We start from the raw sequence: 60,948 nt of genomic DNA, 5'->3' as shown, positions 1-60,948 counted from the left end.
GTTACCTTAGGGGCTCAGTGAGCTGGGACTCAGACTTCTGAGGAGGGACCCTAGCACCTCTGAGGGAGCACGATGAGTCTGTTCTGGAAGTACCAGCAGTAGGTGGAGGATGGTACTAACTACTGTGCTGGGGGAAGTGGGGAAAGGGTCACTGATGGGGTGACAGTGCTGGGAAGAGCAGACACTCCTCTCTTCTCGTCCATCAGGCTCCCTATAGGAACTGTGTGAGCAAAACCTCACATGGAGCCAGCTGCCAAAGGAGAAATGTAGTTTTCAGAGTCCCAGCCTCAAAGTCAAAGGCAGAATGTAGAAAAATTTAGAGCTGAGACAGTAACCTGAAGACCAGTGCATTCATTTCATATTTATGTTGTATATTTATTTTCTATTTATTCGTATAAATACAAATTCGTAGGTGTTCAATATATGTGTGCTGGAAAATGGTGCTCCTGCAATAGCAACTTTATAGTCTGTCTTTGGGGCAAGAATTCAGGGAGATTTACCTAGTTGACAAATCAGTATTTGCTAAGAAGAGTAAGAGATGTGATGGTGAGAGAGAAAATATGAGGTGGCAAAGGGAACAATGGGTCTGTTTTCCATGTGATTGATCAATAACAGAACTCTTACAGTAGTGTGATTTATGCAGTGTGAGCCTGGCCCAGTTTTGGACTTTATAAATGAGTTTTTATTGTGCAAGTGCTTAACTCTAAAATAAGAGATTCTTGGGACTTCCCTGGCAGTCCAGTGGTCAAGACTCTGCGCTTCTACTGCAAGGGGTGCAGGTTAGATCCCTGGTCAGGGCACTAAGATCCCACATGCCATGTGGCATGGCCAAAAAAAAAAAAAGAAAAGAAAAGAGATTCTTACCAAAAGGAAGCCCTTCTCTGGCCTGAGGAAGGAGGCTCCAGCAAAGTTTGTGATGTTGGGCACCTGTTGTAGGCAGAATTCTGAACACGTTCCCCCAGATTCCTGTCCCTGGTTATTCAATCAAATACTAACCTAGATACTGCTGTGAAGGGATTTTGCAGATGTAATTAAGATTATGATAGGGAAATTATCTTGGTTTATCTAGGTGAGCCCAATCCAATCAAATGAGCTCTTAAAAGTAGAGAAATTTCCCTGCTAGAGTCAGAGAAATGTGGCAGAAGATGAAGGTGGTTGGCGAGGTGAGGCAGATGGGGGACACCAGAGAGATTCTAAGTGTGAGCAGGGCTTGATCCATTGTTGCTGGCTTTGAGTAGGGAGGTAAGGGGCCATGAGTCAAGGAATGTGGGCAGCCTTTAGAACCTGAGAATGACCCCCAGCTGATAGCCAGCGAGGAAACAGAGACGACAGTCCTACAACTGCAAGGAACTGAATTCAACTAACAATCTGAAAGAGCTTGGAAGTGGATTCATCCCTAGGGCCTCAAGAAGGAACACAGCCCTGTAGACACCTGTATTTTGATGTTGTGAAAGCAGAGAATCAGCTGAGCCAAGCTGTGCTTGGATTTCTATGAAATAATAAGTGGGTGTTTTTTTCAGCCACTAAATTTGTGGTAATTTGTTACAGCAAGGAATAGAGAATAAATACAGCACCCAAACAGTGCTCCAGGGAAATCTCTGTTTTTGTTGTTTTTTTCCTGATGGCTCCTGTGACTCTTTCCAATTATCTAATCATTTTTTCCTAAGAGGGGGGTCCATCAAGTCCTTACAGAAATGGAATCTGGAAGCTGCTGCTGGTGGCTGTCCTGAGCTATCTGAATTGCTATGGTGGCCCGACAGAACAGGAGCACTTTGGAGACCCTCCCTCCACTGCCCTGTGGATCAGTTCAGAGAGAACCCAGCTGCTTTCTCTGTGTATTGTCAATAATAATCAACAGGCAGTCAGCCTGTCACAACAAAGAGGAATTATAAAGATGGGAATGGATAACTGATATAAATGTTGAAGTCAGAGTTGGGTTGATTCAAAGAATTTGAATTCTTTTTTCCCTTAATCATGTTAAGTTTCCATGTCTCAGGGGAAGCCTCAGTTTTATTGGCCATCAAGATGGAGAGGTAGTATGATCAAATTGCAGATGTAATTGTTAAGGTAAATTAAACTGTCAGGAGCTCAAATGAGGCTTCTCTGTTGATTAGAGCTCAGTTCACTCAAAAAGCAGAATATGGCTTGTGATCCTGTCCAGATAATGGGCATAGCCCCTGTGGAAGAAGAATTAGCTTTCACTATGTTTTTAAAAAAACTTCTTTGGAAGAGAGGCTGGGTGGCTGGCTGGATCTCTTTCTTTTGACTCATGGTTCAGAGGGAAACTGTGATTACAGAGTGTATCTGGTCTTGGACAACAGCTGTTTCATGAAGTGACTTCAGAGATCAGGACACCAAGGGGTTAGATGAGCTGTCAGGAATTTCATACCACAGAAATGGAAAGCTCTTATTGTTTTCTTTATTTCTTATTGCTAAATTCCATTACACATTGGTCACAACTCTCGGGGCACAGCATTTTAAGGTTTTATTGTGCTCTCCTAGTTGTTAGCCAACTGATCTTTGGCCCCAAGCCTTCTTGTTCCTCATAAGTTAGTGTTTGCCTAGGACAGGTTCTGTAACTGTCCAATGCAACTTTTTTTTTGGCTGCACGGCTTGCGGGATCCTAGTTCCCCTACCAGGGATTGAACCTGTGCCCCCTGCGGTGGAAGTGCTGAGGGGCTGAGTCCTAACCACTGGACCACCAGGGAATTCCTCCAATGCAGCTTTTAAAGTTCTTTTACTTCACTTTTTTTGGTTATTTTTATGTACAGCAGTGCTTATCACCTGTTTCTCTCATAGACCATATTTGAATTTATGGCACTGTGCCAAAGGAAATGTTGCTTCATCTCCTTGCCTGTTAGTAAGAACTCCTCATTTCTATAATGCTGTTAACCTTTCAAAGTGTGCTTCATGTATTTTCGTTGTATGAGATGGTTCTATAATGTGACATTCCCTGTAAGGCGCTTAAGGTAGGTTCAGGCTCCATTTTGAAAGGGGTGCTGCTTATTTGGTCATCCTTCTCTGGGCTCAGACACTTGACTTTGTGCAAGCTGGGATCTCTCAGGTCCAGTACATCTCTTTAAAAATACACGAGGGGTAATCCAAAAATGGGCAGAAGACCTAAATAGACATTTCTCCAAAGAAGACATACAGATTGCCAACAAATACATGAAAGAATGCTCAACATCACTACTCGTTAGAGAAATGCCAGTCAAAACTACAATGATGTATCACCTCACACCAATCAGAATGGCCATCATCAAAAAATCTACAAACAATAAATGCTGGAGAGGGTGTGGAGAAAAGGGAACCCTCTTGCACTGTTGGTGGGAATGTAAATTGATACAGCCACTATGGAGAACAGTATGGAGATTCCTTAAAAAACTAAAAATAGAACTACCATACAACCCAGAAATCCCACTACTGGGCGTATACCCTGAGAAAACCATAATTCAAAAAGAGTCATGAACCACAATGTTCATTGCAGCACTATTTACAATAGCCAGGATGTGGAAGCAACCTAAGTGTCCATCGACAGATGAATGGATAAACGAGAGGTGACACATATATACAATGGAATATTACTCAGCCATAAAAAGAAATGAAATTGAGTTATTTGTCATGAGGTGGATGGACCTAGAGTCTGTCATACAGAGTGAAGTAAGTCAGAAAGAGAAAAACAAATACCCTATGCTAACACATATATATGGAATCTAAAAAAAAAAAAAAGGTTCTTAAGAACCTAGGGGCAGGACAGGAATAAAGACGCAGACGTGGAGAATGGGCTTGAGGACACGGGGAGGGGGAAGGGTAAGCTGGGGCGAAGTGAGAGAGTGGCATGGACTTACACTATACTATAAGTATACTTACACTTATACTGCCAAATGTAAAATAGATGACTAGTGGGAAGCAGCCACATAGCACAGGGAGATCAGCTCGGTGCTTCGTGACCACCTAGAGGGGTGGGATAGGGAGGGTGGGAGGGAGGGAGATGCAAGAGGGAGGGGATATGGGGATATATGTATATGTATAGCTGATTCACTCTGTTATAAAGCAGAAACTAACACACCATTGTAAAGCAATTATACTCCAATAAAGATGTTAAAAATACACGAGGGGTTCTTTCAGATTGGAACTTTATACAAAAGCTAAAAGACTTTGTTGAGAATGACTTTATGGAGAGAACTGATATTTTAAAAAAATAAGCTGTAATCCATATGGGAGCTAAGAAATTCTTATCCCTTAAGGTCAGATGAAGTTTGGTTCAAAACTATCTATCCTCTTTCCAATTCCTAGTTTCTTTTTTCATCACAGGCACCTTTGGTTCTGGCTTTCTATCCCCGCAGGACTCCTATTCTCTTCTTTGGGTCTGATGCTAGTCTTTTTCCTCTGACCTTGATGTGGCATTCAGATGATTTCCTTACCTTACATACACACACACACACGCACACACAAACACATACACATATGTCACCTATACAATCCACTCATCTAAGGTCTTTGCATGTGGTGGCCTTTACTGAAAGCTTGGGGAGATGAGGAGAGGGTTTGGTTGACAACAATGAAAACAACGTCAAACTGTGAATTAGACATTTAGTTCTTAAAAGGCATTTAGTCCTCTAGCATCTTTGGCATGTTATTCAGCCATACTTCTCTTCTATCTTGCTTGCCCACCTTTTGTTTTTCTTCTCTTTTTACTAGTTCCTGTTTACTTCTAATGCAGAACAGCTTATTGGTCATGCTTGTTTCTTTGTCTCCTTGGCTTATGTCAGTTGTATTGGCATTTGGGGCTGGATATGGTACTCCCCCCTTATCCTCGGGGAATACGTTCCAAGACCCCAGTGGATGCCTGAAACCATGGATAATACTGAACACTATACATATGTTTTTTCCTATATATACCTCCTGTGATAAAGTTTAATTTATAAGTTAGGACAGTAAGAGATTAACAGCAAGAACATAATGAAGTAGAACAATTATAAAAATATACTATGATAAAAGTTATGTGACTATGATCTTTCTCTCTCTCTCTTATAATATCTTATTGTACAAATTTAATGCATTTTCCATTCTTAACTAAGCACTTACCATACACTGTGGCTGTAACTTTTCTAGTTTGAGGTGCTATAGCAAAGCTAGCAAGAATTTCTTTTCTCTTCACAATTTCATGGATAGAAGATTTGTTCTTACTGTGGATTGTAGCAATCTCTGCATATAATTTTTTTCCTTTCCTTATTAAGTAGAGAACTTTCACCTTTTCACTTAAAAGAAGCACTTTACAGCTTCTCTTTGGCAGATCCAAATTGCCACCATTTACTACTCTTGTGCTTTGGGGCCATCGTTAAGTAACTTGAGGGTTACTTAAACACAAGCGCTGCAATATGGAGACAGTAGATCTGAAAACCCAGAGGGCTACTAAGTGAATAATGGGCAAGATGTGTTGGACAAAGGGATGATTCATGTCTGAGGCAGAATGGAGAAGGATGACTCGAGATTTCATCGCGCTACTCAGAAAGAACAGCGAGAAATTAAAAACTTATGAATTATTTATTTCTGGAGTTTTCTATTTAATATTTCTGAACCACAGTTGACTGCAGGTAATTGAAATGTGAAAAGTAAAACTGTGGATAAGGAGGGGCTACTGTTACAGGGGTCGTTCTATGCATTGTAGGATGTTCAGTGGTATCCCTGACCTCTACTCACCAGATGCCAGTAACACTGCCCACCACTCCCTCCCGCTAAAATGTCTCTAGATGTTGGCAAATGCCCTGGGAGGAAATCTACCCCATCTAGAACCATAGCCCATACCCTCCAGTTTCATCTTTCGCCTCAATGCCTTGTTCTAAACAAAAGCTCTTCCTGCCCCTGAAAGTAATTCTAGGAACAGTTATTAAGATACCTTTCTTCATCTTCCTGCTTAAGTAATACTTGTTGATGAACACTGTGTGCCAGGCACTGTGCTAAGCATTTTATATACATTGTATCATGTGCTACATGCAGTTATCAAAAGTTACGTCAAGCATATACAAATACACTGTAGTTGTATGTATTATACACACATGCATATATTTATATGTACACATACGTGTATCTAAACCAAGTGTTCAGGAATTGTCTGGCCTTATGGAAACACTCCTTCTCGTGATACAGTGGTTTAAGTGGCTTAGATACGCCTCTTCCCAAGTACTGCGGGGGTCTGCCAGTACTCTCCTTGATTCCTCTGAGGGTTCCTGAGGCAGAGCTTGTATCTCCCGAGCCAGTTCCCTGTGTGACCTGCTTCTCTGTGGTCACCTACTCTAATCAATATGCCTCATTCCTGCAGTCACTGCCCTCTCTGCTTTTCTCCAGGCTGGACACTACTCCCCACCCCTCTTTGTAATTTCTGAAAGCAAAATCAACACAATGCTGTTTGCATTGTAAACTGTAGACTTTTTTTTTTGAGGGTCTGGGGATAATGGAAAAGAGACACTGCCCCAGGAAGACTAGAGAACAACTTAAAATTGAATGTTAATATCACTGATTTTTTAATATCCCTCGAACATTCTTTTGGCTGGGAATTTCTCACTGGTTGCCTTTATCCTCAGTCCTGGGTGTTCTGCCACGTTACCAGCCTCTCATTTTTCATCCTTCTCCTTTTTTCCTGCATGCCAGCCCCAACCCGTAAGTCACCTATTATCCTGAGCATTCTGTGTCAGTTCCTGTCACCTGTTGGTCCACATTGGGCATACTGAATTGGTTTCTTCTTTGTATCAGAGTTCATATTCTAACTGTAGGCAATAATGGCTTATTCAGTCTTTGATTGCCCTACATTAGAAGTTAAAATACAGCATCTCCATCCCCTGTGTTTCTCTTCCGCTAGACATTTTTTCCTATAGGATCCCTTCCACTGCAGGAATCCAGCTTGGAGATGCTGCAGCTGGAGGAGGTGGGCTTGGAAGTGTATGCCTGCAAAGAGTTTCTCGATGGTATAGTTTAGCCACAGCTGCAGGACTACAAGGCAGAGGTTGAAGGAGTCTTATAAGTCCCTTTGGTTTTTGGTGGGCAGAGAACAGCATTGAAAAGTCTTTCTTCATAAGTCAAAAAGCAGTTATTCTGTTATTATTTTCCTGTCACCACATCCACTATTCTGGCAGAGGTAGGAGAGTATTTGCTCCTTAAATGTTCATGCTCATTCACAACCTTGGGTAATAAATGAAACAAATCCTAGTATCACAACTTTATAAAACAAGAGGAGAGGCAACAGAACAAAAAATATCTTGCAATATTTATCATTTTAAGATTCCCTCTTCCTCTACACTCGCCTAGCTTTTTCCTCAATGAGCTACATTTTAACTTCACTTATAGTTAATTATTTACAGTTTATAGATGAGAAAACTGACTCCTAGGACAATTAAGTGATTTCACTAAAAGGAGGTGATAGAATAAAAAAAAATTTTATAAAGTGTGCATTTCTGTTATTATTCTTAATATCCCGTGAGATTTAAGGAAGACCATTGACAATTAGATTAAATTAGATATAGGTTTAATAAGCATTTAATTCAGCACCGGTGACAAACCATGTACTTGGAAATGCTTATCAAAGGATGAATGAATTCTGTCATGCGAGCGATTCTCACGGTACCTTAAAGAGGTAGTATTTTTTCTAGATGTGAAAAGCAAAGCTTAGAGAGAAGTGACTTGCCCAAGATAGCACAGCTAGGAATTAGCAGAACCAGGACTCAAATGCAAATGTTGACTTCAAAGCCCATTACTCCTTGATGTAACTCCTTAATATAACTTAATGTAGCTTAATATATCTTCTTAATATAACTCCTTAATATATCGATACATCTGTTAATTAAGGAGGTGCGTGCCTCACAGACATTTGTTAAGAGGATTTCACTAAGTAAATAAGGCTGTTGTAAAGACAGAGCCCACTTACCTGTGTTCCTGGTAACCCACACCTGTCTAATGTATTGTAGATGGGATTTTGGAAATGAACATGACCTCCATGAGAACCTGCATAATCATAGTCTAAAGACTGAATAACTTCTTTGGTAGCCAGCCTCCAAGATGGCCCCAGAGACCCCTGCCTCCTGGAATTCACACCCTGTGTAGTCCCCTACCCGATGTACCAGGTCTGTGTGGACAATAGCATATGGCAGAAGTGATAGTATTCTGTGATGGTGGCCAAGCAGACTAAGACATACATCCTTTTCAAAAAGAGGTGATTAAAAAAACACTACAGCTTCTGTCTTATGCACTCTCTTTCAGGGCCCAAACTGGGGGAGATCCATGAGTGCCTCCTTCAGTTCTCACCTAGCCTCCTCCCTTGCCTCACTCTAGCCCCTGCCCCCCTCCCCTTCTCGCTCAGGTCTCTGGGTTGTGGGGGAAGTTGGTTGCCATGTTGTGAACAGGACTGTGTGGCTGGGAACAAAGGCCTCAGGTCAATAGCCAATGATGAACTGAGGCCTGGCGAAACTATGAGAGTGAGCTTGGAAGTGGATTCTTCAGCTCCAGTTGGGCCTAGAGATGACTGAACCCCCTATGACAGTTTGACCACAATCTTGTGAAACTCCTTGAGCCAGAACCACTCCGCTAAGCTGCATTCAGATTCCTGGCAAAGCAGTTTAACAATTCAGCTCTCCTTAGCCCTTCTCAACTCGCCATGGGATCCATCTTTGTACATGAAATGGCTTGACTACTCACCCCTCCTTTCTTTTTTTTACCAGGATACCCTGTCCTTAAAGGCCAGTGTGATTTTAAATAATAGCTTTCCTCCTTTATCCTGATTTAATAGGAATTTGTTTGTGACCACCCCAAATGTAGAGAGGCAAAGCACCTGTTACCTAAGTTTTCACATTTGTTCTGTGAATGAAACATCAAATCTCGCACAGTCCCTTCCGACACAATAGGCAGGTGTGATGGTTAATTTTATGCCTAAACTTGACTGGGTCACAGGGATGCCCAGATAGCTGGTAAAACATTATTTCTGGGTGTGTCAGTGAGGGTGAGATTAGTATTTAAATTGGTGGACTGAATAGAAAATATATCCTCACCAATGTGAGTGGGCATCATCCAATCCACTGAGGGCCTAAATAGAACAAAAAGGCAGAGAGAGGGGGAATTTGTTTTCTCTGCTTGAGCTGAGACATCCATCACCTGCTCTCGATATCGGCTCTCCTGGTTCTGAGGCCTTCAGACTTGAACTGGGACTTAGACTGTTAGCTCTCGTGGTTCTTGAATTTGGAATGGAACTACACTACTTGCTTGCCTGGGCCTCTGGCTTGCAAAAGGCAGATCATGGGACTTCTCAGCCTCCACAGTTATATGAGCCAACCACTCATAATAATAAATCTCTTCCTGTGTATCTCTATATATGCTACTTGTTCTTTTCTCTGGAGAACCCTGACTAATACAGCGGGTTTGTGAGGAGGTTAATGGCGATGGGTGTGCTATGGTATTTGATGAGGTGTGGCACCAGCACTCCTGTAGCAGCAGCATGGGGAGAGCTTGGGATGAGCAGACCAGGCCCTGATTTCAATCCTGACTCTGCTTTCAGCTAGCTTTGTGACTTTGATCAAGTCCTGCTACCTTTCTGCCTCATTTCTCATCTGTAGTAGAGAAATGAGATTATTACCAGGATAGACTGAGATAATAAATGGGACCATGCATTGAAAAGTACGAAGGGTAATACAAATGCTATACAGTATTAATCAGGGTTCTGGTTATTATGACTGTGTTAAATAATCCATCACATGATAGATAGTTTTAAGTGGGAACAAGGGATCTTGCTCCCCAACACAAGTAGATTTGCTTTACAAAGTAGAAATGATTCATCATCATCAGGTTAGATGATGATGGATGTGCCCATTGATTTACTCATTCATTTATTCAACAAGTATTTACTGTGTGCCTACTGTGTACTAGGCACTGTTTTAGGCTCTTGGGACACCTAAGTAAACACAATGGACAAAGACCACTGCCCACATGGAGCCATTCCTGATGGGTGACGGGCTACGGGTTGTAGCCTCTCTTGCCCAAGATGGCTGTGCTTGGAGCCCAGGAAGAATGCCTGAAAACTGCAGTGAGCAGTCCGAGGTCTGTCCTCTGAATTCAAATAGGCACTGTAGTAGAAGAGAATGCTGTGGTGGAAAGCCAAGGGATTCAGGACAAAGGAGAGACAGTGAGTGAGGGGTCCAAGGGTACCTAAGGAAGGCAAGATCCAGAGGATCTTCTGAGCCTACTGTAGTTTCTGTGATTACGGTAGGATTTTGGGCAAATCAAGGACCCTAGAGGAGGAGAGGGTCCTGGTAAAGGAAAGAAAGGAGGAATGAATAGTCAAAGCCCCTTGATGTACAAAGGTGGACCTGATAGTGAGTTGAGGGGTAGGGCTAGTAAAAGCAGAATTGCTCTGCATCAGAGAATAAGAAGAAACAGGAGGGTTTTTTTTTGAGGGGGTGCAGATCAAATTAGCTGGAGTGGGAGGATCCCCAAGGGGAGACAGATATGAGACTGAATGGTGGGCTTGGGCCACACTGTAGAGAGTCTTTTACCTGGGTAAGGATTTGGAACGTAATTCTTTATGCTACTGCATATAGTATTATATGATTATAGATGATTTTAGAGTAGAGGAATGATATAATCTGAGCAGATCCCTCTGGCAGCAGGCTGTTGAATTGACTGGAGAGGGAAGAGGTACAAGAGGTTATATCAGAAGGAAAGGAGTTGACAATCCCCTCTCTCTTCAGAGCAACATGGGTTTCCCATCCTATAATGGGAAGCAGTCCTCAATCCTGGTTGAACTTTAGACTCCCCTGGAAAATGCTTAAAAATTTACTGATTCTTAGGACACACCCCAGACTCAATCAGAATCTCTGAGCTCATTTTCTGGACATCAGTCTTTTATTTTAAACACCTCTAAGTGATTTGATGTGTAGGAAGGGTTCCAATGTTATATGGAAATGGAAAAAGTGAGCCAAATTCTCATGTTTTATTGCCATCTCTTCATAAACATTTAAAAGGGAAAGATATCATCACTGCAGTCTTGACAAGTAAGATTTAATCCTTAACTAGATTGTAGTGGATCCTCTCAGAACTGAAGAAAATGGTTGATAGAAGCATAAGGTGGCACTTGGTGCTGGTCATTCAGTTCATGAGGGTGTAGACTGGAGCATGTGGTCAAGTGTGAAAGCTTGGCAGCTGGATCTTTCTGCTTGGTCCATTTCCCAGCCAGGTTAAACCCTTGTTCAAACTTACTGTGTTTCTGATTATAAATTGCTTAATCTCACTTTGCCTCATTATATTCCTGGCACATGATAAATATTCAATTAATGTTCTTTTTTCTTTTTTTTTAAATTTATAATTTACACATTTTAAGATTTATTGATTGATTGATTGATTGATTGCTATGTTGGGTCTTCGTTTCGGTGCTAGGGCTTTCTCTAGTTGTGGCAAGTGGGGGCCACTCCTCATCGCGGTGCACGGGCCTCTCACCATCGCGGCCTCTCTTGTTGCGCAGCACAGGCTCCAGACGCGCAGGCTCAGCAGTTGTGGCTCACGGGCCCAGTTGCTCCGCGGCACGTGGGATCCTCCCAGACCAGGGCTCGAACCCGTATCCCCTGCATTAGCAGGCAGACTCCCAACCACTGCGCCACCAGGGAAGCCCCAATGTTAGTTCTTATTGTTAGTGATCCTGAAGAACTTCAGCACAAACCCAAATATTAAGATGCTGTTTTAGATATGCTTCTTTGGGTCACTTCTGATTAGCTTTCTCGTTAGTTAGGCTCATGATAGATGATGGGTGACCAGCAAAGATCCAACTGATTCATAAGATAGTTCCAAATCTTGTCTGTAGATTTTCCTGGAGGTCTCAGTTTTCATCAGAACTTTGGAGATCATCTCAGTGCATCAGAAGGATGCCAATGCACAAAAGGAAAAATGTTCTGTAATATAATAAAAGCCATCTTCAAATGGTTCCAAAGTCTCAGATCTGTAAGATATAAACATTTCTTAGAGAGTTACAGATGACTATCAGGGTGAATTGCTGGGCAGATTTTCAAAAATACTCTTTGAAATCAACTATACTTCAATTAAAAAAATAGAATTAGTATGGAAATTGATCTTTGCCAAAAATTTTCCAAAAAAAAAGTGACTCTTTGATGTCTTATAATCTGAGTTAAAGGGATTGAATTCCATTGGCCATTCTTCTCTTGCTTAGCCCACAGGGGCATCCAAGGATCTTTCATAGGGTAGCAATGGGAGTCCCATAGCTTAGCAGCACACCTATCTTATCTGTACCCCACCAGCTTCCAGCTGGGCTTTAGGTAAGCTCTTTTTTCTTCTAAGCACATGGTGCTTTGATGAGAGAAGGGACCACCATCATTGGTACTCACTTCTTCTCAGCAAATAGTTTTTGCTGTTTTGACCTGTTGAACTTGGGGTTCTATGCCTTGGTACTGGATTACCTCCTTTGAAGCCTTTGATTTGATTGGTTGGCTTATCTCCAGGATATGACTAGATTTGTTCTCTTTCACCCTAGTGTCTAATGAAATTAGAAGGTTCTTTTCTGGTTCCCAAGAAGGAGATGCAAATCTCAATGCAGGTTAGAATGGACTGGATTTGGAGTAACATCCTGGGACAACCCTGGGAGTGTGAGGTAGAGAGAATTTCCTTCTCTTGAGTGGCTAGACTGTGAGCCTCTGGAAGGCAGAGCCTGTAATTTACAGGCCATGTATTTCCCTCAGTGCCTGGTATGGCTGCTTGCATTTGGCAAATGCTCAATAGGTACGTATTGCCTCAAAAAACTGTGTTTGGTCTGGATTATGACCTGCTGCCAGGTGCATCAGTGAAGACCAGGGGCTATTTCTCAGGACACCTGCTTCTGAGCCAGAGGTAGGAATCTTTGAGGGATGAGCCAGTCATCAAAGAGGAAGCTCAATCTAAACCCCTGTTCAAAGGTTTCCATGTTAGGTAAGAATAGTAGAAGAGGGCCAAATAAGAGACATGATCTTCCCATTAGTGCTTTTGGTCCAGAAAGACCCAAAAGTTGTCGCCCTGCCTGCCTCTTGCAATCAGACCAGACTATATTTTTGACAGCTGGGATATGTAAGGAGTGGTTGCACCTGTTTACATTGGGGACTACTTTGCCTTAATTTACGAGTTTGCCTGTGTACTAAATCATGAAAGCTTTTTGCTTGCTTTTCAATGAAAACATTTGACTTCCTTCCAAATGGAAGCACATAATGAGTAGACACATTGCTCTTTCCCCCAAACTCAGCTGAGCCACTTAAATTTGCCTTCCTATTCTCTCTTTCCCTCTCTATGACTCCTCTCCTTTCCGTTTTCTAAAGTAGCTCACCAAAGTTTAATTGCTCAGTGCTTTGCTAAGTGTTTAAATTCTCTCCGGGGCACTTACGTGTTTCCTAATGCAGGACTGAATCTGGATGAGTTTCAAGCAAGTGGATGATGTGGCTTGGCAGGAAATAAGGAAGGTCTTTTTACTGTTTGAAGGTGCCAGGGTAGCATCACCGTCAGATCAGCAAACTTGAATAATTCCAGAGCACTGGGGCATGGGTAATGTCTTGCCTATGATGTGGGTAATATTGCAGAATCAGTGATAATTAATAAAGAGCTTTGAATTTCTAAAGAACTTAAAGATCACTCTCGGGCATTCATTAGAAAAAAGCTGAAGATCTGTGGAAGTTACCATAGAAATGTGGGGACAATGGAATGTGAGACAGTGATTCTCATTTTTTTTAAGATGGTGATATTGTTACTATTACCACCACCTCCACCACTACCACTACCTGCTCAAACTTACTGGTACTTCCTGTGTTCCAGGCACTGCACTAATGGCTTTATATGCATTCTCTCGTTTTATGTTAATTAGCTTATATCAATTGTATGAAGTAGATACCACTATTATTCTTAGTCTACACTTGAGGGAGCAGATGCTTAGAGAGATTAAATAATTTGCCTTAGGATCTCTAGCCCTGAAGTGCTGGAGCTGAGACTTAAACCCATCTATGAGCTCAAAGCTCATATTCTTAACTAATATACTATATATGAACATAGTCACTGTAAATATGGACGTTCATTCAGTACCGTAAAATTATATTGATTAGACTAGATCATTTTCCTTAGTATTATGTGTGTATGTGGTGTGCATGTGTATGTGTGTTTTTGCCACAGTGTGCTGATGACAAAGTAAGTTATAGAAATGGGCAAAACTATTAACCTGAGCTTGGAGAGGCAAGATCCATCAGTGGAGATTAAGGATGCCTCTCCCCACTATCCTGTGAATGGACTGTAAACGTGATTTCTCTGAATCAGAAAAATCAAGTCTGAAGGGGAGAATGTTAGAGGGCTGAAGACATTAGATTCAAGGAAAGTGGTTCTGGCATTCGTCCTTGATTGTAGCAAGATGTTTAGTTAGACTGTGGTAATGTAGTAAGAGACAAGATGGTCTCACTGTGTGCAGGCAGAAACTAGAAGGCCAGAAGTGCAGGCAAGGTGCCTGTGAACACTCCCAGCCAAACTAGAGACAAGGCTAATTATTCATGATGGTGCCCCTCTGAACAGTTTTTTTAAAAACCTACATTAATTATGTTCTTTTTGTATTATGTATACTGTTTATTTTCACTTACTTTTTCTATCTTCCTTCAAGAAAAATTATTTTTGAAAATGCCAATTTGTATTAGTTCCAGTGAGAAAGAAAGTTTGGGCCAAAGAAGAACCCAGCTGGGAGGGAGTGAACCCTTGGGGAGTGGAGTGGTAGTATCGGGATAAAAATGAGGGTAATGCAAGGGGAAGGAGAAATTTTAGGCAGAAGGGGGCAGCAGTTGCTGATGTAGCTTCTCTTTTTCTGCCACTGAATTTCCTCTCTAGAAGTCTGCTTTGTTCAGCCTTTGTAGGATTTTTGTTTGATTTCTTTCAGGCATGAATCTTTAATGGAATCAAAATATAGAAATTTTAATGTTAAATGGATCACCCTGTCCAATAAAGGACAAAGAAAACAAAGATAACTGAACTTGCCAAATAAGTGGAATTTATAGAAAAACTTTAACATGAATCTTGTATATAATAAATTATATTTCTGTAAATCTATGATTTTAAATTGTATTGGCTCATTTTTGAGATCTGCTATCACAAGTAATTTGCTACCAGTAATAAAGGAAAGGAGTTTGCAAAGACCTTATTCATTTTTTAAAGTATAAATTAGAGTGGAATTAATGTATCAGTCAGGATAGGATAGGCTTTGTGCAGTAACAAACAACCCCAAAGTCTCAGTTGCTGAAAACAACAAAGTTTCATCTTGTTCTTGTTGTATGTCTATTGTGGGTAATCTGGGGACCTTGCTCCAGATTATTCACATTCAGGGATGAAAATTGATGAAACCTTATCATATGGAACGTTTCTAGTCACTACGGCAGGCAGAAGGAAGTTGGCAAATCACTCATTGTCCCTTGAAGTTTGGAGGAGACACATATTATTTCTGTTCACATTTTATTGCCCCCAAAAAGACATTTAGACTTGCCTAACTAGAAGAAAGAGGGGAAGTGTGAGCCCACCATGTGCTTAAAAGGAGAAGAATTAGAATATTGGGGAATAGCCCTATCATTACCAAAGAGGTGGATCCCTTTACTACCATGAATTGCCCTCCCTTGCATTCTGTAAGGGTCATGAGAGTGGGGAAGTGAGGCTCACAGGTAGGAATTGTCCCTAACCCACAGGCCATCTACACAACCTGTGGTGTAGTTACAGCCCACTGTGGTGTCTGTGTGTGAACATCACCCTTTGTGTCGCCCTGGGGACCGAGGCTGTGAACTCTTACCTCAGATAAGGAGGAGAGATTCAGTTGTTCTCTCCAGCTGCTGCAGTTTAGAAGATATGACTTTTTCAGTGAGGACAGGGGGACCTCCAGACACAGAGTTTCTGAGATCCCTTCCATAACTGATGTAGGCTTCTACCAGCAATATTCTAAACCTTTCCTCTAAAGGGTTTTCCCAGTCTCATCCCCACCAACTAAAACCTGGTGCTCGAGTATCTTACCTTGCAATAAACGTTCTATTTCTACTCTCTCCTAATTGTTAACATTTATTTAGCACTTACTGTGTGCCACTCACTGTTCTAAGCATTTGATGTGTATTACTCACTTAATCCTCATAACAACTCAGGGAGGTGGGTTCTGTTATGACCCTCATTTTACAACCGAGGCACAGAGAGGTTAAGGAACTTGCTGGAAAGTAGGGGAGCTGGGATTCAACCCCAGGCTGTCTGGCCTCAGGGCCCATCGTATGGCCTCTTAGTTACTAACACAGTATAATATTTGAGAAAATGAGCTCCATTTGAATGTGGATATGAACAATGAACAATGATGCCAATAACAGCTCACAGAGATTCTTAGGGACTAAAATCCTCACAACCTTACATTCTCCATTTAAATCAGTAGGACAGAATGAAGGCAGATGTACCAATGGCCCAGCAGGCCCCTTCATCTTTACGGAGCTAAGGCAGAGCAAATTTACATGATTGAGTGTTAATAGAGCCTCTGTCATGACCAGCAGAAAAACTGAAGAAGTATCTGTGTTTTCAAGAAACACAGGTTTCTGTAGACCTAAACTCATTACGATGTACACACAGGGTGAAGCTTGTAGAATCCCTGTAGGAAATCATTGTTGCAAAAATAAACTTAAAAGATCTTTCAAGCAAAAGGGGGCTGTCTAGGAATCAGTGCTAAAGTCATGAGAACTTATCCAATCATGTGCTGGTAAATATTTAACAGTTGGTTCTCTGAAAAAAAAATCTGTTTGCAGTGGTTGCCAGTTTCTGTGGTATAAATACTCCCACCATTTCAATTTCAAGTTACCTTTTGGTATCACTGAACGCACAGTTGGAAAGAGTGGCTACGAATTGGCTCTCAGGAGCTGTATGAACTGGCTTCAGCACACCAGTGACATCAGACGGGAGAAAGAAGATATCCCATAGCTCTGATTTATAAAACGTATGCATCAAATTTGAAGCAGCTTAACTGAAATGAATTTACCATTTTATCAGAGCTGCAAATGGGAAGCATATGAATTAGTTTTCTTCTAATATCTGTGAAACAATTTTTTTCAGAGATATCCTGGTAATTCCTTTTTTTGCGGCTCTTTGGAGTTGTTCTCTGGAAAATTTCCTGAAACTGCCAGGAAGCTGCTACTTTCAAAACTTTCAACTCTGAAAGAGAGAGAAAGACTAGGATGGTGACTCTGGGAGACTGGAGTGCTGAGTGCTGCCTGTGGCCGTGCCGGTGAGTAGCTGGTGATTCATCTTGAAGTGAGGACACGCCTTTAGATCCTTCTGGTGCTGACAGTTTATGGTTTTAAGTCCAGTTAAAGGGGATGGTGAGAAGGAGACGAGCATAAGGTAGATAAATGGAAAGAAGGCAGAAAATGGAGAAACAGGAAGAAAAAGACTGAGTGGGGTTGCTGGGAGAGAGAAGTGGATTTGAGAGAAAGATTGAAAAATTAACATTTATTGAGAACCTACTATGTGCCAATGATGATGAGACTGTGAGTGATTATGCGATTATGATTATCTGATTCTGAAAAGCACTTTATTTATTTATGCTATCTAATTTAACTTCCATACCGATTTTATGAGACAGTGGTTATGTTCGGTATTTTACAAATGAGGAAAATGAGCCCAGAGTTCAATTATTCACCCAAAGTTACCCTTCTAGTGAGTGGCTGAGCCAGAGGTGCAAACGAGATCTGAGAAGCTATAAATCCTGTGCCCTTTGCACAGGGCAGTGCTGCAGGAGGTTTGAGAGGAGTGTTAGATTAAGATCACTCCCAGGAGAGCATTTGGGCTGTGACTCTTATGAATTATCCTTTCACAAGTTTGTTGATCCTCTTTGCTGTTCTTTACCTGCTCAAATCTTTAAATCTTAAGAGGCTCCAGTTGGAATAGGATGACTAGAGCAGCCTATTAAGACAGAAATTATCTGCTGGGATGATGCATTCATCCAGAGAGCAGTAGAACCCTGGCAGTTGGCTAGCTTTCACCCTGGGTTGGAGGTTGCCCTTTGGATCTCTCTGTGGGAACAGTGGTAGAAAGTAGGTGTCATCTGGGCTTGAACTTAAACAGCAAGGTTGGGAAAGACAGAAGAAGAAAGAGAGGGAGAAGGAGAGAGAGAGACAGGGATGTTGAAACAATGGGCAGATTTTTGTTGCCCAGTAAAAACTGATCAGAATACTGATTCTCAGTCTCTGAGTCTGGCTTAAAATCAAAATTTGAATCAGACATCTGCTTTAATGAGTAAGAAAATATTGATTAAAGGGGCCAGACTCCCTCACCTCCCCAGCTCTGGAATCTCGCTGTTTGATAGCACAAATCGATTCTCTCTTGTGAAGGTTTAAACTCTGATTTGTGAAATAGGAACTGCATCAGGGTCCAATAAGAGCCGCCCTCAGAGCAGAGCCAAAGCCTCCAGCAGAGAAACTTCAGTGAGACACTGGCCCAAGGGAAGGGCATTTACCACTCGGGCAGATTTTGCTCAGGACACAGAGCCCTGGGTCAGAGCTCTGGGCAGCTCCTGCTGTGGACTGACCAGGAAGGGATCGGATTCCATGAGTGTGCTGTCTTTATTTTATTATACATACATGGATGGATATATCCCTCTATTATAGAGTGGTACCATGAGCTTGAATTATAGGCATGACCCTGAGTGTATTTGCTCCTGTGTCCATTGTCTCACACAGTCTGGTTCCGCCTTTTCCATTCCATGTGGGAGGTACTGAGCTGAATGACTGAATTCTGGTGCTGGGAATACGTGCATCTCCTTTGTTCTTGCTCGATGGAAGGTGAAATACTTTTCTAGGTTGGAGAACTAGTGCACATTTTGGAGTCAAATAGACCTGTATTCAAGTCTTGTGTCCACCACCCACTAGCTGTGTGATAGTGGGGAGATCATTGAACCTTGCTGAACCTGTTTTCTTGACTGAAATGTAAATAACCGTGGACTGTACCCCTAGGATTATTGCAGGGATTCAATGGGATCCTGCAAGGAGAGTGTCTAGTGGAGTGCCTGGTATGTACTAAGCAGTCCAGTAATTCCAGTAACTCTCCTATATATATTATATGTCATATATGTCACAGCACTAGTTGGGGTCTGAATAAATGGGGAAGTAGCGTTACTCTATCCAAGTGACTGTTTTCTTTCTCCTCTACCTTGTATTTCTGGCTTTAGACTCAAGTCAGCCATTAACTAGTTTCAGGAAGGCCTTCCCGTCTGTTCATTCCCCATCACCAAAAGTGTTAAACAGAGTAACAGGATGTCAGCTCTGCATCAGCTGTGTGGCTTCAGGGGCAGAAGCTTGTGCTTTCTGGACCTCAGTTCCATTACCTTTAAAGGGAGGCTGGGGTCATAGGGAATTTGACATTCCTAAGGCCTCTCTAGTGAGAACATTTCTGTATGGTTCTATGTTCTGTTTCCTGGTGCTGTGCCTTTTCCTCTTAAAAAATCCTGTTATGCTTTTAAAAGATATGTTATGCCCTTTTAGAATAGGGTGAGATCAAGGTAAATAAATGAATACATGCTGTGTGTTTTGTATGGTTGAGTGCTTGACCCAACCTCAGGGAAAAAGAAAGCCTCCTGGAGGAAGGTGCTGGGAAAATAAACATACATCGGCTCTTACGTAGTTCAGTCAATCATGAAATCCCCAAAGTGGCGTGTGATTGAGGTTGGAAGTTGTAGGAATTACAGTAAAACAGAAAATCTCGTAACATTTACATTAGAGTGGGAAACATTTGCCATATAATGTAACCTCATCATGGGAGTAAACTCCCACTATTTTTGTGTCTACAATCAAGGGGAGGAGATTATACATTCTGTCTACTACAGATAGTTAATGTAATTTAATAGCAGATTTTGCCTCAATCAGCAGTATGAACTTCCTGTATGCCTCTGGCTCTTTTTTTGACTGCCAGTTCCATACTATGATCCCAGGACACCACCATGAGTGAGAAGCACATCAAGGTGTCTACTCACCAATTCTGAGACTCGAAATGCCATGACCTTCCTAACTCTGGCTTCAACTTTAAGACAATCCATGCAGAGTTGGAATAACTCTCTAGAATAACCCATAGCCTGTACTGATTTTGAACACCTACCTGATCTCCATCACAACTAATGCCACCTCCACCTGCTATCCCTATCCCAGCTCACAGCCCACTTTCTCCCACTGCTCATTCTCTAATGTAAAGGCAATAGATGGGGAATTCCCTGGTGGTCCAGTGGTTAGGACTCCATGCTTTCACTGCAGGGGGCCTGGGTTTGATCCCTGGTTGGGGAACTAAGATCCCGAAAGTTGGGGGGCGTGGCCAAAAAAAAAAGAAAGGCAATGGATGCATTTTAGTAGTGCGTCTTTGTGGAGACTGAAAAAAATTAGTATTCGGAAAGATAATGTTATGATGTAGACTGATATGATAGGCAAGATGGTTAAAACTTTTTTAGGGCCTTCCCTGTGACCTTCAAAGATCTCCATGTGGGTTTCCAACTACAGAATCTGCTTCACCAAGTATCCTTTCTAAGAGTGGCTGGAGGCTCTCTAGGAGCAGGACTTATTTTGCTTCCAGTGACTGCTTTTAGAGAGTATGAGTATCCTCCCACCACCAGCTGAAATAAACCTTCTTTTTTAAAAAAATTTATTTATTTTATTTATTTATTTTTGGCTGTGTTGGGTCTTCGTTGCTGCACGTGGGCTTTCTCTAGTTGCGGCGAGCGGGGGCTACTCTTTGCTGAGGTGCGCGGGCTTCTCATTGCAGTGGCTTCTCTTGTTGCGGAGCACGGGCTCTAGGCGCACGGGCTTCAGTAGCTGTGGCCCGCGGCCTCTAGAGCACAGGCTCAGTAGTTGTGGCGCACGGGCTTAGTTGCTCCACGGCATGTGGGATCTTCCTGGACCAGGGCTCGAACCTGTGTCCCCTGAATTGGCAGGCGGATTCTTAACCACTGCGCCACCAGGGAAGCCCATGAAATAAACCTTCTAAATGTCTGATAACACTGAGTATCCTGACCAACAGGGCACCATGGTAGAAGCTGCTCAGTCTCTCTTGATGCTTGCAAGTCTCTCTTGATGCTAAGCCCACAGAATCTAGCTTTACCCAGAGACAGTGATGACTCTGTCATCAGACTAGAAGCATCTTTTTGCAAGCAAAATTCTGCTTTCAAAATAATGCAAATCCTCTAATAGTGGGACTTTTCATCTTGGCCTTTTCTGTCTTAAGTTTATAAAACCTCCTGGACATCACCATGGCCTCCCCAGAAATCTATAAACTGCTGGTATCAGTGGGTGCTCATTTTCCAGATCTGAGAACATATCAGGGCTGTAGCCCACAACAGTTGCAGAATATCTGAGGAGAGAAAGCTGGTTATAGGACATATACTCCAGCAGACCTGTTACAACATCTTAGCATTCTGCCTGCTTTGCAAAGCCCGTTGTCCTTAAACATACTATTGTTGAGAACTTGTCACATGGCTCCAGTTAAATGGAAGGGAGGCAGGGAAATGCAGTCCACGCATCAGTCTACCCAGAAAGAGCAACCAAGCTTGGTGATCATCTAGATGTCTGTGTCACAGTTTGGAAAGCACTATGGAGTCAACCCTCGAATAGCTGAAATAAACCTTCTAAATGTCTGATAACACAAAATCCAAACAGATGTCACAAAAATAATTAGTAAAAGGCCAAGGAGCTTTAGCTACAGGAAATAAACTGTGACCTGGAACTATAGTTACTCCCATTTCTCAGTGGGAGAAAATGAAACAAATTAAACACAGATCTCAGTCAAATCTGACTTCTGCCTTTGGTTGATATTCAGTACAATGAGAAATCAATAGTGTGAGTGTCAGCCACACCCAGAGGCAGAGATGAAAGTATCCAGAGATCAGTCACCCAGAGTTCTAAAGAAAGGGGGGATGCTCTACTTGGTCCAGTTGGCATAGGAACATTAAAGAACAGGGTGACCTATGACCTTGTTAAAAGTGTCATCTGTTAGGACTTGGGACCTTCCTAGGAGATGAAATAGTTCTCTCTCTTGAAATTCCAATGTAACAGTAAAAATCACAAAAGTGAAGCTTTATGAGCACTTACTCTGGGCCAGGCAGTACCCCTGCATTGTCTTATTTTCCTTCACAAAGAGGTAGGCGCTATTAGCCTTACTTTACAGATGAAGAACCAAGACTTAGGGAAGTTAAGGAACTCTCCAGTGTCACATAGCTACTAAATGGTATAGTTAATATACAGACCCCGGTGTGTGTAACAGCAGAGACCATGCGCTTACATAATGTAAGAAAGATTGGTGAATGGATATACAGTTGTGTTTTAGGTTAAAATAAGCTTTTGGGGTTTGACAAAGAGGAATTCCAGATGTTCATGTCTGACCTTTCTGACACCCTGTGCCTTTAGTCTAACTGCTCCAGCTAGAATTTTGCTCTCAGTGGAAAACAGTGAGGTGCAGCAGTGGTTGCCAGTCACCTTTCTTGTATTTTCTCTTGATGATGATGACTATATTTGCCTTTTTCAAATATCATGGCATTTCTTTTGGTTTTCGTACATGTAGATAGCCACACAGCCTCTGCCCCTTCTCTTTGAAAACTTCAGCAGGTTTCCCTGTTCCTCACAGTTTGGCAATGGAGCTTCTAAGGAACACACAAAATATCCTGACAGACAAGGAACAGAGATCAGGGGGCACTGGATGAGATGGATTTAAAGAACAAAGACAGACAGTGGTTGTTATTTAGAGACCAGAAACCAATGTGAAAGCAGGAATTGAAAAAGGAGGAAGCAGAGACATCAGTTCAGCTATTTAAGGGGAAAAGAGCCCAAAGTACATCATAAAGGATAAAAATGTGGACATTTGTATCTTCATTAAGGAGCTTATTAATTAGAGTTGAGTTGTTAACTGGTTTATAGTTCCCTGGGACTAGAATGAGCCTCTAAGAGGAGCCTAGGCAGAGAACAGCCAGTCTGGAGAATTACCGTGGCTTGCCTTGGGGTTTGCCCCAGCCTCCTAGACAACTTAATATCTGGCAGTGAGGTTTTCAGGCCTGGGCTGCTTTACCATGAGGCAGGACAAATTCCCAGGCTCCTGGTTTGGATAAATAAAACATACCCGAGGGTGGGTCTGTCCTGTGGATCTAAAATTTGGAACTGCTGACATTGCTTGCCACTTTGGGACCCAACCCGTGTTTTTGTGGGAATGTCACCTGGGCCTATCCAGTCCTAGGGTGAGGGTGTGGATTGGGTATCTGTGGTCCAGATCTGGGTAGGGAGCATCCCATGATGACGATACACAGATTTTCTTCTCTTATTCCTGATCCTCATAAATCCCTAGGGCCTACGTGACAGAGTACATTTCTTGCCACACTGGCCTAATGCTCAATTGCAAAGAATATCAACCACATATTTAGTGCGCAACCCCTGCTTCCTCCCTATACCTACATTTATTCTCCCCTGGTAAAAACTGCTGGCTTGGTACTTCTGGACTCTGGTAAGTAATTAATACACTAATTGACATTTAAGTGCTAAAGGCTAAAGTAGTACTTGCTTCAGGAGTTGTTCCTTTGGCTTATGGAAAGGTTAAGGCTTAATTCAAAAGAACACTTTTTTTTTTAACATCTTTATTGGAGTATAACTGCTTTACACTGTTGTGTTAGTTGCTGCTGTATAACAAAGTGAATCAGCTATATAAATATATCCCCATATCCCCTCCCTCCCATCCTCCCTATCCCACCCCTCCAGGTGGTCACAAAGCACCGAGCTGATCTCCCTGTGCTATGCAGCTGCTTCCCACTAGCTATTTTACATTTGGTAGTGTATATATGTCAATGCCACTCTTTCACTTCGTCCCAGCTTACCCTTCCCCCTCCCCATGTCCTCAAGTCCATTCTCTACATCTGCTTCTTCATTCCTGTCCTGCCCCTAGGTTCTTAACCATTTTTTTTTAAGATTCCATATATATGTGTTAGCATACAGTATTTGTTTTTCTCTTTTTGACTTACTTCACTCTGTATGACAGACTCTAGGTCCATCCACCTCACTACAAATAACTCAATTTCGTTTCCTTTTATTGCTGAGTAATATTCCATTGTATATATGTTCCACATCTTCTTTATCCATTCATCTGTCTATGGACACTTAGGTTGCTTCCATGTCCTGGCTATTGTAAATAGAGCTGCAATGAACATTGTGGTACGTGACTCTTTTTGAATTATGGTTTTCTCAGGGTATATGCCCAGTAGTGGGATTGCTGGGTCGTATGGTAGTTCTATTTTTAGTTTTTTAAGAAACCTCCATACTGTTCTCCATAGTGGCTGTATCAATTTACATCCCACCAACAGTGCAGGAGGGTTCCCTTTTCTCCATACCCTCTCCAGCATTTATTGTTTGTAGATTTTTTGATGATGGCCATTCTGACCGGTGTGAAGTGATAACCTCATTGTGGATTTGATTTGCATTTCTCTAATGATTAGTGATGTTGAGCATCCTTTCATGTGTTTGTTGGCAATCTGTATGTCTTCTTTGGAGAAATGTCTATTTAGGTCTTCTGCCCATTTTTGGATTGGGTTGTTTGTTTTTTTGATATTGAGCTGCATGAGCTGCTTGTAAATTCTGGAGATTAATCCTTTGTCAGTTGCTTCGTTTGCAAATATTTTCTCCCATTCTGAGGGTTGTCTTTTTGTCTCGTTTATGGTTTCCTTTGCTGTGCAAAAGATTTGAGGTTTCATTAGGTCCCATTTGTTTATTTTTGTTTTTATTTCCATTTCTCTAGGAGGTGGGTCAAAAAGGATCTTGCTGTGATTTATGTCATAGAGTGTTCTGCCTATGTTTTCCTCTAAGAGTTTGATAGTGTCTGGCCTTACATTTAGGTCTTTAATGCATTTTGAGTTTATTTTTTGTGTATGGTGTTAGGGAGTGTTCTAATTTCATTCTTTTACATGTAGCTGTCCAGTTTTCCCAGCACCACTTATTGAAGAGGCTGCCTTTTCTCCATTGTATATTCTTGCCTTCTTTATCAAAATTAAGGTGACCATAGGTGCATGGGTTTATCTCTGGGCTTTCTATCCTGTTCCATTGATCTATATTTCTGTTTTTGTGCCTGTACCATACTGTCTTGATTACTGTAGCTTTGTAGTATAGTCTGAAGTCTGGGAGCCTGATTCCTCCAGCTCCATTTTTCTTTCTCAATATTGCTTTGGCTATTCTGGGTCTTTTGTGTTTCTCTACAAATTGTGAAATCTTTTTTCTAGTTTGGTGAAAAATGCCATTGGTCGTTTGATAGGGATTGCATTGAATCTGTACATTGCTTTGGGTGGTATGGTCATTTTCACAATGTTGATTCTTCCAATCCAAGAACATGGTATCTCTCTCCATCTGTTGGTATCATCTTTAATTTCTTTCATCACTATCTTATAGTTTTCTGCATACAGGTCTTTTGTCTCCTTAGGTAGGTTTATTCCTAGGTATTTGATTCTTTTTGTGGCAGTGGTAAATGGGAGTGTTTCCTTAATTTCTCTTTCAGCTTTTTCATCATTAGTGTATAGGAATGCAAGAGATTTCTGTGCATTAATTTTGTATCCTGCTACTTTACCAAATTCATTGATTAGCTCTAGTAGTCTTCTGGTAGCATCTTTAGGATTCTCTATGTAGAGTATCATGTCATCTGCAAACAGTGACAGTTTTACTTCTTCTTTACTGATTTGGATTCCTTTTATTTATTTTTCCTCTCTGATTGCTGTGGCTAAAACTTCCAAAACTGTGTTGAATAATAGTGGTGAGAGTGGGCAACCTTGTCTTGTTCCTGATCTTAGTGGAAATGGTTTCAGTTTTTCACCATTGAGAACGATGTTGGCTGTGGGTTTGTCATATATGGCCTTTATTATGTTGAGGTAAGTTCCCTCTATGCTCACACTCTGGAGAGTTTGTATCATAAATGGGTGTTGAATTTTGTGGAAAGCTTTTTCTGCATCTCTTGAGATTATCATATGGTTTTTAATCCTTCAGTTTGTTAATGTGGTGTATCACATTGATAGATTTGCGTATATTGAAGAATCCTTGCATTCCTGGGATAAACCCCACTTGATCATGGTGTATTATCCTTTTAATGTGCTGGTGGATTCTGTTTGCTAGTATTTTGTTGAGGATTTTTGCATCTATGTTCATTAGTGATAAAAGAACACTTTCTAATCATAGATTTCCATGTATTTTAGCCCTAGAGTAGTGAATATATTTTGGGAAGTTTGTAGCAGTCATGTGGTAGATTCTGTTGATTGCAGTATTCAACCTCCATTTTTACTTAACTCTCCTTTTTTGGAGAGATTAGAAAGCTAAAAACTGCATTTCCAATAACTCTTACCATCGATGGCTCTGGGTATGAAATAGATTCTTCCAGTTGGACGCAAAAGATATAGAAGGTGGGAGGATGGTGGAGGCCATTCTCCTGCCTCTTTTGTCTGTTTCTGCTGGCAAGCAAGGAAGGGGAAACACAAGTTGTTTCTGCGTCAGTATTCCAGTGTCTAATCTCCAGCTTCTTGAGTATCAAGAGGCAGTGATAGCATCAATGTGTTCTTGATTCAGCTCCTTGATTCTAGGGCTCCAGGCACACGGATATGACTTTGTATTTATATATCCAGTGGCAGCATCAGACGTGGATCAGTTTTATATTTTTCTGGGTGTAATTCCTAGAGGCCCATCTTGGAACCTGCTCCCTTAGCCCTTACAGCAATGTGTAAACTTTGAATTCCCTGCATTAAATCCCTTCCTGCTCAAAATCCCTACAGTGCTTTATACTTTCTGTGTTGAAACTTGACTGTTAGATCCTTCAAGTGGTTTATATTAAACTTACTCCTGAACCTATTCCTAATCCTAGAATCTGAGTCCTAAGTTTGACATGGGAGTGGAGATGAGAAATAAGGGCCCCATTCGGAGAGAAGACAATGCAAGTGTGGGAACTAAGTGCCACAGATTGTGGCATTGACTTGAGTCTGGCTCAGTAATTAGGTTTGACTAGACCAGGTGTTGTCTGCTGTGAATGTCACCAATGTCTTGTAGAGGGTTTAGGTCATTGCAGATTGTATTGGCAGCCATTGCTTTTATTTTTTAGCTCTCTTGGGGCTAAAATGCAGATGAGGGTGGCCTAAATAAGTGATGGGTATGTGTGTTTGCCTGTTGCTTAGCCCCCCTGCCCCTTTTTAAGATTTATTTATTTATTTAGTTTATTTTTGGCTGCATTGGGTCTTAGTTGCGGCACGCCGGATCTTCCTTGAGGCATGAGGGATCTTTCGTTGTGGTGTGCGAGATTCTCTCTAGTTGTGGTGTGCGGGTTTTCTCTCTCTAGTTGTGGTGTGCAGGCTCCAGGGCACATGGGCTCTGTAGTTTGCAGCACGCAGGCTCTCTAGTTGAGGTGTGCGAGCTCAGTAGTTGTGGTGCGCAGGCTTAGTTGCCTTGCAGCATGTGGGATCTTAGTTCCCTGATCAGGGATCGAACCTGCGTCCCCTGCCTTTTAAGCCCGATTCTTTACCACTGGACCACCAGGAAAGTCCCCGCTTAGCCCTTTCTTAATTGTTGAGATAGATCAGTGAGGGTAATGTAGTCATATTTCCTAGTGGGGAATGTAGTTTGGTGTGGAAATAATTGAATTGGTAATGGGAAGGTGGAAGTGTTGTTTTGTGTTGAAATATTCATTTATCCCATAACAGTTGAGTAAATGTAGCCATTAGTGTATGCATATAATCTTCTTTACCTGCTGCTAGAACACTCAGAGGGTTAGACACTTCCTGCTGAGAAACATATTTGAGAAAGACGAGCATTTTAAAAAGAGCATGAATCTGTTCGCCATCTGGGGAGGCAAGAATCATTCTTCCATGTTCAGCACGAATTCAGGTGAGTTCTGGAGAGGGGGAGCAGTGATGTTGCGCTAAATTTTGGCTGCCTACTGAATTCAGCTTTCCTTGTAACTGAAGATCCTCCTGAGCAAACAGTAGCTTGAAGGCAGAACATCATGGAAAGTGAGGCATACCTCTGAGGTCTTTCAGACAAGGAGTAGTTAGAGGTGGTGTCAATTTTTGTACTAAAGGCATCATCCTTTCCAAGATGGCCCTGTAAACATTTTTAGTTTTCTGTAGAAATTGTCTTAAATGCTTGGTTGCTTTATAGAAAATGGCCTTGCCTCACATAGAGAAAACATTTCCACTCTCTTTATGCTTTTATTTATTTCATTGAATTAACCCTCATGTAAATGGTTATTACTGAGCACCAAATATTAACTCAATTCTTAGAGCAAACTTTGGAGGTAGGTACTATCATTTTTCCCATTTTATGGATGGAAAAACCAAGGAACAGAGAGATCAAGGAACTTAGCCATAGTCGCACAGCTAGTAAACCAGGATTCAAAACCATGTAGTGACTCCACAGCCCCTGCTCTGAGCCACTGTGCTGTAGACTGCTCATCTTTCCCTTTTTCTTCATCTCAGAGAACGTACCATTTTGCCTTCTTTCCAAGGCCAGGAATGCTGCATTTTGTACAGATTGTTCACTCCCTAAGAGGGCCCAGTCAAGGGGGCTTGGAGAACGAAGTCTAGCCTGTCCTCTGTTCACCAAGCTGTGTGTTCTTGTGGTGCTACACCCACCCAGAGTCTGATTTGGACTAAGGTGCTGTATGGGGTAGCAGCAGCTTACTCTAAGGCTCACTCCTCCATCCGACCACTGGATCTCACCCCTTCCTGTCTCTTCCAGCACCTTGTATTTCAGTGATTTCCCAAGCATTGGCAAGAATTTGACATTTATGACACGAACCTATACTTCCTAATATCTGTTTATTTTCTGAAGGTAGTTTTAGTTTCTCTTGTCTATACCACAGAACTAATGTCCAAACCCTTTCAATAACTTCATAGCCTTTTTCCAGGAATCTTTTGAAGTCCTCTGGGTCCTTCTTAATTATAAAGCTGCTCAAGAATGAAAAGCAAAGTCATCATTAAACTATGGAACGAACCCAAGGCCTTTTACAGCATTGTTTCCTGGGAAGGTATGTTCTGAGTTTCATTCGAGGTTGCCCAGAGAGTTTTTCCCTTTAACCTAAGGGGTTGAGAATGTAGAGTGATTGGTGCTGACAGTGAGGTGGTGGCTGTTTATGTGACTTGGCCATCTACAGCTGGGTATTCATAGCTTTGTACACCTCTTCCAGCTGGTTTCCCAAAGCCACTTTTGCCATCCTCTAATTCATTCTTGACATAGACAGCCAGAATGATCTTTAGAAATGCAAGGGTGATTATGACACTTCTCTTCTCAGAATCCTGGAATGGCTTGTAATTGCTATTAGGATAAGATCCTTAACACGGCTTATGGAATGATCTGGCCCTTGTCCAGCTCTTCAGCTGCATGTTGATCTCTTCTCCTCCCTGTCACTTTGCTTTAGCCATATTGGTCTCCTTTTTGTTAGTTCTAGTGTTCTAAGCTCTCTTCCACTATAGTTTCTTCATACGTGCTTTTCCATTTACCTGAAATATTCTCCTTCCTTCTCCTCGCCTGGCCAACTGGCACTCATCCTTCAGATCTTTTACTTGAACGTGACTTTCTCAGGAAAAAATGCTTTTGTACTCAAGGCAACATGTGGTTTTCCTTTAGAGCACTTATTACAGGTTACTGTTAAATGTATTTAATGTCTCTCTTCCCGCATAGACTGTAACCTCCACTAGGTAGGGGCCATGATTGTCTTATTTTTTTCTTCTGCACCTAATAAGTTTGAATAAATATCTGCTGAATGATTAAATGAGTGAGTGAATCAACGAGTAAATTAACCAGATTTGGCTTGCATATATGCCTGGGTTTTTTTTCCCCCAACTTAGGCTTCAAATTTTCTGAAGGCAGGGGCCATACCTTTTCTCATTTTCATAGGGCCTAAATTGTCTAGTGCAGTGCTTTGCAAATAGTGAGCCTCAATGAAGAATTCCTGGTTAATTAATTGACCTGCCAAGCTCAGATGAATTAGGTAAGGTATGGAAAAATAAGGAAAAGGTGAGGATGAAAAATATGGGGTCATTCTAATGAAAGAGTATGGTCTGGTGTTTCAAAGTACAGTGATATACGGGTCCCTGCTTATGTCCAGTGGTCAACAAATTAGTAGATAATGCCCTATATCGAGCCCTCTATTTTCAACCTGATTGCTTGTTTAGCTGACGATTTTTGTCTCCATTAAAAGTCTTTGGTTAGCATAGGTGAAGGTCTTTGGCCTGGGTTAGTAACAGCTGCTACTTGTATTTACTCTTTTGTTTCTGAGAATAATTGCTGTTTTTCATCAACTTGTTGAGATGCCAAGGACCACCTGTAATAGGTAGCTGATTAAACTCATTGTGATGATGGAAACAAGATGTCTCAGGTTTTATCTTTTAATTTACTGATTTTAGATGGGGAGTAATTTTCATGGCTACAGACCATGCTTGTTATCTCCACAATCAACTGTCTTCAATTCTTTCTGTTGGAAGAAGGCAGGACAGAATCCTGAGCCTCTGATTCAGAGGGTCACAAATCAATCTTTCTCCTATGCCTATTGATTCCAACTTAAATTAGTGAAGTTCTAATCTATGTCTTCTTTTTCTTTCCTTCTCCATTAAAAAAAATTCTCCCCTATGCTGTGAAGAAAGACAGGAAAGTAGAAAAGTAATGGGAATAGATTTTGCATCTTCTTTTGGTCTGTCTGCATTATCATCATTGCCTTCTTTTCAATGCCATCTTGGCATATTGTACTTTAAAAGCCCTTTCACATGTGTTTATCTCATATGCTTCTCTTTCAATAGTTACCCAATTTATAGCTGAGGAATCTTGGGCTCACAGAGGCCAAATGAATTAGCTAAGTTCATATGGCTAGATAATGAGTGAAACTGGATATATTTCCTAGTACTCTTTTGGTTGTAAGGAACAAAAAAATCAATTTGAACCAGCTACTAGCTTAATAGAAAGGAATATACTGCAAGGAGTTTGGACTTGTTTACAGACTAGAAGAAAGAGTTATAGAATCAGGTCAACTCTGGAGACTTTCGGAATTAGAAACAGAGATCTGAAGCCTGCAGGAATTTTTTAGTCCGTCTCATATCTGTTTCTTTTGGGGTACCGACATCATTGGGTCAAACCTCCCCATGTAGTAGGGGACATGGTTGTCAGTAGGGCTGCCATGTATTGCATGCAGTGTACAATTCTGCTCCAAGGGATACTAATCATATCTTAGAAATCAAAGATTTGTATGTTTATTGTGGCAAATTTCCAGCAGATGGCATTCAAGTGTCTTTTCTAACAAAAGTCAGTAAAATGATTTGAGGAAGAGGTACATTTCTCTATTTGCACAAAGGTGCCTTAGTGGGTAGTGGGGACCTTGTCTTTCTGAGATCATGCTTTTCCTGATTATAACCAAAGAAAAAAGAAAAACCTTCCCCATGACAGAAAGAACCTAGACAATAACTTTGGTGGATTTGGCTTGGGCTCCATCTTGGATCAATATCTATGGTTGGGAGTGGTTCATGATTGACTCCTTTAGACATTACAGTTTTCCCTGTGGAAACACTCTTCTTTCTATGTATAAAATTCCACTGCTGCCTACATAAGGCAGTGAATCCACATGTAATCACAAGTATACTCCCCACCCCCAACTCTTTCAAGAGAGGTATTTCAAAGTATCACCCACTACTGCATTTACTAACAAGTTCAGGGTGTTTGGGAGACATGGCTCCTCAAGGTTCTGAACGCTGTGGGCATTGGGACTAATTTAACCATTTCCAACCCATCTAAGATACAATAGTACAGGAAAAAGAAAGTAGCCACAATAAGAATTCAAGTTTGGAAAAGAGGGAGAAGGATAAGCAACATGAGTGGGACAACTCCAGAGGATATGCCATACTCCACTGAATAGGACTAGTAAGGCATATCCATTTTTCACTCACTGCCTTGGCTGCTGTTAGGTCTTTGGCATTCTGTCCCCAGGAAGCTTTGCCTTGATCACTTCCCTTCATGGCCACAGTAAACAAGAGGACAGCTCGTGGAAGGCTGTATTCTTCCAGAAGCCCAGTTGCTATCATTGTTGTACAGAGACCCAGGAATTGCCTTAGAGATGGAGCAACTGCAGGCTTCTAATTGAAGAATTTCTTTAGCAAAGCACATCCTTTAAAGAGCTAGTTGGCTGTCAATGTTGAGTTCATTTTGATGAGCTCTGTTGACTTATTTTTTTTTAGCATTATTTTTTAATTTATTTTAATTTACTTATTTATTTTTGGCTGTGTTGGGTCTTCGTTTCTGTGCGAGGGCTTTCTCTAGTTGTGGCAAGTGGGGGCCACTCCTCATCGCGGTGCGCGGGCCTCTCACTATCTCGGCCTCTCTTGTTGCAGAGCACAGGCTCCAGATGCGCAGGCTCAGCAGTTGTGGCTCACGGGCCCAGCCGCTCCGCGGCATGTGGGATCCTCCCAGACCAGGGCTCGAACCCGTGTCCCCTGCATTAGCAGGCAGACTCCCAACCACTGCATCACCAGGGAAGCCCCGATGGGCTTTGTTGACTTATAACCAACCAGCAGTTTTGTTGATTCATAATATTTGGCTCTACACTCTGCCTTTGAAATTTATGTCTTCTAGAAACATACCCATAGGACGTTGACAATCCTCCTGTGGCCTCTGTTTAATAACTTCTCCCTTGGCCCCTGCCTCAGGGCAACTGAAGGAATAGGCTGAGTTGGTAAAACAGAGCTCTTCTGCCCTCTGGCCCCTCGTTGCTTCCCAATTATTTGCACTTTATGATGGTAAAAATTACTGCCTTTTCTTTGGGGCAAGTGCACAGCAGGAGCTGTTTTGGAAAAGTCTGAGTGGTCAGGCTTTTCCCATTTCTAGGTTACTCCTGGATATCCCCTCTCCTTGATGGTGAAATAACTTCGCTGTAGGACACAGAATTCATCTCTAACAGTTTAGCAGGCAGCATGGTTTTCTGATCCTTAGCAGCTTTGGATCAGTAGCTACATATAGATAAGGCCTCTGTTTTAACAGCACTATATATCTATCTTCTTATTTCATATCCATTTTAAGAAATGCCAGCTTGGATTGAGGCTTATTTTCCTTTTAAGGGACCTTACCAAAGGCCATAAGAAGTATCCAGTGTGCTCTTTTTTTTTTCTTTCTTTCAAATTTTAATCATTTATTAAAGCAATTGTTTTATCAGTCATTTTTCTGGTACGGCTATAAACGAAGTCCCCATAACATCTCTTGACTTCCTGTCAGTGTTCTATTGATACATTCTAGTTTTAAAGTTTTTTAAATTGAAGTATAGTTGATTTATAATATCATATTAGTTTAAGGTGTATATAATAGTATTCAATATTTTTATAGATTTAAAAAACTTTTAATTTAAAAAAATTTAAAATTTTATATTTTATCCATTTAAATTTATTATAAAATATTGACTGTATTCCCTGTGATGAACCATATATCCTTGCTGCTTATTTATTTTATACATAGTAGTTTGTACTTCTTAATCCCCTACCCCTATCTTGCCCCCTTCCTTACTGGTAACCACTAGTTCTCTATATCTGTGAGTCTGTTTCTGTTTTGTTATGTTCATTCATTTGTTTATTTTTCAGATTCCACGTATAAGTGATATCACACAGTATTTGTCTTTCTCTGTCTGGCTTCTTTCATTAAAGCATAATACCCTTCAGGTCTCTCCATGTTGTTGCAAATGGCAAGATTTCAGTCTTTTTTATGGCTGAGTCTTATTTATTATTTTTCTACCAAGCCACCAAAATATTATTGTCTGTCTGCCAAGATACAGCAGGTAATAGTTAATATCTACTTTGTTTTCATGTAAGAATTGCCATCTTTCCAGCTGGGAGTAAGTAGTGTGATTCTCACTTCCTGTACCTCATATCAATTAAACCCAGTCTACATTTAATACTAATTTCTGTAGTAATTAGTAATCTTTGTATTGCTAGTGAGAGAAACTCAAGTGTAAGTAGCCTAAGGGGAAAAAAAAGTAGGAGGAAATTATTGGAAAGATCTTGGGTCAATCACATAAGAGCTACAGAGAGAGGCAACTCTGGAAACTTCTGTGGCTGCAACTGGGGAGTTGACGGTCTCCTATTGCAGATTCTCTCTGTTGGCTTCATTTGCCAACAATGTTTACCTTTTCAAAGCACCTCCATTCTGTTTTCATTAGTGGCTCTTACCACGTCCCACTTAGCACCGAGGGTACGCATTTCTCCACAGCCCCTTCAGCATTCATTGTTTGCAGAATTTTTGCCGATGGCCATTCTGACTGGTGTGACCTGATACGTTTTTGTAATTTGGATTTGCATGTCTTTAGTAATTCCTAATGTTCAGCATTTTCCCACGCCTTTTTCTTTTGTGCCAAAAAAAAAGAAAAAAGGGTGAGTAAAATATACCTCTTGAAATTGTCTTCTTTAAAGGTTGCCCTCTTTTGAATTTTCTGGTGGATTTTCGACCCCAGGATTTTTTTTGAGGGCAGCTGTCATTTACAGGCCTGCCATGATTGTGAATATTTAGTGACCATTAGCACTGAGTTTAAAGCTGCTGTTGTGGGAAACGGCCACAAGGCGGCAGCATTTCTCCATTACCAAATCTGGTTACTAGGGCAGCACAGCCTTTCTGGAAGTCGTGATCCTAGGTTGTAAATTAGAATGGAATGTGTCAGGAAAAACCCCCATAAGTTTATGTCTCATTACTTCTTGTTCATTGTTTTAATTTTTTTAATCAGGGTAATGAATAGAATATTGTTTGTCCTAGGTGTACACAATCTGGTTAATTTGTACATCATATATATCTATCCATATACAGATCCTATTCCCATGTAACTTATTACAGAGTGTTCTGTAGACCTCCCTTGCTATATGGTCTGTCTTTTGATATATGTATTTAATATGTATTTGTATACGTATGGTAACCCGAATCTTAATTTATCAATTCCCCCCACCTTTCCTTTTAGATAAGCAAAGTTTGTTTTCTAAGTCTGTGGGTGTCTTTCTCTGTGGAAATGTGTTCACTGCAGCAGTCTTACAATAGCCAAGACATGGAAGCAACGAAAAAGTCCATCAAGAGGTGAGTGGACCAAGAAGAACTGGTACAGGTACAGATGGAATATTAGCTAGGGAAAAAAATGAAACAATGCCATTTGCAGCACCATAGATGAGTCTAGAGGTAATCACGCAAACTGTACTAAGTCAGAAAGCGAAAGACACATATCCTGTAATATGACTTATAGGTGTTAGCTAAAAATTGATACCAATGAAGATATTTCCACAGAGAAAGGCAATCACAGATTCATTAAACAAACTTATGGTTCACCAAATGGAAAGGTGTGAGGATTGGATACATTAGGATGTAGAAACACATGTGAAATATATAATCACCAAAGACCTATGGAATACCAAGAGAAGACTACTCCATGTTGTGTCATAACCTACATGGGAAAAGGATCTGAAGAAGAATAGATACATGTATATGTGTAAAAGAACCACATCTTGCACACCTAGAACAAACAAACCATTGCAATCAAATTTGCTCTGATAAAAAATAAAAATTAAATTAAAAAAAGAACAAGAAGTAATGAGACATAAACTTAAGGGGCTTTTTGCTGGCACATTGCATTCTAATTTACAACCAGAACACGACTTCCATTAAAGCTCTGTTGCCCTAGTAACCAGATTTGGTAAATGAGAACTGCTGCCGCCTTGTGGCCGTTTCCCACAACAACAGCTTTAAACCCAGCGCTAATGGTCACTTAATATTCAAAATAATTGCAGGCCTCAAAATGACACCTGCCCACAAAAAAAATCCTGGGGTCGTAAATCGACCAAAGAATTCAAAACGCGTCAACATTTCAAGAAGACAAGTTCAAGAGGCATAGTTTACGCACATTTTGTCTTTTCTTTCTTTTTTTTTCTTTTGTTTAAAAAAAAAGGGCATGGAAAAATGCTCAACATCAGGAATTAATGAAGCCATGCAAATCCAATGTACAAAAACGTTCACCTCACAGCCGTCAGGATGATCATCACCAAAAAAGTCTTCAAAGAATAAATGCTGAAGGGGTTTTAGAGAACTGTGTACCCTCTAGCTACTGGTGGGATGTAAACCGGTAACAGCCAGTGTTGAGAAGAGAATGGAGGTGCGATTAAAGGTAACAATTGAGCTACCATGTGATCTGGCAGGCCCGCTGATGGGCAGATCAACTGAGCAGAGCAGAATCGAAAAGACACAGGCTGGCAATCCTGCACTGCAGCAACATTTACCATAGCCAAGACTTGGAAGAAACCAAAATGTCCATCAACAGAAAAATGCAAAAAGAAGAAGTGGTCCATCGTCACAATGGAATATTAGCCATGGAAAAGAATGAAACAGTGCCGTTTGCACCACCATAGAAGGACCAGAGATAATCACCCAACTTGAAGTAAGAAAGAAACTGAAAGACAGATACCCTATAACATCACTTATAGGAGTTACCTGAAAATTGATACCCATGAACTTATTTCCAAGAGAAGGACACGCATGGATTAAGAAAACAAAATTATGTTTAACCAAACGGAAAGGGGTAAGGAATGGATGAATTAGGATATCGGGGTTAACAGACATGTACTAATACATATGACACATATAAGCACATAATACCCATGGAATACCAAGAGAGGTCTACTCAACACTCTGTAATAACCTACACGGGAAAGGATCCAAAGATGAATAGATAGGTACATAGATATAATGAACCAGATTCTGTACACCTAGAACACAACATTTTTTATCAAATTTGCTCTGATAATAAATAAAAATTAAATTTAAAAAACAAACAAGAAGTAAGGAGATATAAGCTCTTGGGGGTTTGCCCTGGCACAGTCCACTCTAATTTGCAGCCTACTAACACGATTTCCAGGAAGGCTCTGTTGCCCAAAAACCCAGAGTTGGAAATGTAGAAATGCTGCCGCCTTGTGGCCGTTTCCCACAAGAGCGGCCGGCTTAAAACCCACGGCTGATGGTCACTTAACATTCACAAGGACTCAGGGCTGTAAAGGACACCTGCCCTCAATGTCCTGAGGTAGAGAATGGCCGAAAAAATTCAAAACAGGCAAAATTTTCAAGAAGAATGTATGAACAGGTAAGTTTTACTCACTCTCTTTTAAAAAAAAGGAAACTGGATAAAAGCTCAACCTCAGGAATTATTAGACTCCTGCAAATCTAATCTACAAAAAGTTTCAACTCACACCAGTCGACTGACCATCAGCAAAAAGTCTACAAACAATAAATGCTGAAGGGGTTTTAGAGAACTGTGTACCCTCTACCTGCCGGTGAGACGCAAAGGGGTAACAGCCAATAATGAGAACAGAAAGGAGCTGTGTTGAAAAGTAAAAATGGAGGTACCATTCAATGAGCAGGCGCACCATTGGCCCTCTCACCGGAGAAGACAAGAATCGAGAAGACACAGGCTGCAAAAGCTGCAGTGCAGCCTTATTCACAATAGCCAAGACAGTGAAGCAATCAAAATGTCCAACAACAGGTGAAAGGATAAAGAAGAAGTGGTCCATGTACACAGTGGAGTATTAGCCATGGAAAACAATGAACCATTGCTCTTTGAGGCACCACAAATGAGTCTGGAGATAATCACGAACCATGAGGTAAGTCGGAAAGCAAAAGACCTATATTCTATGATATCACTTATAGGCGTTATCTAATAACTGACACAAATGAACATATTTCCACAGAGAAAGACACTCACAGACTTAGAAAGCAAACTATACTCATCTAAAAGGAAAGGTGGGGGGAATGGATAAATTAAGTTTAGTGTTACTATATGTATACAAACAAGTATTATATACATACCTCTAAAAGACCGACCGTATAGCAAGGGAGGTCTGCGGAACCCTCTGTAACATTTTACATGGGAAGAGGATCTCTACGTGAGTAGACATATATAATGTACAAATGAACCAGATTGTGTACACCTAGGACAAACAATATTCTTAAGCTTTACCCCAATTAAAAAAATTTTAAAAACCAAGAAGAAATAATGAGACATAAACTTACGGGGGTTTCTCCATGCACATTCCAATGTAATTTACAACCTAGGAACACGACTTCCAGAAAGGCTCTGCTGCCCTAGTACATAGATTTGGGAATGGAGAAATGCTGCCTCCTTGAGGCCACTATCCACAAGAGCAGCTTTAAACCCATTGCTAAAGGTCACTAAATATTCACCAAACTTGCACTTCGGTATATGACACCTGCCCTCTAAACAAATTCTGGGGTGGAAAATCGACCAAAAAATTCAAAAGAGGGCAACCTTCCAAGAAGACAATTTCAAGGGTTAGATCGTACTCCCAATTGTTTCCTTTTTTTTAGCAGAAAAGAAAACGGCGGAGAAAAATGATGAGTTTTACGAATTTTCAAAGACATGCAAACCCAAATTACAAAAACCTATCAGCTCACAGCAGCCAGAAGGGCCACTAGCATAAATGCTGCAAACAATAAATGCTGAAGCGATTGTGGAGAAACGCGTACTCTCGATTCTAAGGGGGACGTGGTAAGAGCCACTAATGAAAACACAAAGAAGGTGCTTTGCAAAGGGAAACACGGTGCTACCAGTCAATCAGTCACACCCACTGCTGGGCCTATCGCCTGAGAAAATGTGAATCAAAAAGTCACAGGCTGGCAATCCTGCACTCCAACAATATTTACCACAGCCAACACTCGGAAGCAATGGAAATGTCCATCAACCGAGGAATGCACAAAGTAGAAGTGGTCCAGGTACTCAGTGGAACATTACTCCAATGAAAAATAAAAATTAAATTTAAAAATCAAACAAAAGAAAGGAGACATCAGCTTTTGTGGGTTTGTCTGGGCACACTCCACTCTAATTTATAACCGAGGAACACCACAGGCCGCAAGGGCTTTTCCCTAGTTACCAGGGTGGGGAACATAGAAAGGCTGCCGCCCTCTGGCAGTTACCTGCAAAAGCAGCTTTAAAGCCTGTGCTAATGGTCATTTCATAGGAACAAGTACTGCAGGACTGTAAATGAAAGCTGCCCTCAAAACGTCTTGAGGGAGGTAATGGCCAAAACATTTCAAAATGGGACACATACTTTAAGAGAACACTTTGAAGAACTAAGGGGGTAATCACAGCTTGAAAAATGAAAAGGACATGCCTTAAAGCTCAATTTCAACGGATTATGAGGCACAAGCGAATTCAGACACAAAGAGGTATCAGCTCACACTTGTCAGAATAACCATCAGCAAGAAAACTACAAACAATAAGTGCTGAAGGTGTTGTGGAGAAATGCATACCCTCAACTTTCAGTGGGACGTAACTTGGAAAGAGCCACGAATGAAAAGAGAAGGGAGGTGCCTTCAAAAGGTAAACATTGAGCTACCATATGATCCAGCAGGCCAACTCCTGGACGTATAATCTAAGAAGACAGAATTGGAAAGACACAGGCAGGCCTATCTCCATTACAAAGTATTACAATAGCCAAGGTACGGAAGTAACCAAAAAGTCCACCAACAGATGGGTGGACAAAGAACAACTCCTTCCTGTACAGACGGAATATTCGCTAGTGAGCAAAATGAAACAATGCCATTTGCAGCACCATAGATGAGTCTAGACGTAATCACGCCACTTGTAGTAAGAGAGAAAGCAAAAGACACATGTCCTGTCGTATCACTTTTCGGAGTTACCTAACAATTGATACCAATGAAGATATTTCCACAGAGAAAGGCAATCACAGATTCATTAAAAAAACTTATGGTTCACCAAATAGAAAGGTACGAGGATTGGATGCATTACCATATTGCGGTTAACAGAGATATACACACCATGTGAAACATATATCACCAAAGACCTACGGAAGACCAGGAGAAGACTACTCAACATTGTGTCGTAACCTACGTGGGAAAAGGATGCGAGGAAGAATAGATACATGTATATGTGTGAAAGAAACACATCTTGCACACCTAGAACAAACAAACCATTGTAATCAAACTTGCTGTGATAAAAAATAAAAAGTAAATTACCAATATGAACAAGAAGAAATGAGACCTAAACTTAAAGGGCTTTCTCCTGGCACATTCCATTCTAATTTACCACCTAGAACACCACTTCCATTAAGGCTCTGTTTCCCTAGTAACCAAACTTGGTAAAGGAGAAATGCTGCCACCTCGTGGCCGTTTCCTGCAAGAGCAGCTTTAAACTCACAGCTAATGGTCACGTAACATTCACGAGGACTCAGGGCTGTAAAGGACACCTGCCCTAAAAAATTGTGCTGAAGTAGTGAATGGACAAAAAAATTCAAAACAGGCAAATGTTTCAAGAAGAGCGTATGAAGAGTCAAGTTTTACTCACTCTCTTTTAAAAAAACAAAGGAAAATGGATAAAAGCTCAACCTCAGGGAGTGTTAGACCCATGCAATCTAATCTACAAAAAGTTTCAACTCACACCAGTCGACTGACCATCAGCAAAAAGTCTACAAACAATAAATGCTGAAGGGGTTTTAGAGAACTGTGTACCCTCTACCTGCCGGTGAGACGCAAAGGGGTAACAGCCAATAATGAGAACAGAAAGGAGCTGTGTTGAAAAGTAAAAATGGAGGTACCATTCAATGAGCAGGCGCACCATTGGCCCTCTCACCGGAGAAGACAAGAATCGAGAAGACACAGGCTGCAAAAGCTGCAGTGCAGCCTTATTCACAATAGCCAAGACAGTGAAGCAATCAAAATGTCCAACAACAGGTGAAAGGATAAAGAAGAAGTGGTCCATGTACACAGTGGAGTATTAGCCATGGAAAACAATGAACCATTGCTCTTTGAGGCACCACAAATGAGTCTGGAGATAATCACGAACCATGAGGTAAGTCGGAAAGCAAAAGACCTATATTCTATGATATCACTTATAGGCGTTATCTAATAACTGACACAAATGAACATATTTCCACAGAGAAAGACACTCACAGACTTAGAAAGCAAACTATACTCATCTAAAAGGAAAGGTGGGGGGAATGGATAAATTAACTTTAGTGTTACTATATGTATACAAACAAGTATTATATACATACCTCTAAAAGACCGACCGTATAGCAAGGGAGGTCTGCGGAACCCTCTGTAACATTTTACATGGGAAGAGGATCTCTACGTGAGTAGACATATATAATGTACAAATGAACCAGATTGTGTACACCTAGGACAAACAATATTCTTAAGCTTTACCCCAATTAAAAAAATTTTAAAAACCAAGAAGAAATAATGAGACATAAACTTACGGGGGTTTCTCCATGCACATTCCAATGTAATTTACAACCTAGGAACACGACTTCCAGAAAGGCTCTGCTGCCCTAGTACATAGATTTGGGAATGGAGAAATGCTGCCTCCTTGAGGCCACTATCCACAAGAGCAGCTTTAAACCCATTGCTAAAGGTCACTAAATATTCACCAAACTTGCACTTCGGTATATGACACCTGCCCTCTAAACAAATTCTGGGGTGGAAAATCGACCAAAAAATTCAAAAGAGGGCAACCTTCCAAGAAGACAATTTCAAGGGTTAGATCGTACTCCCAATTGTTTCCTTTTTTTTAGCAGAAAAGAAAACGGCGGAGAAAAATGATGAGTTTTACGAATTTTCAAAGACATGCAAACCCAAATTACAAAAACCTATCAGCTCACAGCAGCCAGAAGGGCCACTAGCATAAATGCTGCAAACAATAAATGCTGAAGCGATTGTGGAGAAACGCGTACTCTCGATTCTAAGGGGGACGTGGTAAGAGCCACTAATGAAAACACAAAGAAGGTGCTTTGCAAAGGGAAACACGGTGCTACCAGTCAATCAGTCACACCCACTGCTGGGCCTATCGCCTGAGAAAATGTGAATCAAAAAGTCACAGGCTGGCAATCCTGCACTCCAACAATATTTACCACAGCCAACACTCGGAAGCAATGGAAATGTCCATCAACCGAGGAATGCACAAAGTAGAAGTGGTCCAGGTACTCAGTGGAACATTACTCCAATGAAAAATAAAAATTAAATTTAAAAATCAAACAAAAGAAAGGAGACATCAGCTTTTGTGGGTTTGTCTGGGCACACTCCACTCTAATTTATAACCGAGGAACACCACAGGCCGCAAGGGCTTTTCCCTAGTTACCAGGGTGGGGAACATAGAAAGGCTGCCGCCCTCTGGCAGTTACCTGCAAAAGCAGCTTTAAAGCCTGTGCTAATGGTCATTTCATAGGAACAAGTACTGCAGGACTGTAAATGAAAGCTGCCCTCAAAACGTCTTGAGGGAGGTAATGGCCAAAACATTTCAAAATGGGACACATACTTTAAGAGAACACTTTGAAGAACTAAGGGGGTAATCACAGCTTGAAAAATGAAAAGGACATGCCTTAAAGCTCAATTTCAACGGATTATGAGGCACAAGCGAATTCAGACACAAAGAGGTATCAGCTCACACTTGTCAGAATAACCATCAGCAAGAAAACTACAAACAATAAGTGCTGAAGGTGTTGTGGAGAAATGCATACCCTCAACTTTCAGTGGGACGTAACTTGGAAAGAGCCACGAATGAAAAGAGAAGGGAGGTGCCTTCAAAAGGTAAACATTGAGCTACCATATGATCCAGCAGGCCAACTCCTGGACGTATAATCTAAGAAGACAGAATTGGAAAGACACAGGCAGGCCTATCTCCATTACAAAGTATTACAATAGCCAAGGTACGGAAGTAACCAAAAAGTCCACCAACAGATGGGTGGACAAAGAACAACTCCTTCCTGTACAGACGGAATATTCGCTAGTGAGCAAAATGAAACAATGCCATTTGCAGCACCATAGATGAGTCTAGACGTAATCACGCCACTTGTAGTAAGAGAGAAAGCAAAAGACACATGTCCTGTCGTATCACTTTTCGGAGTTACCTAACAATTGATACCAATGAAGATATTTCCACAGAGAAAGGCAATCACAGATTCATTAAAAAAACTTATGGTTCACCAAATAGAAAGGTACGAGGATTGGATGCATTACCATATTGCGGTTAACAGAGATATACACACCATGTGAAACATATATCACCAAAGACCTACGGAAGACCAGGAGAAGACTACTCAACATTGTGTCGTAACCTACGTGGGAAAAGGATGCGAGGAAGAATAGATACATGTATATGTGTGAAAGAAACACATCTTGCACACCTAGAACAAACAAACCATTGTAATCAAACTTGCTGTGATAAAAAATAAAAAGTAAATTACCAATATGAACAAGAAGAAATGAGACCTAAACTTAAAGGGCTTTCTCCTGGCACATTCCATTCTAATTTACCACCTAGAACACCACTTCCATTAAGGCTCTGTTTCCCTAGTAACCAAACTTGGTAAAGGAGAAATGCTGCCACCTCGTGGCCGTTTCCTGCAAGAGCAGCTTTAAACTCACAGCTAATGGTCACGTAACATTCACGAGGACTCAGGGCTGTAAAGGACACCTGCCCTAAAAAATTGTGCTGAAGTAGTGAATGGACAAAAAAATTCAAAACAGGCAAATGTTTCAAGAAGAGCGTATGAAGAGTCAAGTTTTACTCACTCTCTTTTAAAAAAACAAAGGAAAATGGATAAAAGCTCAACCTCAGGGAGTGTTAGACCCATGCAATCTAATCTACAAAAAGTTTCAACTCACACCAGTCGACTGACCATCAGCAAAAAGTCTACAAACAATAAATGCTGAAGGGGTTTTAGAGAACTGTGTACCCTCTACCTGCCGGTGAGACGCAAAGGGGTAACAGCCAATAATGAGAACAGAAAGGAGCTGTGTTGAAAAGTAAAAATGGAGGTACCATTCAATGAGCAGGCGCACCATTGGCCCTCTCACCGGAGAAGACAAGAATCGAGAAGACACAGGCTGCAAAAGCTGCAGTGCAGCCTTATTCACAATAGCCAAGACAGTGAAGCAATCAAAATGTCCAACAACAGGTGAAAGGATAAAGAAGAAGTGGTCCATGTACACAGTGGAGTATTAGCCATGGAAAACAATGAACCATTGCTCTTTGAGGCACCACAAATGAGTCTGGAGATAATCACGAACCATGAGGTAAGTCGGAAAGCAAAAGACCTATATTCTATGATATCACTTATAGGCGTTATCTAATAACTGACACAAATGAACATATTTCCACAGAGAAAGACACTCACAGACTTAGAAAGCAAACTATACTCATCTAAAAGGAAAGGTGGGGGGAATGGATAAATTAACTTTAGTGTTACTATATGTATACAAACAAGTATTATATACATACCTCTAAAAGACCGACCGTATAGCAAGGGAGGTCTGCGGAACCCTCTGTAACATTTTACATGGGAAGAGGATCTCTACGTGAGTAGACATATATAATGTACAAATGAACCAGATTGTGTACACCTAGGACAAACAATATTCTTAAGCTTTACCCCAATTAAAAAAATTTTAAAAACCAAGAAGAAATAATGAGACATAAACTTACGGGGGTTTCTCCATGCACATTCCAATGTAATTTACAACCTAGGAACACGACTTCCAGAAAGGCTCTGCTGCCCTAGTACATAGATTTGGGAATGGAGAAATGCTGCCTCCTTGAGGCCACTATCCACAAGAGCAGCTTTAAACCCATTGCTAAAGGTCACTAAATATTCACCAAACTTGCACTTCGGTATATGACACCTGCCCTCTAAACAAATTCTGGGGTGGAAAATCGACCAAAAAATTCAAAAGAGGGCAACCTTCCAAGAAGACAATTTCAAGGGTTAGATCGTACTCCCAATTGTTTCCTTTTTTTTAGCAGAAAAGAAAACGGCGGAGAAAAATGATGAGTTTTACGAATTTTCAAAGACATGCAAACCCAAATTACAAAAACCTATCAGCTCACAGCAGCCAGAAGGGCCACTAGCATAAATGCTGCAAACAATAAATGCTGAAGCGATTGTGGAGAAACGCGTACTCTCGATTCTAAGGGGGACGTGGTAAGAGCCACTAATGAAAACACAAAGAAGGTGCTTTGCAAAGGGAAACACGGTGCTACCAGTCAATCAGTCACACCCACTGCTGGGCCTATCGCCTGAGAAAATGTGAATCAAAAAGTCACAGGCTGGCAATCCTGCACTCCAACAATATTTACCACAGCCAACACTCGGAAGCAATGGAAATGTCCATCAACCGAGGAATGCACAAAGTAGAAGTGGTCCAGGTACTCAGTGGAACATTACTCCAATGAAAAATAAAAATTAAATTTAAAAATCAAACAAAAGAAAGGAGACATCAGCTTTTGTGGGTTTGTCTGGGCACACTCCACTCTAATTTATAACCGAGGAACACCACAGGCCGCAAGGGCTTTTCCCTAGTTACCAGGGTGGGGAACATAGAAAGGCTGCCGCCCTCTGGCAGTTACCTGCAAAAGCAGCTTTAAAGCCTGTGCTAATGGTCATTTCATAGGAACAAGTACTGCAGGACTGTAAATGAAAGCTGCCCTCAAAACGTCTTGAGGGAGGTAATGGCCAAAACATTTCAAAATGGGACACATACTTTAAGAGAACACTTTGAAGAACTAAGGGGGTAATCACAGCTTGAAAAATGAAAAGGACATGCCTTAAAGCTCAATTTCAACGGATTATGAGGCACATGCGAATTCAGACACAAAGAGGTATCAGCTCAGACTTGTCAGAGTAACCGTCAGCAAGAAAACTACAAACAATAAGTGCTGAAGGTGTTGTGGAGAAACGCATACCCTCAACTTTCAGTGGGACGTAACTTGGAAAGAGCCACGAATGAGAAGAGAAGGGAGGTGCCTTCAAAAGGTAAACATTGAGCTACCATATGATCCAGCAGGCCAACTCCTGGACGTATAATCTAAGAAGACAGAATTGGAAAGACACAGGCAGGCCTATCTCCATTACAAAGTATTACAATAGCCAAGGTACGGAAGTAACCAAAAAGTCCACCAACAGATGGGTGGACAAAGAAGAACTCCTTCCTGTACAGACGGAATATTCGCTAGTGAGCAAAATGAAACAATGCCATTTGCAGCACCATAGATGAGTCTAGACGTAATCACGCCACTTGTAGTAAGAGAGAAAGCAAAAGACACATATCCTGTCGTATCACTTTTCGGAGTTACCTAACAATTGATACCAATGAAGATATTTCCACAGAGAAAGGCAATCACAGATTCATTAAAAAAACTTATGGTTCACCAAATAGAAAGGTACGAGGATTGGATGCATTACCATATTGCGGTTAACAGAGATATACACACCATGTGAAACATATATCACCAAAGACCTACGGAAGACCAGGAGAAGACTACTCAACATTGTGTCGTAACCTACGTGGGAAAAGGATGCGAGGAAGAATAGATACATGTATATGTGTGAAAGAAACACATCTTGCACACCTAGAACAAACAAACCATTGTAATCAAACTTGCTGTGATAAAAAATAAAAAGTAAATTACCAATATGAACAGGAAGAAATGAGACCTAAACTTAAAGGGCTTTCTCCTGGCACATTCCATTCTAATTTACCACCTAGAACACCACTTCCATTAAGGCTCTGTTTCCCTAGTAACCAAACTTGGTAAAGGAGAAATGCTGCCACCTCGTGGCCGTTTCCTGCAAGAGCAGCTTTAAACTCACAGCTAATGGTCACGTAACATTCACGAGGACTCAGGGCTGTAAAGGACACCTGCCCTAAAAAATTGTGCTGAAGTAGTGAATGGACAAAAAAATTCAAAACAGGCAAATGTTTCAAGAAGAGCGTATGAAGAGTCAAGTTTTACTCACTCTCTTTTAAAAAAACAAAGGAAAATGGATAAAAGCTCAACCTCAGGGAGTGTTAGACCCATGCAATCTAATCTACAAAAAGTTTCAACTCACACCAGTCGACTGACCATCAGCAAAAAGTCTACAAACAATAAATGCTGAAGGGGTTTTAGAGAACTGTGTACCCTCTACCTGCCGGTGAGACGCAAAGGGGTAACAGCCAATAATGAGAACAGAAAGGAGCTGTGTTGAAAAGTAAAAATGGAGGTACCATTCAATGAGCAGGCGCACCATTGGCCCTCTCACCGGAGAAGACAAGAATCGAGAAGACACAGGCTGCAAAAGCTGCAGTGCAGCCTTATTCACAATAGCCAAGACAGTGAAGCAATCAAAATGTCCAACAACAGGTGAAAGGATAAAGAAGAAGTGGTCCATGTACACAGTGGAGTATTAGCCATGGAAAACAATGAACCATTGCTCTTTGAGGCACCACAAATGAGTCTGGAGATAATCACGAACCATGAGGTAAGTCGGAAAGCAAAAGACCTATATTCTATGATATCACTTATAGGCGTTATCTAATAACTGACACAAATGAACATATTTCCACAGAGAAAGACACTCACAGACTTAGAAAGCAAACTATACTCATCTAAAAGGAAAGGTGGGGGGAATGGATAAATTAACTTTAGTGTTACTATATGTATACAAACAAGTATTATATACATACCTCTAAAAGACCGACCGTATAGCAAGGGAGGTCTGCGGAACCCTCTGTAACATTTTACATGGGAAGAGGATCTCTACGTGAGTAGACATATATAATGTACAAATGAACCAGATTGTGTACACCTAGGACAAACAATATTCTTAAGCTTTACCCCAATTAAAAAAATTTTAAAAACCAAGAAGAAATAATGAGACATAAACTTACGGGGGTTTCTCCATGCACATTCCAATGTAATTTACAACCTAGGAACACGACTTCCAGAAAGGCTCTGCTGCCCTAGTACATAGATTTGGGAATGGAGAAATGCTGCCTCCTTGAGGCCACTATCCACAAGAGCAGCTTTAAACCCATTGCTAAAGGTCACTAAATATTCACCAAACTTGCACTTCGGTATATGACACCTGCCCTCTAAACAAATTCTGGGGTGGAAAATCGACCAAAAAATTCAAAAGAGGGCAACCTTCCAAGAAGACAATTTCAAGGGTTAGATCGTACTCCCAATTGTTTCCTTTTTTTTAGCAGAAAAGAAAACGGCGGAGAAAAATGATGAGTTTTACGAATTTTCAAAGACATGCAAACCCAAATTACAAAAACCTATCAGCTCACAGCAGCCAGAAGGGCCACTAGCATAAATGCTGCAAACAATAAATGCTGAAGCGATTGTGGAGAAACGCGTACTCTCGATTCTAAGGGGGACGTGGTAAGAGCCACTAATGAAAACACAAAGAAGGTGCTTTGCAAAGGGAAACACGGTGCTACCAGTCAATCAGTCACACCCACTGCTGGGCCTATCGCCTGAGAAAATGTGAATCAAAAAGTCACAGGCTGGCAATCCTGCACTCCAACAATATTTACCACAGCCAACACTCGGAAGCAATGGAAATGTCCATCAACCGAGGAATGCACAAAGTAGAAGTGGTCCAGGTACTCAGTGGAACATTACTCCAATGAAAAATAAAAATTAAATTTAAAAATCAAACAAAAGAAAGGAGACATCAGCTTTTGTGGGTTTGTCTGGGCACACTCCACTCTAATTTATAACCGAGGAACACCACAGGCCGCAAGGGCTTTTCCCTAGTTACCAGGGTGGGGAACATAGAAAGGCTGCCGCCCTCTGGCAGTTACCTGCAAAAGCAGCTTTAAAGCCTGTGCTAATGGTCATTTCATAGGAACAAGTACTGCAGGACTGTAAATGAAAGCTGCCCTCAAAACGTCTTGAGGGAGGTAATGGCCAAAACATTTCAAAATGGGACACATACTTTAAGAGAACACTTTGAAGAACTAAGGGGGTAATCACAGCTTGAAAAATGAAAAGGACATGCCTTAAAGCTCAATTTCAACGGATTATGAGGCACATGCGAATTCAGACACAAAGAGGTATCAGCTCAGACTTGTCAGAGTAACCGTCAGCAAGAAAACTACAAACAATAAGTGCTGAAGGTGTTGTGGAGAAACGCATACCCTCAACTTTCAGTGGGACGTAACTTGGAAAGAGCCACGAATGAGAAGAGAAGGGAGGTGCCTTCAAAAGGTAAACATTGAGCTACCATATGATCCAGCAGGCCAACTCCTGGACGTATAATCTAAGAAGACAGAATTGGAAAGACACAGGCAGGCCTATCTCCATTACAAAGTATTACAATAGCCAAGGTACGGAAGTAACCAAAAAGTCCACCAACAGATGGGTGGACAAAGAAGAACTCCTTCCTGTACAGACGGAATATTCGCTAGTGAGCAAAATGAAACAATGCCATTTGCAGCACCATAGATGAGTCTAGACGTAATCACGCCACTTGTAGTAAGAGAGAAAGCAAAAGACACATATCCTGTCGTATCACTTTTCGGAGTTACCTAACAATTGATACCAATGAAGATATTTCCACAGAGAAAGGCAATCACAGATTCATTAAAAAAACTTATGGTTCACCAAATAGAAAGGTACGAGGATTGGATGCATTACCATATTGCGGTTAACAGAGATATACACACCATGTGAAACATATATCACCAAAGACCTACGGAAGACCAGGAGAAGACTACTCAACATTGTGTCATAACCTACGTGGGAAAAGGATGCGAGGAAGAATAGATACATGTATATGTGTGAAAGAAACACATCTTGCACACCTAGAACAAACAAACCATTGTAATCAAACTTGCTGTGATAAAAAATAAAAAGTAAATTACAAATATGAACAAGAAGAAATGAGACCTAAACTTAAAGGGCTTTCTCCTGGCACATTCCATTCTAATTTACCACCTAGAACACCACTTCCATTAAGGCTCTGTTTCCCTAGTAACCAAACTTGGTAAAGGAGAAATGCTGCCACCTCGTGGCCGTTTCCTGCAAGAGCAGCTTTAAACTCACAGCTAATGGTCACGTAACATTCACGAGGACTCAGGGCTGTAAAGGACACCTGCCCTAAAAAATTGTGCTGAAGTAGGGAATGGACAAAAAAATTCAAAACAGGCAAATGTTTCAAGAAGAGAGTATGAAGAGTTAAGTTTTACTCACTCTCTTTTAAAAAAACAAAGGAAAATGGATAAAAGCTCAACCTCAGGGAGTGTTAGACCCATGCAATCTAATCTACAAAAAGTTTCAACTCACACCAGTCGACTGACCATCAGCAAAAAGTCTACAAACAATAAATGCTGAAGGGGTTTTAGAGAACTGTGTACCCTCTACCTGCCGGTGAGACGCAAAGGGGTAACAGCCAACAATGAGAACAGAAAGGAGCTGTGTTGAAAAGTAAAAATGGAGGTACCATTCAATGAGCAGGCCCACCATTGGCCCTCTCACCTGAGAAGACAAGAATCGAGAAGACACAGGCTGCAAAAGCTGCAGTGCAGCCTTATTCACAATAGCCAAGACAGTGAAGCAATCAAAATGTCCAACAACAGGTGAAAGGATAAAGAAGAAGTGGTCCATGTACACAGTGGAGTATTAGCCATGGAAAACAATGAACCATTGCTCTTTGAGGCACCACAAATGAGTCTGGAGATAATCACGAACCATGAGGTAAGTCGGAAAGCAAAAGACCTATATTCTATGATATCACTTATAGGCGTTATCTAATAACTGACACAAATGAACATATTTCCACAGAGAAAGACACTCACAGACTTAGAAAGCAAACTATACTCATCTAAAAGGAAAGGTGGGGGGAATGGATAAATTAAGTTTAGTGTTACTATATGTATACAAACACGTATTATATACATACCTCTAAAAGACCGACCGTATAGCAAGGGAGGTCTGCGGAACCCTCTGTAACATTTTACATGGGAAGAGGATCTCTACGTGAGTAGACATATATAATGTACAAATGAACCAGATTGTGTACACCTAGGACAAACAATATTCTTAAGCTTTACCCCAATTAAAAAAATTTTAAAAACCAAGAAGAAATAATGAGACATAAACTTACGGGGGTTTCTCCATGCACATTCCAATGTAATTTACAACCTAGGAACACGACTTCCAGAAAGGCTCTGCTGCCCTAGTACATAGATTTGGGAATGGAGAAATGCTGCCTCCTTGAGGCCACTACCCACAAGAGCAGCTTTAAACCCATTGCTAAAGGTCACTAAATATTCACCAAACTTGCACTTCGGTATATGACACCTCCCTCTAAACAAATTCTGGGGTGGAAAATCGACCAAAAAATTCAAAAGAGAGCAACCTTCCAAGAAGACAATTTCAAGGGTTAGATCGTACTCCCAATTGTTTCCTTTTTTTTAGCAGAAAAGGAAACGGCGGAGAAAAATGATGAGTTTTACGAATTTTCAAAGACATGCAAACCCAAATTACAAAAACCTATCAGCTCACAGCAGCCAGAAGGGCCACTAGCATAAATGCTGCAAACAATAAATGCTGAAGCGATTGTGGAGAAACGCGTACTCTCGATTCTAAGGGGGACGTGGTAAGAGCCACTAATGAAAACACAAAGAAGGTGCTTTGCAAAGGGAAACACGGTGCTACCAGTCAATCAGTCACACCCACTGCTGGGCCTATCGCCTGAGAAAATGTGAATCAAAAAGTCACAGGCTGGCAATCCTGCACTCCAACAATATTTACCACAGCCAACACTCGGAAGCAATGGAAATGTCCATCAACCGAGGAATGCACAAAGTAGAAGTGGTCCAGGTACTCAGTGGAACATTACTCCAATGAAAAATAAAAATTAAATTTAAAAATCAAACAAAAGAAAGGAGACATCAGCTTTTGTGGGTTTGTCTGGGCACACTCCACTCTAATTTATAACCGAGGAACACCACAGGCCGCAAGGGCTTTTCCCTAGTTACCAGGGTGGGGAACATAGAAAGGCTGCCGCCCTCTGGCAGTTACCTGCAAAAGCAGCTTTAAAGCCTGTGCTAATGGTCATTTCATAGGAACAAGTACTGCAGGACTGTAAATGAAAGCTGCCCTCAAAACGTCTTGAGGGAGGTAATGGCCAAAACATTTCAAAATGGGACACATACTTTAAGAGAACACTTTGAAGAACTAAGGGGGTAATCACAGCTTGAAAAATGAAAAGGACATGCCTTAAAGCTCAATTTCAACGGATTATGAGGCACATGCGAATTCAGACACAAAGAGGTATCAGCTCAGACTTGTCAGAGTAACCGTCAGCAAGAAAACTACAAACAATAAGTGCTGAAGGTGTTGTGGAGAAACGCATACCCTCAACTTTCAGTGGGACGTAACTTGGAAAGAGCCACGAATGAGAAGAGAAGGGAGGTGCCTTCAAAAGGTAAACATTGAGCTACCATATGATCCAGCAGGCCAACTCCTGGACGTATAATCTAAGAAGACAGAATTGGAAAGACACAGGCAGGCCTATCTCCATTACAAAGTATTACAATAGCCAAGGTACGGAAGTAACCAAAAAGTCCACCAACAGATGGGTGGACAAAGAAGAACTCCTTCCTGTACAGACGGAATATTCGCTAGTGAGCAAAATGAAACAATGCCATTTGCAGCACCATAGATGAGTCTAGACGTAATCACGCCACTTGTAGTAAGACAGAAAGCAAAAGACACATATCCTGTCGTATCACTTTTCGGAGTTACCTAACAATTGATACCAATGAAGATATTTCCACAGAGAAAGGCAATCACAGATTCATTAAAAAAACTTATGGTTCACCAAATAGAAAGGTACGAGGATTGGATGCATTACCATATTGGGGTTAACAGAGATATACACACCATGTGAAACATATATCACCAAAGACCTACGGAAGACCAGGAGAAGACTACTCAACATTGTGTCGTAACCTACGTGGGAAAAGGATGCGAGGAAGAATAGATACATGTATATGTGTGAAAGAAACACATCTTGCACACCTAGAACAAACAAACCATTGTAATCAAACTTGCTGTGATAAAAAATAAAAAGTAAATTACCAATATGAACAAGAAGAAATGAGACCTAAACTTAAAGGGCTTTCTCCTGGCACATTCCATTCTAATTTACCACCTAGAACACCACTTCCATTAAGGCTCTGTTTCCCTAGTAACCAAACTTGGTAAAGGAGAAATGCTGCCACCTTGTGGCCGTTTCCTGCAAGAGCAGCTTTAAACTCACAGCTAATGGTCACGTAACATTCACGAGGACTCAGGGCTGTAAAGGACACCTGCCCTAAAAAATTGTGCTGAAGTAGGGAATGGACAAAAAAATTCAAAACAGGCAAATGTTTCAAGAAGAGAGTATGAAGAGTTAAGTTTTACTCACTCTCTTTTAAAAAAACAAAGGAAAATGGATAAAAGCTCAACCTCAGGGAGTGTTAGACCCATGCAATCTAATCTACAAAAAGTTTCAACTCACACCAGTCGACTGACCATCAGCAAAAAGTCTACAAACAATAAATGCTGAAGGGGTTTTAGAGAACTGTGTACCCTCTACCTGCCGGTGAGACGCAAAGGGGTAACAGCCAACAATGAGAACAGAAAGGAGCTGTGTTGAAAAGTAAAAATGGAGGTACCATTCAATGAGCAGGCCCACCATTGGCCCTCTCACCGGAGAAGACAAGAATCGAGAAGACACAGGCTGCAAAAGCTGCAGTGCAGCCTTATTCACAATAGCCAAGACAGTGAAGCAATCAAAATGTCCAACAACAGGTGAAAGGATAAAGAAGAAGTGGTCCATGTACACAGTGGAGTATTAGCCATGGAAAACAATGAACCATTGCTCTTTGAGGCACCACAAATGAGTCTGGAGATAATCACGAACCATGAGGTAAGTCGGAAAGCAAAAGACCTATATTCTATGATATCACTTATAGGCGTTATCTAATAACTGACACAAATGAACATATTTCCACAGAGAAAGACACTCACAGACTTAGAAAGCAAACTATACTCATCTAAAAGGAAAGGTGGGGGGAATGGATAAATTAAGTTTAGTGTTACTATATGTATACAAACACGTATTATATACATATCTCTAAAAGACCGACCATATAGCAAGGGAGGTCTGCGGAACCCTCTGTAACATTTTACATGGGAAGAGGATCTCTACGTGAGTAGACATATATAATGTACAAATGAACCAGATTGTGTACACCTAGGACAAACAATATTCTTAAGCTTTACCCCAATTAAAAAAATTTTAAAAACCAAGAAGAAATAATGAGACATAAACTTACGGGGGTTTCTCCATGCACATTCCAATGTAATTTACAACCTAGGAACACGACTTCCAGAAAGGCTCTGCTGCCCTAGTACATAGATTTGGGAATGGAGAAATGCTGCCTCCTTGAGGCCACTACCCACAAGAGCAGCTTTAAACCCATTGCTAAAGGTCACTAAATATTCACCAAACTTGCACTTCGGTATATGACACCTGCCCTCTAAACAAATTCTGGGGTGGAAAATCGACCAAAAAATTCAAAAGAGGGCAACCTTCCAAGAAGACAATTTCAAGGGTTAGATCGTACTCCCAATTGTTTCCTTTTTTTTAGCAGAAAAGAAAACGGCGGAGAAAAATGATGAGTTTTACGAATTTTCAAAGACATGCAAACCCAAATTACAAAAACCTATCAGCTCACAGCAGCCAGAAGGGCCACTAGCATAAATGCTGCAAACAATAAATGCTGAAGCGATTGTGGAGAAACGCGTACTCTCGATTCTAAGGGGGACGTGGTAAGAGCCACTAATGAAAACACAAAGAAGGTGCTTTGCAAAGGGAAACACGGTGCTACCAGTCAATCAGTCACACCCACTGCTGGGCCTATCGCCTGAGAAAATGTGAATCAAAAAGTCACAGGCTGGCAATCCTGCACTCCAACAATATTTACCACAGCCAACACTCGGAAGCAATGGAAATGTCCATCAACCGAGGAATGCACAAAGTAGAAGTGGTCCAGGTACTCAGTGGAACATTACTCCAATGAAAAATAAAAATTAAATTTAAAAATCAAACAAAAGAAAGGAGACATCAGCTTTTGTGGGTTTGTCTGGGCACACTCCACTCTAATTTATAACCGAGGAACACCACAGGCCGCAAGGGCTTTTCCCTAGTTACCAGGGTGGGGAACATAGAAAGGCTGCCGCCCTCTGGCAGTTACCTGCAAAAGCAGCTTTAAAGCCTGTGCTAATGGTCATTTCATAGGAACAAGTACTGCAGGACTGTAAATGAAAGCTGCCCTCAAAACGTCTTGAGGGAGGTAATGGCCAAAACATTTCAAAATGGGACACATACTTTAAGAGAACACTTTGAAGAACTAAGGGGGTAATCACAGCTTGAAAAATGAAAAGGACATGCCTTAAAGCTCAATTTCAACGGATTATGAGGCACATGCGAATTCAAACACAAAGAGGTATCAGCTCACACTTGTCAGAATAACCGTCAGCAAGAAAACTACAAACAATAAGTGCTGAAGGTGTTGTGGAGAAATGCATACCCTCAACTTTCAGTGGGACGTAACTTGGAAAGAGCCACGAATGAGAAGAGAAGGGAGGTGCCTTCAAAAGGTAAACATTGAGCTACCATATGATCCAGCAGGCCAACTCCTGGACGTATAATCTAAGAAGACAGAATTGGAAAGACACAGGCAGGCCTATCTCCATTACAAAGTATTACAATAGCCAAGGTACGGAAGTAACCAAAAAGTCCACCAACAGATGGGTGGACAAAGAAGAACTCCTTCCTGTACAGACGGAATATTCGCTAGTGAGCAAAATGAAACAATGCCATTTGCAGCACCATAGATGAGTCTAGACGTAATCACGCCACTTGTAGTAAGACAGAAAGCAAAAGACACATATCCTGTCGTATCACTTTTCGGAGTTACCTAACAATTGATACCAATGAAGATATTTCCACAGAGAAAGGCAATCACAGATTCATTAAAAAAACTTATGGTTCACCAAATAGAAAGGTACGAGGATTGGATGCATTACCATATTGCGGTTAACAGAGATATACACACCATGTGAAACATATATCACCAAAGACCTACGGAAGACCAGGAGAAGACTACTCAACATTGTGTCGTAACCTACATGGGAAAAGGATGCGAGGAAGAATAGATACATGTATATGTGTGAAAGAAACACATCTTGCACACCTAGAACAAACAAACCATTGTAATCAAACTTGCTGTGATAAAAAATAAAAAGTAAATTACCAATATGAACAAGAAGAAATGAGACCTAAACTTAAAGGGCTTTCTCCTGGCACATTCCATTCTAATTTACCACCTAGAACACCACTTCCATTAAGGCTCTGTTTCCCTAGTAACCAAACTTGGTAAAGGAGAAATGCTGCCACCTTGTGGCCGTTTCCTGCAAGAGCAGCTTTAAACTCACAGCTAATGGTCACGTAACATTCACGAGGACTCAGGGCTGTAAAGGACACCTGCCCTAAAAAATTGTGCTGAAGTAGGGAATGGACAAAAAAATTCAAAACAGGCAAATGTTTCAAGAAGAGCGTATGAAGAGTTAAGTTTTACTCACTCTCTTTTAAAAAAACAAAGGAAAATGGATAAAAGCTCAACCTCAGGGAGTGTTAGACCCATGCAATCTAATCTACAAAAAGTTTCAACTCACACCAGTCGACTGACCATCAGCAAAAAGTCTACAAACAATAAATGCTGAAGGGGTTTTAGAGAACTGTGTACCCTCTACCTGCCGGTGAGACGCAAAGGGGTAACAGCCAACAATGAGAACAGAAAGGAGCTGTGTTGAAAAGTAAAAATGGAGGTACCATTCAATGAGCAGGCGCACCATTGGCCCTCTCACCGGAGAAGACAAGAATCGAGAAGACACAGGCTGCAAAAGCTGCAGTGCAGCCTTATTCACAATAGCCAAGACAGTGAAGCAATCAAAATGTCCAACAACAGGTGAAAGGATAAAGAAGAAGTGGTCCATGTACACAGTGGAGTATTAGCCATGGAAAACAATGAACCATTGCTCTTTGAGGCACCACAAATGAGTCTGGAGATAATCACGAACCATGAGGTAAGTCGGAAAGCAAAAGACCTATATTCTATGATATCACTTATAGGCGTTATCTAATAACTGACACAAATGAACATATTTCCACAGAGAAAGACACTCACAGACTTAGAAAGCAAACTATACTCATCTAAAAGGAAAGGTGGGGGGAATGGATAAATTAAGTTTAGTGTTACTATATGTATACAAACACGTATTATATACATACCTCTAAAAGACCGACCATATAGCAAGGGAGGTCTGCGGAACCCTCTGTAACATTTTACATGGGAAGAGGATCTCTACGTGAGTAGACATATATAATGTACAAATGAACCAGATTGTGTACACCTAGGACAAACAATATTCTTAAGCTTTACCCCAATTAAAAAAATTTTAAAAACCAAGAAGAAATAATGAGACATAAACTTACGGGGGTTTCTCCATGCACATTCCAATGTAATTTACAACCTAGGAACACGACTTCCAGAAAGGCTCTGCTGCCCTAGTACATAGATTTGGGAATGGAGAAATGCTGCCTCCTTGAGGCCACTATCCACAAGAGCAGCTTTAAACCCATTGCTAAAGGTCACTAAATATTCACCAAACTTGCACTTCGGTATATGACACCTGCCCTCTAAACAAATTCTGGGGTGGAAAATCGACCAAAAAATTCAAAAGAGGGCAACCTTCCAAGAAGACAATTTCAAGGGTTAGATCGTACTCCCAATTGTTTCCTTTTTTTTAGCAGAAAAGAAAACGGCGGAGAAAAATGATGAGTTTTACGAATTTTCAAAGACATGCAAACCCAAATTACAAAAACCTATCAGCTCACAGCAGCCAGAAGGGCCACTAGCATAAATGCTGCAAACAATAAATGCTGAAGCGATTGTGGAGAAACGCGTACTCTCGATTCTAAGGGGGACGTGGTAAGAGCCACTAATGAAAACACAAAGAAGGTGCTTTGCAAAGGGAAACACGGTGCTACCAGTCAATCAGTCACACCCACTGCTGGGCCTATCGCCTGAGAAAATGTGAATCAAAAAGTCACAGGCTGGCAATCCTGCACTCCAACAATATTTACCACAGCCAACACTCGGAAGCAATGGAAATGTCCATCAACCGAGGAATGCACAAAGTAGAAGTGGTCCAGGTACTCAGTGGAACATTACTCCAATGAAAAATAAAAATTAAATTTAAAAATCAAACAAAAGAAAGGAGACATCAGCTTTTGTGGGTTTGTCTGGGCACACTCCACTCTAATTTATAACCGAGGAACACCACAGGCCGCAAGGGCTTTTCCCTAGTTACCAGGGTGGGGAACATAGAAAGGCTGCCGCCCTCTGGCAGTTACCTGCAAAAGCAGCTTTAAAGCCTGTGCTAATGGTCATTTCATAGGAACAAGTACTGCAGGACTGTAAATGAAAGCTGCCCTCAAAACGTCTTGAGGGAGGTAATGGCCAAAACATTTCAAAATGGGACACATACTTTAAGAGAACACTTTGAAGAACTAAGGGGGTAATCACAGCTTGAAAAATGAAAAGGACATGCCTTAAAGCTCAATTTCAACGGATTATGAGGCACATGCGAATTCAGACACAAAGAGGTATCAGCTCAGACTTGTCAGAGTAACCGTCAGCAAGAAAACTACAAACAATAAGTGCTGAAGGTGTTGTGGAGAAACGCATACCCTCAACTTTCAGTGGGACGTAACTTGGAAAGAGCCACGAATGAGAAGAGAAGGGAGGTGCCTTCAAAAGGTAAACATTGAGCTACCATATGATCCAGCAGGCCAACTCCTGGACGTATAATCTAAGAAGACAGAATTGGAAAGACACAGGCAGGCCTATCTCCATTACAAAGTATTACAATAGCCAAGGTACGGAAGTAACCAAAAAGTCCACCAACAGATGGGTGGACAAAGAAGAACTCCTTCCTGTACAGACGGAATATTCGCTAGTGAGCAAAATGAAACAATGCCATTTGCAGCACCATAGATGAGTCTAGACGTAATCACGCCACTTGTAGTAAGAGAGAAAGCAAAAGACACATATCCTGTCGTATCACTTTTCGGAGTTACCTAACAATTGATACCAATGAAGATATTTCCACAGAGAAAGGCAATCACAGATTCATTAAAAAAACTTATGGTTCACCAAATAGAAAGGTACGAGGATTGGATGCATTACCATATTGCGGTTAACAGAGATATACACACCATGTGAAACATATATCACCAAAGACCTACGGAAGACCAGGAGAAGACTACTCAACATTGTGTCATAACCTACGTGGGAAAAGGATGCGAGGAAGAATAGATACATGTATATGTGTGAAAGAAACACATCTTGCACACCTAGAACAAACAAACCATTGTAATCAAACTTGCTGTGATAAAAAATAAAAAGTAAATTACCAATATGAACAAGAAGAAATGAGACCTAAACTTAAAGGGCTTTCTCCTGGCACATTCCATTCTAATTTACCACCTAGAACACCACTTCCATTAAGGCTCTGTTTCCCTAGTAACCAAACTTGGTAAAGGAGAAATGCTGCCACCTCGTGGCCGTTTCCTGCAAGAGCAGCTTTAAACTCACAGCTAATGGTCACGTAACATTCACGAGGACTCAGGGCTGTAAAGGACACCTGCCCTAAAAAATTGTGCTGAAGTAGGGAATGGACAAAAAAATTCAAAACAGGCAAATGTTTCAAGAAGAGCGTATGAAGAGTTAAGTTTTACTCACTCTCTTTTAAAAAAACAAAGGAAAATGGATAAAAGCTCAACCTCAGGGAGTGTTAGACCCATGCAATCTAATCTACAAAAAGTTTCAACTCACACCAGTCGACTGACCATCAGCAAAAAGTCTACAAACAATAAATGCTGAAGGGGTTTTAGAGAACTGTGTACCCTCTACCTGCCGGTGAGACGCAAAGGGGTAACAGCCAACAATGAGAACAGAAAGGAGCTGTGTTGAAAAGTAAAAATGGAGGTACCATTCAATGAGCAGGCCCACCATTGGCCCTCTCACCGGAGAAGACAAGAATCGAGAAGACACAGGCTGCAAAAGCTGCAGTGCAGCCTTATTCACAATAGCCAAGACAGTGAAGCAATCAAAATGTCCAACAACAGGTGAAAGGATAAAGAAGAAGTGGTCCATGTACACAGTGGAGTATTAGCCATGGAAAACAATGAACCATTGCTCTTTGAGGCACCACAAATGAGTCTGGAGATAATCACGAACCATGAGGTAAGTCGGAAAGCAAAAGACCTATATTCTATGATATCACTTATAGGCGTTATCTAATAACTGACACAAATGAACATATTTCCACAGAGAAAGACACTCACAGACTTAGAAAGCAAACTATACTCATCTAAAAGGAAAGGTGGGGGGAATGGATAAATTAAGTTTAGTGTTACTATATGTATACAAACAAGTATTATATACATACCTCTAAAAGACCGACCGTATAGCAAGGGAGGTCTGCGGAACCCTCTGTAACATTTTACATGGGAAGAGGATCTCTACGTGAGTAGACATATATAATGTACAAATGAACCAGATTGTGTACACCTAGGACAAACAATATTCTTAAGCTTTACCCCAATTAAAAAAATTTTAAAAACCAAGAAGAAATAATGAGACATAAACTTACGGGGGTTTCTCCATGCACATTCCAATGTAATTTACAACCTAGGAACACGACTTCCAGAAAGGCTCTGCTGCCCTAGTACATAGATTTGGGAATGGAGAAATGCTGCCTCCTTGAGGCCACTATCCACAAGAGCAGCTTTAAACCCATTGCTAAAGGTCACTAAATATTCACCAAACTTGCACTTCGGTATATGACACCTGCCCTCTAAACAAATTCTGGGGTGGAAAATCGACCAAAAAATTCAAAAGAGGGCAACCTTCCAAGAAGACAATTTCAAGGGTTAGATCGTACTCCCAATTGTTTCCTTTT

The 60,948-nt window shown here is 41.1% G+C and overlaps 1 long non-coding RNA gene across 1 annotated transcript; it reads right to left on the bottom strand.

Annotated features, from left to right (window-relative positions):
* Nucleotides 1-10,785: 10,785 nt before the first annotated feature.
* LOC309642596 lies at nucleotides 10,786-35,104 on the bottom strand. The gene is made up of 2 exons (XR_014253286.1): nucleotides 34,168-35,104; nucleotides 10,786-11,971 (listed from the first exon to the last, which is right to left on the bottom strand). It is a non-coding gene; the product is annotated as an uncharacterized lncRNA (long non-coding RNA).
* Between the last annotated feature and the right edge of the window lie 25,844 nt (nucleotides 35,105-60,948).

Source organism: Balaenoptera physalus, assembly GCF_965194825.1.
Source record: "Balaenoptera physalus genome assembly, chromosome: 14".
NCBI lineage: Eukaryota > Metazoa > Chordata > Mammalia > Artiodactyla > Balaenopteridae > Balaenoptera > Balaenoptera physalus.
This window is presented reverse-complemented; position numbering and strand designations above follow the sequence as displayed.